Here is a 60318-nt window from a genome sequence, read left to right on the forward strand (position 1 = left end):
CTGGAAAAAGGGGTCTTAATGACATTTTTATCAAAAATTGTTTTTTTATTGGAAAATGACGGAATAGGTTTACAGAATAATATGTCCAAATTTGAAACTTGTACTCCATCTACTTTTCTTGTTACAAGCTTTTGAAAAACGTTGTTTTTATATCCTTCATAACTGGGACGTCATGACGTCATTTAAATACCTTGACGTTGCGCACATTACGCACATTTTTTTTTCATTCAGATATGTGCTAAGTTAATGTTTTTAAGTTGTATAATTTATAGAACTAGATAATATCTTTTTAAAAGCTTTAGTTAATTATCCGGTAGTTAATCATATTTGATCATTTTTTTTCTCTACGTAGGAATAAAAAAAAATATACACAAACAATCATAGCATAAAATAGGCAATTGATTTTAATTATCCTTCACTTTAAATCATTCTTCAAATTCATATTCATATTCAATGGTGTAATTAATATATGAGTTCTATTATAAAAATTAGATTTTTACAATAAAAAGTCCACCATCTCCTGAAAAAAATGCTTACATCAAAATGTGTCAAAGTAAATTTTCAGTTCAGTAAGTTTACTACTGGACTGGAGAGGGGCACGTCTCCTCCTGGAAAGCAGGTCTCACAAATGGTCTCACATGCGAGTAGAGATAACGCACCCTAGATTCAGACAGTCCACCAGCGGGAAGTACACCCGGTCTTCTTATTTCCCTGAACTGATATCCCTGATCTTTCGAAATCTCAATCTTCTCCTCGGTTCCGTCACAAGTCTTCTTCGCTGTTACAATGCCTGGCTCGTTAGAATCGAACGAAAAGTGTTGGTACTGGCGGATACCCTTCACTGGTTTGAAAAACTGCCCTAGATACTCTTTCCAGGATCTCCATTGCCACGCTGGATATCGCACAGCAGTGTTAGTAGTAGATGATCTGTTAACAACATCTTCAAGTTGGCCAATGCTATCACAATCACACCGCCTATACAACTTCTTGAGAAGAGCAAATCCTCCATCGATGAGGCACCGTGCGTGTCCGGGGATCTGCATCTTGAATTATATTCTGTTGTGTTGCTTTGTCATTTCTCGCCACATGAAATATCTAATGACATACTGGTTCTTATTCTGGCCACAGCAGTTATCAGCGTGTATTGTGCATGATGTTTCGTCCGAATTGTGGTTTTGTAAGGCCCAGCCCAACATAGAAATCACAGAGTCTGGTCCATGCACTTTGGTTCCATCTGGTCCGATAGTTTCATTTTCATTTATAAGAAAGTTCAGTTGTTTTGGTTCTCCATCGAAGCGGACACCAAATATATGGACTTTTCGAAGTGTCTGAAAGTACAGGGGGCCCATTTGCCGCGAATGATGAGGAATGCATACATTCTGACTGAAGTCAAACGTGTAATGGACGAATCTGTCTTGTGAATGGTATGTGTCTCGGGACCTTTTGAATCTTCATGATCAGTGAACTGGGAAGCTGCAGGAGTGCTGTTTGGAGTCCATCCAAAGTGCTGAGAAAAGAAATTTTCTAGCTCCTGAAAAAACCCCCAATAATTCCACTGTAACATTTAATGAAAAACGCAAACACTAGAATGTAATTTTTTTCTTCATTTTTTAGCCGGGCTCTGCTGAAAGCAGAGTCCTGGCTATAGGCAGACAAATCGCCAATGTTACTTTAAATAGCACAAATAAACAAAAAACCAAACAGCGTCAAGGTAAAGCTTCTGCTATACCAAATAGTTACACAAAGAGCCACGTTTTGTCAAAAGTGTTGGCATTTTGGTGTTTTTTTTTTAAATTTCGAACGAATTGTCTATCTTTTTTAGTTTTCTTATTTATAACTTGTTTTTTAAAACATTACTATGCATTCTGGACACATACAATGCGCATGAATTTCCATGAACTACGTTGCTGCGCGATGAAGAAACGGGGATTGAATATATAATGCTTGTTGCAAAATTCAAGGCAGCATCTGTTTAACTGTTTAACTTCTACTAGACAGGCATATGTTTTCTTTATAGCCGCTCACAAAATTTGGTCGCTCTCTGATGCTTTGCCGACATTAAAAGCATGAGAGAGAGAGAGAGAGAGAGAGAGAGAGAGAGAGATATTTTCAGTCTTTACTACACAATATGCATAAAGACACACCAAAAGAGCCCGGCTTTCAGTACTTCAGTACTTAGATTTATTTTTGGTGTACGTCAATACTCAATAGGTTGTCGTGATAAAATTGACTAACTAAACAATTTTAATTAATACCCATAGAGAAGAAAACTGCGAACATTAAGTACACATAATAAATTGGTGTTTGTCCTTATTACATTAAGAATATATACATATTAAATCCGTTATTTATGATTTCTTTTCCCAAAGCTTGTTTAATTGTTTTTTTTTTTAATTTTGACATTAAAATTAATGTGCAAAAAGATTCACATTTTATTTTCCTGACTAAAAAAAAATGTTGGTAAATATTTCATAATTGTTATATTTATTGTTTAACCAAATATATTAAAGGAAGAAATAAATTCAAAATGCTACTGAAGAAAAAAAATAATGCGATGTCACGGGGATTTGAACATCCGATAGCAAAATGTAACGTTGGCTAGCAGAGCGACCTAACCTAATGCGCCACGGACACTAGTGCTATAATAACCGAAGGAAAATAATAGTGTCATATTTTTGCAAACTATCTAAAACTTACAAAGAAGTTAGCCTTCTTACCTTAAAACACATTTTTTATCTGCTCATTTTACCTTAAATTACCCTAAAAGTACTATTCGTAAGGATACTAATGCTTTTACACTATCCAAATACACAGACAATGTATTTAGAATTGCATCTACATGTATGAACAAAACTTTGCAATTTTCATGGACAGTTCGTTTAGTTCAAACATTATCAAAATACCGGCTTCGGCCGATTTTGTGAATTTTGTATTACTGATACACATTACTTTACTTATATAGCATATATGAGCGAACGAACAGCTAAAAGAACATTATGTCAACATAACAAAGACGGCAATCTTAAAAATGGCTCTCCGTAAGTCAATGACCTTTATCATAATAATCAACGCCTATTGTCAATAAAACATACATCTTGTTTAATAAAAAATATTTGCTTGCCTCAATTTCGAAATCCATCCCTGCACAAAATGTTCAACAACGACACTGCACTCTTTAAAACCGTACTAAATATTGATTATACTGACATGTGCTGAAAGCATGAAACAGCAAAATGACGTCAACTTTTCAAGTGCGATTTTCTACGTCATAATAGCGATGTCAATAAGCCCGGTTTTGTCAGAGAGCGGTCCATATACCTGCCCATAGTGAATGATAAAGATATACATAAAGCACAGAGAAATTCACCTTTTTTTGGAACTCCACCTCCCCACCGGGCTTGAACTCACGACCTCAGAAAACCATTCTCCTAGCAGAGAGCGGCCACCGCGCTAACCACTAACCACCGCTAACCAGAGGTCGTGAGTTCAAGCCCCGGCCGGGACGGAGATGAAGCTAAAAAAAAAGGTGAATTTCTCTGTGCTTTATATATATATATATATATATATATATATATATATATATATATATATATATATATATATATATATGAACCACTTATGTTTTGGAACTGAATCAAAATGCATCTACATCTATTTTTTCTGTTTAGGGAAGCATTGGAAAAAGAAGCCCGTGAAGTGTCAATTTAAGAAAGTGTGTTATATGAACCCTCCAACTAATGGAAGTTACCGCAATTATTTTGACCAGCGTATTTTTATGTATTACGCTATTTGCTTTTCGATATCTATATGTAGTTTCATTAAAGTTGATTTGTAAATCAAACACGAGGTCTAGAATCATATACAGGGAATTTGTAAGCTTTTCTGAAGAAAAAAAATGTACAGCGCTTTTGCTGATGTTGTCATCAACGTTGATCTCCAGGGTTAACTCTTCTGTCTAGGTCATTTTGGTCAATCGATATAAAACTGGACACTTGTCTTTAAGAACTAAAATACTACAATTATACTTAAAACTGTCTCCTGGTTCCAGAGTTGTATTATTTTAAATCAGAAAACCAACGCAGATGTAATGAGTTAGATATAATTCTTTTAAAAAAGAATTGGAAAATTGACACTAAAATAACCCGAGAACTGATTTTCAGGTGAACGATGTAGGTCAATATCCTTTTGTAATATTTTCTGCATATTCAAAATGTAATGATATTTACTCAGAAGATGTATGTATGTCATGTACCTACTAGCAATAAATTATCAATAAATTGCGTATTATATCGACAGATTTTTCTTTATTTTCAGCAGAATTTCATGTACAACTTGGTTGACATAATGTCTCATAATCAAACTTGACAAATTAATTTAAATATAATAAACGAATTACCTTTTAATATACTAAATGTACAAATATAATATATCAAGTAATATAAAAGGTGGGGATTTTTTAATACGTCAAAAAAATAAAATTCCCCGTCATATAAAAATGACTTACTTATAATGATTATTGACAAGATTGTAATTTAGAACAAATACGATTTTAAAGGGACATTGTCATGATTTGGTCAAATTCTATTTTTCTGTTTTTATAATTTACTTTGCTTAAGGAATGCATCGCTAATGATTAAATGAAACCTGAGATTGAGTCGTTGAGTTATAAGCAATATACAGGGCACACAGTTCTTTGTCATGTAAACATGGCTTGTGCCCTAGCTGTTTTGTAAACGTAGGTTCAATAAACCAGTGAAAGATCTTTTTCAAGCTGATTAGTCTGTCTTCTTATTCATTTCAAGTATCAATAAACAGTTACTAACATTTTACACATTTATTCTAGGTCAAAAACTTAAATTTAACTTTAACATTCAAAATGTAAATAAAAGCTTTGTGCCTTATTGAGGCAATATAATCATTAAAATCGTAAAACCAATTTTAGACCAAAATCGTGACCATGTCCCTTTAACATAATGCCGTTCAACCCGGTATCTTACGAGCAAAACAACTGAAAGACATCCCAATTGGAATAAAAAATCAAGTTCAGTGATGTATAAAAAAGTCTTTATGTAATTTTTGGTTTCATGTAGTATTGTAATGTCAACTCGCACTCCTTTAAAACAGCAACAATCAACACACTCACTAACAAAAGAAGAAAAGCAACTAAAAAAACATGCAAACTAACTTATAATTGATAGCTCTAAATTTTGAGATTTTCCAATGTGTGATAATATTATACACGAGCAACATCATTATATATATTTTTTGTCGTTAACATCGTCGACATTGTAAACGATATTAAATTAATATTAAAAATAATGTTAAAACATATGTTAGTATGTAAACAATATAGAAGGGACACAATGTAGACACAATGTCAACTCAATGTTGGCCAATATTGCAATGTCGACGATGTAAAAACAAAATAGAAAATGTATGTTCTAGACGCAATGTCGACTCAATGTCGCCAAACATTGCTATGTCGACGATAAAAGCAAAATAATAGGGGTACGATTTGGACTCAGTGTAGACTCGATGTTGACCAACATTGCAATGTCGACGATATAAACAAGACTGAAAGGGTACGATGTAGACGTAATATCGCTCGATGTTGACCAACATTGCGATGTTAGCAAGATGAAAAGGATACAACTCAATGTCAGTTCGATTTCGACCAGCACTACGATGTCAACATTGTCGACGATGTAAACACGCTAGAAGCCGCACGATGTAAAATCAATGTCAATTCGATGTCGGAAAACATTGCAATGTCTTCTTTGTCGATGTAAACAAGATGTTTGATGTAAACAAGATATAAGAGAAACGATGTAAAATTAGACTCAATGTTGGTCAAATTTGCGATATCGCCAATATTGATAAAACATCATGCATTAAATATACCTCGAATTGTGAGGTACATTTTAATTGTAAAACACATAATCTCATCCCAATATCTTTCATAAAGTTCAATGTCTTTTTAAGCAGTTCGTGTATAGATGAACAATAGGAAACAAATATACTTTAAAACCGGCAAACTCTCCTATTTCTTCTTCAACACGTTCCCTGTGGCACATAAATACTCTAAAGCAAATAGTTTTACTAATTTAATAAATATATTTATCGTGAAAGTACAATATGAATAATTATAGAAGCTTCGTTTTTTTTTCACATAACATCATTTAATTTTACATTGCATTGCATTAAAAATTAGCCTTGAAAATAATTCGCTCAAAGAAATTGATTTGAATTATTGAAAAATTTTTCTATATTGTAAATTATTATTTTGAATTATTGATTTGAGTTTAATTTATAACGTTCATTAATAAAATGACAATTTGATTTATTTTGTTGCTTATTTATTTGTTTGTTTTATGAAAATGGGTCAATTTGACGCATAGAGTCAGTGGTTTTCCTACATCATGACGTAACAATATTGATCCTACCTTTTTTTTAAAGTTAATTTTGAAATGAAGTAAAAAAAAATATTGAATACATACGCAGTTTCTTTATGCCATTCAATGATAAATCTAAATTAAGTATCATGCAATGATGATCAGTTCGATTCCAACTCATAAATATCAGAAAGAGTCGAAATAATTACCTCAACATAAATATGGCAGTTGTTTCACTTATTAAATCGAAGGAGGTGGAACGTGCATATACCCTTTTGGAAACTTGTTTATGTTATGCATGTGGGCATTCTTTGATGACAAGAAACATTTTAAAATGTATATGATAATATTATGCAGTTTTTATGAATACAGATACGTAGCATCAAGGGGGGTCTGCCCCCCCCCCCCAACTTTTTGGCACAGGAAAGATTTTTCTTAAAAATTTACATACATAAAATTGAATTAACATGGTGTTGGCCCCCCCCCCCCCCCCACTTTTCCGTGACCATGTAAAAATTGAATTAAAAATAAGGAAAGAAACTGTGAAATTGAAGTGAAAAGTGTACCTCCTGCCCCCCCCCCCCCCTCCCGGATTAGGATTTTCAGGATTTTTGGAAAGTAACCCCCCCCCCCCTTTTTTTGTTGGATTGTCAAGATTTTTTGGATGAGTCTGCCCCCCCCCCCCCCCCTCTACTTTCAAAAACGATGCTACTTGCCTGGAATAAAAATAGTTTATTCATAAAAACATCCTTAGAACAAATGCATAATTAGTATTCACATGCTTCGGTGTAAAAATGTAAAAAACGTTTAGGGCATGATTCATCATGATTCAATCAGTTTCTAGAAGGTATTCTTGTAACATTTATTCTCTTAATATAAAATATTCAATTGTTTATCCAGATGAACATACTCTTTAACATGAAAGTTTTTGATAAACCTGAAAAGATTCCAGAAACGTTTAAAATGCTCTCTAAATGTCGTAATATTTATACTTTTAAGTTCAAATGGCCTTATTGTAAAAACAATCATAAAACAGGATTATGCTTAATTTCTGTAGATAATGATTTGATAAATTGAAATCTGTAAAGAATTCATGTGATGACTGATTGGGGGAGCAGTCGTCGCTAGATTTTCTCCAATAGTGTTCTTGTGTAAGCTTCTACAGAATGAAAAAAGGAATATTAGCTACACGTCAATATTTTAGATCAGTTTTATTGCTGACATATTGATCTGCAGATTTAAAGAACAATTAAATGAATCAAACCATAAGAACATAAAACGTTGAAAGACCTAATGATTTACTGAAATGGTTGTGTCCGAACAATCGAAAAAAGTTGCATAGATTACCGTTTTTAGATATTTATAGTTAGTACGCATTTTGAAAATTTTATTATCCTAAATGAAATACTCTCATATCCAAGAAAAAGAGAGAATGCTTCCTGATAATATGTTAACAGGTTTGCAACAATTGTTTTTAGAACTGATTTATGTGATGGAAAGAGTTAACTTTGACAGATTGTTCACTTAAAATCAAAGAATGAAAAATATACATAAATGTTTAAAAGACTATATCTTTTCTACAGAAATGTTTAGTACAGATATATGACATTGATCAACATTAAAAACCAAAGAACTAAAGAAAGTATAAAGAACACTGCATTGTTGAAATTGAATTTAACGTGTTAGTTGTGTAACGTGACTTCATTTACGTAGCTTTTACATCAATATGTGTATAAATAGTGTAGCTTTTTATATCTTGTTGCATAGCACGATAAGGCAAATAATAAACTATTTGTGTGATGTATTCAAATGCGTATAATGCCTACATATTGTAATGTGTCATAAATTATATTAAATGTAAAATCATACATAGACTGCTGTTTAAGTTCAATCGACCGATTAAGTTTCACCGTCTTTATTACATTACTACATGTAAGAATGAGAAGACAAAGATATAGCTGATAATTTTGTTCATAAGTTGTTCATAAGGTCCCGGGTTTTTAGGATGCAATTTTGGATCAGGTCTGGTTTTAAACTTTTTAAAAAAAACATTTTCGTCGTCTGAAGGTTAGAAAAAAACAATGTGTGATGTTTAAACATGTTTACAAACATACACTGAGTTTTTGCTACATTGTATGCTAACGTTTGAGGCCACCTTAGTCACTCAGATGACCTATTGCTATATATCTTGGTCTGTCGTCGTGTGTCGTGCCTGTTAAAATCTTTCCTTTCAACTTTCATCTATATTTGAGAAAAGCTTAATGCAAGGTTGAGATGTCATGAAGCCATATTGTGAAAATATGTTAAATCTTCTCTGCTTGAAAAGCAGTGGGTGTGAAACGTATTTCAAGTTTATAATGTTCATGAAGTTCTCCAACAAAATTGTGAATGGCATGTATTCTTGGTCATAAGTAAAGGCCGCTTGGATGGACCAATATGGTCAGTTAGGGAAAAAGTAAAAAGTCTAAGAAATTTTTTTCTTCACATCCAAAACAAGAAGAGATAAGCTTTAGTCCATAGCAATAAAAATAGGCTTGGTGTCTTATATTATATCAGTCGCAAGAAAATTCATTTTGAAAATAACGGGTGTTGATTTTTAGTTTACAAAAAAGTTTTTGAAGTTCACTTAAAAAAAGGAAAATTTTGTTTTATTGGAAAACCGCTTTAAAATTCTTCAGATAGAGACATACACTTTATAAATGCATCACATTTCTGGGAGTTTCTTTAGATGACATGTCAATGTATACACTAAGTATTTTTAGTATTTTCTTTTTTATCGATTTCAATTCTATTTGATCACGTTTTCTAATGACTGGATTTTAAAGTTAATAGTTTTAATCTGGACTGATATAAAAATTAAGTGAAAAAAATTTCCTACAAGAGGAGGGGGATAACGGCATTGGTAATGATACGTGAGCATTGTGTTATGTCTCTAGCTTCATATATATGATATATACCTTTAACATGTTTAGATTTACTATGCAAAATTAATTTCATTAATTTCAACATGGCGGATTAGAGAATATAGGTAGACTGAAGTACTAAGTAACCTTTAACTTTACAAACACATTAAAATATCAAATTTCACATGCACTTCTGACATGCCAACCACATATTACTGTTAATTTTTTTTTATAAATACAGTATATAAATAGCTCCAATACACATCACGCAAATAATTTACTGCGTCTATACATCCAAGAAAATACCAAAATCTGAATCTATCAAGAAAAGGCAATGAAACTTACTTGGATTTTTATATTTTCTGTTGTGCTTATTCTGGGTTTTGAAAGGTAACGGACATGTATGATATTGATCATATATCAATTGTAGAGTCAATTAAACCTAAAGCAGGGAACTTGTATTGAATCCAATTATGTATGACGATTATGGTTATTATGATTAAAATGAATAATTGATAAGTTGAAAATCATTACAAAATGTAAATCCAATTTAAATTATGTGTATGAATGTGAGATTCGGTTTCTACATATGTTCAGAACAGAAGCATTCAGCAGCTTTAGACCAGGAGTGAATGTCAGAAAGACGACATGTACCTCGTTCACGAAGATGGGAACAAAACAATATCGAAAGTGGGGGTGGTTATGGAGGGATAAATGCCCAAAGGTTCAAGTTAAAAAAAGAAAGAAATTTAGTTATTTTAAAAAAATCCTTTATTAATTCTTTTAAATTTAGAATCTGCATACAATCAATGTAATTTTGAAATCATATCCCATTTTTAGACGGGGCTCGTGACCCCGTCAATTGGTTTACTGTCAGCCGAAGTCTCAAACCGGAAGGCACGCGTAGAAAACATGAATTGAGTCTACGCGTAAGAAAATAGTGCAGAAAGTGTTTGTGCATTTCAGTAAATATGTATCATAAAAACACGCATTAAATCTTTTTAAGCCCCCTTTGTATAAACAAAATTCTATTTAGAAAATAAACAAATAGTTTCATTGATCAAAATATTCTTGCTCGGGTTCAGATGTGGAATGAGTTACGTAACTGAATGCACAGCGCCGTTGAAGATTCAGTTGGTGTACGAGCTCATTAATCAATAGAAATGGAAAACACGTGGTTTTGAGGGTAGACCTGTTTGGAGCTAGATATTTTGAGTAAATGCAGTATCGCTTGCTCTTTTTATGGTGTTAGCTGATGAGATAGGTAACAAATAACATTTCCTCCGAATATTTTGTCATGAAAAATACAAGCTGATTTTTAAGAATTTTTTCCCCTCTATAGTGCTATATAGTGAAAACAATTACCGGTGTGATACCTAGGGCTGTGTGTCAAATTGAAAAAATGTATGCAGGTGCCAGTTTTCAGTATTTTATGTAAAATCTTGTTAACAGAAATTAGTTTCTGTAGTCTGAAGATAGAAAAATGCTTTTAAAATTTTGTAATGAAAAAAATATGAAAAATGATGATTTTTGGTGTGGAGAACATGTAATTTTTAATATGTAATAATAAAAACCTTTGGAAATGAATGATATGAAGTCACTGGAGCTTAGAATATTGGTTTCTGTGTTCTAGATGCTGTAAAAGTGTGCAGATCAGTTGTCGCAGTCATATATGATGCCCTCAGACTTTGTCGTAAGAGTACGCAGCGACTAGTTTTTCATCGAAAGACCAATTTTGAGTTTACGTGCAAGTCTCAGAATTAAGCGACAAGTGCGAATCATTGCGAAGAAGAACATGAACAGTCTATCGAAGGATTATTTTGAAAAAACTTTAATTTCTTTGATTTCTGCTCACCTTATGTGAGATTTAATTTCATTTCCTACATAGTCATGATTCAAGAAATGAAGGGATTTGGACAAATATGTGCTATGTTTATGTTTATTTTACATTGAATTATCCATTTGTAATAGTTTAAGGCAAAAACATGCTTTAACACCATTTACAAGATCACACAGATGCATATTTTTTGTATAAAAGAGGTTTCATGCATTAAGTTGAGAAGGTCATTATGAGTCAAGTATACATTATATCATCATGATTGAATCTAGGAGCTTTTCATGGTTTTTATCCTTAAAAACTGATGAGTTTCAGTTAACCGGGAAATGTTTTTATGCATTATAGCCAAAAAATCAGTTTCTTCCCACATTTTAAGGGGAGTTCCTTATTTACAAAATACAAATACTGACATTTGTGTTTGAATGACCTAAGATATTGAAATATTAGTCATTGTTAAAATGTTTAGAAGGAGATATTACTATTTTTTACATGGTAACCTCAGCCCACCTGTCCTATTCTAAGTAATGAAAATCAAAATTTGAATGGAATCATATCATGTAACATGTATGGGTACAATATAGATGCCCCACCCATATCCACAACTAGGAGGGTTGGTATGATTCTTATTCTAGTATTGTGATATGGCATGCACTTGTGTGATTTCTCTTGTAAATATGCATCAGAAATGCATTGCCTTATTGAATTACTCCATGTTTATGCTTATTGCTCTTGCTGTTAATTATCTAAGATGTGTCAATCATCATTGATCAGTAATTCTCTTCAAATTCTATAGGGATAGCCTGATGAGGGGTATAATTAAGTGTGTCCAATTGAAATTTCATGGCTACTTTTGCTCTACAGATAGAATGTTACATAAATCACAGAATGAAGTTGCATCCCAGTTGTTTCTTCTACATTTCTTATCATCAAAGCAAGATTTATGGTTGTCAGAGCAGATCTGAGCTCCATTACATGCTGATATCATTTGGGCTGTCCTGTATTACCATGCTGCTTTTAGATAAAAGTGAGTATGGCAGTGTGTAGACAAGTAAACAGGCTTTACCTGATATATAAATTTACCAGATACAGATTTCATTTTTTACCTGATAATTCACAATATAGTTATGAAATGTGTGAACAATAGGGGTAAATTTTTTCTTTGTTATGCAATGATTGCATAATGAAGTGACTCTAATGGAATATTTTTATTTTGATGTAAAGAAAAATGTATATGCTCTGATTTGGTATCAAGATGATTCTGTATCTTGTTGTTTTAAGGATAAAAATTGACTTCAGGTCATGCATGGTGTGAGGCTCCAAATGTGTTTCATCTGTGCTATTTTCTTCAGTCTGAGTAAGGGAGATAAATCCTCAATAGCTAAAGAAATATTGGGAGCTTGGTGACAGGGTTTTAGGGATTTGGTGACAGTTGATTGGGAATTCTCAGGTGCAAATTTGAAAGGGATCTGACATCTTTAGAGTCTCTTCAATTATACACAGATGTTTTACAAATTAAATGGCTTCCAGTCTACTTGTGATATGACTGCTGTTCGTCTCTAAAGGACTTTTGTACAAAGAAAATAAAAACAAGTCTGAATTTGCCTTCTCGTTCGTTGGCTCTTTAGTTGATTAAACTAAATTTAAATTTTAAACAATGCATCGTAAGCAAAATCTATAATAAATTATACATTTTGGAAGACTTATACATCATATAATATATACAATCTTATCGATTAAAAAACCAAGTTAAATGTTAATGTTCATGTTTTCCGGCTTAGTTGGAATCAGGCTTGGGGTGAATTACATTGTAAAATAATGCATTACATTACCATTACTTCATGAATTAGGGCATTAAATTACCATTATCATTACTTAATTTTCTTGAAGTAATGCATTATATTACCATTACATGAGTAAAGTAATGCATGCAGTACTTTGTAAAAAGTCAATAAGTTTTAAAAAAAGCATTTAAAAACTAAATAAAGAGTTTTTGTAAATATTTCATAAATAAAACATGCTTAAAATATTTACAGGTTCATGTTCATGTTCACTATCAGGTTCAAATTTAATGACTTATACAAGATTGCTGTTGCACTTGTAGTTCTCAAAGTAAGGTTGGTCCCGTAACATTTACACGCTAATAACAATCTCTGTTATTTATGTCTCTGATTTTCGGAGTATAATTTTTAATGAAAGGAACGGTTGTATCGTTATTCGTGTAGGTGATGCACTAGCTTACACAAAAAAGTAGTGAATGGCGAACGGATTAATTTTGCATGAATCGCAAATGAAGAAAATCGTGTCAGATAAGTCGGTCTTAAAAATCAAAATGGCGACGTGACAAATCTTTTAATTGTCAAAGTTCTTGAAATCTTATTGTAAAAATATTTCTAACGTCAGGTGCCTGTGTTTGTTATCGGTATACAAATGTTCACTTTGTTTGTTAATTCAGCAGTTTTAGAGTTTTCGGGGTTTTCATAAAACTTTTATTACGGATACCGTCCGACTTGTGGATTTTCCATTGGATCACAAAATTGAATAAATCTAATGATTAAAATTATCTACTTTGATATAGTTGTTTGATTTTCCCGGTCACTAGTCATTTTTAAAAGTTTTCCTTGGGGTCTTATTCTACAATATACCGTTGTGTCAATTTTCTATAATTATGGAGGCCGGGATTGAGTAAAATTTAGACAAAGTATCAGACAATTGCAAAAAAGCCGATTGTAACAACTAATTCAAACTAATTTTAGAAGCATATTCGAGGAAATCCAGGACAATTACAAATTCAAACTTTCAAGACCTTGTCTTTCAGTACTCTTAGTACTTTGATTCTTATGTGGAACAGATTTCTTTAAATATGTATGTCTATTAATTAATATTTAAAACACCTTTTTTTTTATTTATTTGATGTAAAGATAATAATTTGTTCTACACAAAGGAATCAATAAATTACAAAAAATTATTACATTAGAAGCAAACCACTCAAATATGTGTAGTGTGGCCGGGCGCATATTTACTGCATATATTGTTTAAGGGGAAATACCATCAACATATACTATGCTATACAACACGAAACCAATAGACTGTTTTTAGATACTTTATAAGCCTCAGGTATTACACATGTTACAAAGTATGTAAAAGTAAGTATTCAATGGTTACATATTTAAAGTATAGTGTATAATTATTTTTTCCGGAAATTAAAAAATGAAAAGTTGTAACAATGATTACATTTGATAAAAGAAACGAATCTGAAGGAAATATAAGTAATCAAGCTCATTTCGGATATACATGTCTTGGGTGATATTAACTTTTCCTTTTGTTTTCTTACATTATCTAAACAAGATACATGTATATCTATTGTTGCAATTAAAAGATAATATAAAGAAAATATTCCAACAATGCACTTTAATTTAAGTATCATCTGCATGACTTAATTTTATCAAAAATAGTTCATGTAGACTGGGGTCATTATATAATTACTCAAATTGGAGTTCCTGGAGCTTTTATGCTGCTTCTTATGGACAGTTGTATTGGAGAGCAAGTCAAAAGGAGTAAAAGATATTGCAACAATCCTAGACCCAAAAATGGCGGAAGACATTATTCTGCTTCTGGAGTTCGGGTTTTGTCAAAGTCTAGTCTGTTACCTGGTAAGAACTATAATGACATATTAGTTACGTGAATACGCTGCGTTGACTATGATATATTAAGTCTTATATTTGAATTAGGAGTTTATTATTTTTTTTTAATTTTATAAGTAAAGAGAATAAACAAATATATAGATTGATAAAACCGTAAATCACATCTCGTTTCACAACGATTTTGGATAATAAGAGTACAAAATTGATTTCAAATGGAACTTTCGTAGGAAATAAGCTAAACAATCTTCTGAACATAAATGAGTTATTGATATTTTAATGATTGTTTGATTTTGATAAAAAAAAAAAAGAAAGAAAAGAAAACAGCAGAAATATTATTACACGTATATAGTTTCAGTGCGTAATTATGCTTACATGTAGTTCTACTGTGCACCTACGCGTTTAATAAAAAGTGTGTTAAATGTTTATTGATCACCAAGAAACGTCGGTTGGAGTTCTTGGACACATTGGAGGTCGGTTAGTCTATGTTTTGGAAGTTGTGGAAAAGGGTTTAAAGTTGTAATCAGAGAAAGATCCTGTACCAACCAAACACCCCGTTTGCGGTGGCAAACCCTGCAGCGGCATGTCAACTCAATATAAGATGAAACATTGTTATAGTAAAATGTGTACATTAACATTTTATTGATCCTTAACATGACTGTATCATAGTCCTTTGACTTTTAAGGTCCATAGTCCTTTGACTGTTAAGAATCATTGTCTAGTGACCGTTAAGGTCCATAGTCCAGTAACTGTTAAGGTCCATAGTCCAGTAACTGTTAAGGTCCATAGTCCAGTAACTGTTAAGGTCCATAGTCCAGTGACTGTTAAGGTCCATAGTCCAGTAACTGTTAAGGTCCATAGTCCAGTGACTGTTAAGGTCCATAGTCCAGTGACTGTTAAGGTCCATAGTCCAGTGACTGTTAAGGTCTATAGTCCAGTGACTGTTAAGGTCCATAGTCCAGTAACTGTTAAGGTCCATAGTCCAGTGACTGTTAAGGTCCATAGTCCAGTGACTGTTAGTGTGCATAGTCTAGTAACTTTTAAGGTCCATAGTCCAGTGACTGTTAAGGTCCATAGTCCAGTGATTGTTAAGGTCCATAGTCCAGTGACTATTAAGGTCTATAGTCCAGTGACTATTAAGGTCCATAGTCCAGTAACTGTTAAGGTCCATTGGCTTCTTATATTGCAAGTGGTATCGTTTTCGTTTCATCTTTTTCACTGATTAATCACAAATTATATTCGGTAAAATTATGTGTTATTTTCATTTTAGCACTGTCAAAGGTGAAGAGTGCGATGAAATTTTAAGGAGCATCGGCAACTAAAAGGATGTGTTCAAAGTATTTTGTGCAAGATATTAATAAAATAAATTTATCAAAAAAGTCTTTGCATGTATTTTTGTCGGAACTCAAAAAATATTCTCGTTAAAGCGAATGTATATGGAATTTGCTCAGTAGGTTTATGAATAAACTAATACATGGTTGGTCAATCTCAAAATAATATATGTTGTTTCCTTTTTTGGTTTTTGCTATTTATCATTTAAACATAATCACTCCCTCACTTCTCACAGACTTACTCTCCCTCATCCAATATATTAATGTTACAACGCATTTGAAAAGTGAACTCCTTTGAAATTTTGTTTCAAAGTGTATTATTTTGGACCAAGTCAACGCACTTTGAAAAATAATCATTTTCAAGTAAGTTGTTGATATAATATCGTCAATAGAGAGGTTTAGCAAACCAACGTGTACGCGTGCGTGTACGTGTAGCGAGGAAAATATGTGTATTACGTCATCAATTTGTGTAATGACGAATTTCAACACATATGTACCCGAATCAACATACGTGTAAACTGCAAAGTAACCGTTAGGTCGAACTTGTAGCTTCTGTTTCCATGTTGGCTATTTATCTTAACAGAAATGTTTATTTTTCTTAAGCCTGAATATCAAATGCGATTATTGATATCAACAAACATAATTTTTCATTGAAATTTAAAATGTAATTGGAGTTTTAATACACGTATCTCTTCCTCCAAAATATGCAATGGCTCTGTTATTTCATTCATCTGTGATAAATGAAAATATACTTATGTAAACAATAATGTATGATATAATTAACACGTGCATAATTCTCAATTTTTGACTATGACTAAAATTATTAACTTAGTAGGAGAGGATATCTAGAATTATATTAAAACATTTACACGTACAGGTACACGTTACAACTGCTGAACAAGAAAAGTAATGTTAACTGTTAAGCGTAGTTCTAACTTGTAACCTACACCTACAAGTACGAGTACCCGTTGGTCTGCTGAACCTCTCTAATATAATGTGCAGGGGTTGAGTGAGATACTTGATACCGTTTTTGCATCTTTACTCCAGTTATTATATGTCTGGGAAGGAAATATGAGGGGTGGGGCAACCTCTTCTTATATAATCAAGTTCAATGATAAACTAGTAATCAAAATGTATTGTTGGTTGTCCCCTTCTCGTTTTCTACAAAGGTAAATTAATTTTTTTAGTTTTAACAAATCATTGAACTATCAAATACTAGTAATACAATATAGTAATGCAAAAAGTTGAATTACCTTCATATACTAGTAGCACTATGATATATTTTGACTTGGTCTCATATTTAACGTACTTTGGTTTTTTGTTTCAAAGAGGGTTTATTTGGTCCTAGATATGACGCACGTTGAAAATAAAATTTTGTAGTATGTAATTTTTTCAAAGTGCGTTGCTATATTGCCAAAACAATCAAGTGCAAAGTTGTTGCTAGAGAAATCAAAGTACTGAAAGTACTGATAGACGGAGGCATTTAATCTAGTAATCGAAGTATTGAAATGCTGACAGGAGTTGATTCATAGATTATTATTTATCTTAAAATCAACGCTATGTAATTTCGCATGACAAGCAGTTGTGTATCCGTATTTAAAATTACGCACATTTTTATAATATATATTTTCGGGCTTTTCCAACATTTTCAAAAATTCCGGGAAAACACTAAATGAATCATGGTGTGTAATTTAAAGATAGAATTCATTCCATCAAACTAAGTGTCAGTAATGGCAATATTTCGGGAAACTTGTATGGATCGAAGCAATATTTAACTCTAGCCTTGTTTAAACAGACGCTCGGTTGTCTCCGTTCATTTCCGACAAGTGAGAGAGACTCTCTTCTTGTCGGAGATTTACGGAAACAGTCGATCGTCTGGTTAAATGAGATTCTGGCGTAGGAAACCATACGACTGAGAATTTTTTTTTATCTTAATTGTTTGTACCATTTAAATATGACTATTTTCATAGCATTCATGAATAAGTTTTCTTGCAAAACAATGCTTCAGCATACATTACATCGAATTTATCGATTATTCTCGAAAACCAAGTTTTATTAGTGCTGATGATATGTGCTTAGGTCCAAACACAGTTTCACTTCAAGTTTGCCAGAAAAACTGGAAAGGAAAGTTCATTAAAATCAACTTCCAAAAACGTATGTTATTTTTTCTTTAAATCTAAAGATATAAAATGCTTCGAGTATTAATTAAGAATTTGTAATACTAAACACTACAGGATTGAATTACTTTGCTTGTATATTCGTGCTCTCTTATGGAACATGCAAAAATTATTATAACAAAATATTTTAATAGTTACGTTTATAATTAATGATTCACAATATATACTAAAATTTATGATAAATAATCAATAAAAACTCTTAAACAGTGAACTTTTTTCATATGTAAAATTTGTTCCTGCTCGAAAACCATAATGTTATGTAATACATGCACAATCTCAATTTCGCAAAGTTGTCGTTCATTTTTTTTGCAAAATGTATGATTCGATTGTAAAGAGTGATCAAATATATTTCGAAGCATTTCCAAAGGTATGAAGATGAAATATTTGTAATAAAGAGACGCGTAAATATCGTGAAATGAATTTTGAAATAATGCTTCGTAAAATTTGAAAATTCTCAATTTACCGTTCAATGAATCATTTCAGACGGTCCTAACAGTAATTATTGCTAGCTCAGCTATTTGATCAACAGCTTAACGCATCGATTGTATTCCATTCAGCGTGACCTTCTGCAAGGGGGGGGGGGGCTTAAAAGATTACGAAATTCTACAGATTTTACTTGTGGGAAAACAAAAGTCTAGACATATAAATTTTGATTTACAGAAAAATCTTGAACACGCAATTGCAAGCATATTTTTGCAGTAAAAGATTCAATCTTTCAGTACATGCACGACTTCTATTCTTATATCTAACTCTGTTTAAAAAGGGAAATAACCAAAATGAGGAAAAGTAGCTATAATGTCTCTTTTGAGCTAGATTTAAAATAATATTTCGGTTGATCTTGTAATACCCTCGTTATTCACGTTTAAAGAAAACATCCCATTCTGTCAAATGTTTTTAAACTTTTTTTTTACGTACAATACTATAATTAGCTTGTAAAAACACACTGACTTTCCAACTTACTTTGAATTCGACAGTGCTGGCCTGATATGCAGGATTATTCAAGCCTCACCGCACGTGGCCTAGGTACTCCACCTATCCACCCACTGACTGTGGGTGTGTTTTTAGCGTTAAAGGGTGAAATACTAATGATTAATTTTTTTGTTTCATCATCCTTATAGTACGTTTAGTACGCATGCCCAACGCTTTACTGATTATAGTCCAAATCAATAAAAAATAATCGTTAAGAAGTAAACTAAACGAAAATATGCCATACTACGGTTACGGTTGACCATGCTTAATTGGGGGAACATTCAAACTTCATGAAGCAGTGGTTCAACTTTTTGAATAATCATTTTATAATTGGATCGATGACAGGGGGTGACATGTACCTATACATAGAAAGATACGTCTCTGCAGGAGATTATTAGATAATGCGCAAGTGAATATATACGATACAGACAAATAAACACTACAAAGCTCTTAAAAATCCTCATCATCTAACGTCACGGACAAGGAAGCATAAATAATTTTGGGAGCACTTATTACGCCACTTAATTAGGATAGAGAAACATGTTTCTGTATTCTAAGTAGCTTTATAAGTGCTCCCTTTTTAAATCAGCGATTTAAAAAATCATCCATTTACTATAAGTTTAAAATTGTTATTATAGCATAATGAAGGACGTAATCTTTATTCATCAATTTAAATGGCGTGGAAAAATTTGAAAAGTGATATTATGGTTTCTTATCTTTGGCAACCCACTCCCCTGTTGTAAGTTTATTCTATTTGTATTGACCTCTACCCCCATCCAAAAACGTCGTCCTATTGTTTTGTTTGTTTTCATTTTAAAGCACGAAAACATGACGCCTTGACGACAAGACATTCTTAAGGTTTAAATTTCTAATTGTGTATATCAACTCTCCTCGAACAGTTTTCCGTTAAATACTAAAATTAGTTCATTTAAATGCCAAAAATAAACCTTTCTGTATCACGCACAATCTTCTAGTTAAATAAAGATTTATTTCATCTGCATACACCAAAAGCGTTTTGTAACGAAGTTTTTCTAAGTGCTTTGAAAAAAACTAGCCGGGTCAAGTCAAAATAAGGATATACAACACAATGGATGTTAGGTTCGAAAATGAAATAGTTGATCAATATCTCATTTTTTAAAAATATGATTTTTCATATAAAAAATGGTTAAGGTTCTCCAATTTTCGAAAAGAAAAATATTTTCATCATAAAAGAAATATAGACTTTATTAATGGTATCCATTCATTTTACAAAATTATAATATAATTATCAAATTACGTGAATTGCTCATTTCTTGTATATAAATTTCAAGCCGTTTTAGATCCATTCATGCAAAAATGTTATCTTTGGGTTTTTATTAGTTTTTTTTTAAATATAGCTTTCTTTTACGGAATAAAAGGGATAATGATAAGGTATCTTTTTATAACTGCCTTCAAACATATCAGTTTAGTTTACAGTTCATTACGTGACAACGTTTATTTAAATACCCACCACATGATTCGTACAACTAACAGTGTCTAATTTTAATTGAGGGTAACAGCTCTCAGAAATGTCAGACTTTCAATGTTATACATGAATTGAGGGCCATACTATTCCTCCTTTTAGCGACATGCTATCAAAAAGAGAATTAAAAAAGGATTCAGAAAGAAATGCAAATTTTAAACATTATACAATTTTCCTTGGTAGTTCATACATACACTGAGGCTAGTGATCACTGCTAAAATATAACCTTCTGACTATGAGAATTATATTAACATAGCACTGTTCTGAAGATATTTTTTGCATTTTAGATTAACTAATAAGTACCGCAAATTTTTATAAGTATTATTCTTTTGATAAATAATCCAGTTAAAACGGTTTTGACAATCCAAGTAAACTTTTAGATAATTTTTTTTATTATATTGTACTTCCAGTTCTTGTTTTATCTGTCTGTTGGATTTTATTTATTTCAAATATTGAAAAAAAATTATCTTAAATATATTACAGGTATTCTTGGATTGCATTGCAAAACATTAAAGGCAGATTGTTTGGGAGAAATTTTAAAATCGACTGTACCACTTTGGTAAAAAATCACATTATCAGGAATAAAATATTGAAAACGTATTCATTTACTCGTCTATAATCACATTCTAAGTAATGAAATATTGGAACCACATTTTAACTCTTGATTGTTTTGGCATATATATCATATCATCCCACAAAAGTGTCAATCGAAAGATTAGATGTTTTTCTTTTCTAAATATTTTGGACTTTTATATATTATAAGACCGAAAACTTCAACACATTTTTTCAGATATAGAGCAAAAGATTATCGACTAACGCACCCAACAGCTATTATAAACAATTTGAGGGGCGAACGCCTTTGTTTTTATTCAACATTTTGCAGAAAAAGAGTCCTTATAATGATTTGCTCAGAAAAAGATATGAGAAAACTTTTCTTAGTAAAATAAGATAAAGTGCCAACAAACTTACATTAAAAAGCAGTAGAATGATAAAACAAAAGATGTTGTAATACCAGCTCTTTTGGTGAAGTTGGGGATTAAACATTAATTTTCATTTTCATTGTAAAGCTTAATTTCAATTACGATTCACGTAATTAAATAATATGTTTAATTCAACAAAGGAAATATTAACACTCCCAAAGAAAGTGACATGCTACAGTACTTGTACTATTAAACAGTGATATAAAGGTACATGCTCAGATCTAAAGGTCTAAAAATTACTGAATCATTTATCAGAGACTTTCTTTTTATCAATAGAAAATTAGTTATATTGCACAAGTGTATGAAACTGTTCTATTTTAAACTATAATATTGCCATTTACACTTTATAAATCTCACTGTGGTGACATTGTAAAAACATTATCCTTATATAAAAATGTTCAACGTATGCCAACTAATTTAATTGTGTTTGTGCTGAAATAAATTGTATTAATTTTGTAGAGTATTGTTTATCATACATATTTCTTAAATTATGACCTAAAACATTGATTTTACGGCTTTTCGCACTAAAAAGGAAGAGAAAATTGATGAATAATAGGCATACCAAAATACGGACGTTAAATTATGGAGACTCATACCTTGTGCGCATGAATATATCATGAATCATCATTTCATTACACTTGTTTTGTCACAGCAGTAATAAAACTCAGATAAAAATATATTCACTCACCATTATTATCGGCAATAGGAGTGGCTGCTTTATTTGCGGTTAATTTAGAAAGTGCACATGGGGAAACGAGACATTATTTTTCTTGTGTCCATAGACCTTTTTTTCAGTCATAACACTTGTAAATGTCATGAATGAAAAAATGGTCATGATGGAAAAAAAAATTGTTCAGTGTCAAAGTAATATAATTTTTTTAAAAAAGTGTTATTTTTTGTAAGTTTTACAAGATGATAATAAATAATCCAGTCATTTTTCGGACTACAATTAATGCTCGTTAGAAGAGAAGTGTATAAAATAAAAAAAGCAACCGGAAATGCATACGAGGGGCGTTCAATAAGTAATGTTATCGTTGTTACAGATATAACACAATATTTTTTGTTATTTCTTTATTGGTTATCTTCAAATTATTCTCCTTTAACAGACACACGTAATTTCAACCGATTTATTCAAGTTTTGAATGCATTCTTATAATGCTGTTTTAAAAATGGTATTCATGTACTGATGAATTGAGAGCCCAAAGCATCTTTAATACAAGAAAAAGAAAAAGGTCACAGGCAAACAAGTCGGGTAATCAGGAAAAATGGGGCGAAACATAAATCTTATCTTTTTCCAAAAATGATCTCTTAATGTTGTAAAACCCAAATCAAATCCTCAATTAGTTGAAACGGACTAAAATTAATGAAAAATTCTCATAAATCGAGTTTTAAATTCATCCGAGTTGAAACTTCAAGTGAGCTTTTTTAAATAATATCTTGGCAGACGTCTGTCCGTCTGTCAGGCTATTTTTGTGTTCCTTTAAATGGTAAGTAATTAGAAACGAACGAAATAAGAGTCGGGTGCTTTAAAAATCTAAATAATCAAATATCCTGTAGTAGCCAAATGTTGAAATAAGTTCCCCGCGATATATAGAAGAATTAATTTCTGGGATCTGGAAAAGGCCCTAACATTGGCTCACAGTTCATTATAGTAGAGAAAAACCGGTATTAGTAAACATAATTAAAATTTAGTCATTCCTTGACCCTGTGATACATACAGAGTAAGGGGTGTTAAAGTGTCGATAATACAGAAAATAATATCATGAGAAAAAACTAAGTGGATTTTTTTTTACATGTTATTAATTCTTTAAGTGGGACTAAGTTCCCGTGCTATATCGAAGGAGTCCGGATGCAGCTATTAATCAGGGGATGCATGAAACCAAATATGAAATATAAGAAAATATTTTGGTGAACATGTTATGGTATGATTTGGGAGATATGTATAAGCATAAGCTACAAGACAGTAATTTATGTATGCTCGTTTTTTAAACGTATTCATATCTTCATATTTGTGGGAGTGATGGTGGGGTTGTTGTTGTTTTATTATTCCAAATTCACACTGTAAAAGGTAGAAATATTAATATGAAATTAACAATTACGCAAATTTTTCACTTTGAGTCAAACCATAATCAACCCTGTCAAGATATTGTATAACAATCGGGGAGGAGATTTTTTGAAGATGTTAAAAAAATGGAGACCATAAATTGTTCAACCCAAGAAAGACTTAATGATGGGTATGAGGAGGTGGGTCTAAATTCATAATAAAAACATGGATAAAGAAACGAATATAATGAAAATGAAAGATATAGTTTAGTTTTAAGAGAAGAAAAGTTGAAAGTTGAAAAGTTGCAGAGTTTCATATCATGGCCTTCTGGCTTACCACTGTGTTATATTCAAAATGGTTAAGTAAACACGTAACTTCAATTATACCCTTGGTTAAATAAAGTTTATAAATTGACAAGTGGCCTTCGTCTCTCTCTCTCTCTCTGTGCTTCAAGTTCAAATAAAAAAATCAAACTTTCCTATCATTTTAATTTACAAAATTGTAATAGTTCTTATTTTAAGGAGCCTGGTATATGTATTGCTTTTATCATACCTATCTTAGAACATGGTAATGTACGTAGTGTTTGATAACTGCACACAGGAACAAAGTAATCCGTTATATAGTGTCCTAACAGAAGCGGGGTGTATCCATACAGGATTAAGATGTATCTCATCTAAACGAAAATTGTATCTATAATTGGAATAAGTAACTTCGATCAAAAGAAGACACAAACACACTCACATAAACTTCTACTCATATACAAAATACTAAATAGGTATACTCCTGATTATTCATATGATATGGTAAGGCAGTGCTTACTAGTTACGCATAACTATGCCTTGCGAAATAATAATTTGTATCGTATACAAATTATTAGAACAGTTGCGTACTTTAACAGCCTTCATCAACAAAAGTTAAATAATGGAATAACTTGCCAGATAGCAAGATAGCATTTGCTACAAGTGTAACAAATTTAAAGCAAAGTATGACAAACAGAATAAAAATGAAAATAAAACAAATTCCAAATTTTACAAGTATGGTTAAATAGAGTAAAATATATTCCGTTGTAACCTTAGCAACTTTTCAAGTAATCTTAATGCAGAAATCAACTGATTACGCTAAATGTTGGTAGGAAAACATAGCCTAAAAATGGCCAAGACTATCTATCTTATACTCTACGTATAATATTAAGGAATAGTAATCTTCGCTAAACTGTTTTTTATTTAATTGAAATATTTAACATTTACCTACTTATAATATAAATAGAATGTACTTGCCATGCACTTTGAGTAAACAACTTTTTCTCTTGTTGCTTCAACCACATCTCATTGAACAGCTATGAATTGATTTAAACCTCAGCAACGCATAAAAAGAATGCAATGTTAGGTTAAACAAGTCAGTATTGCGTTTCTATAGCACTTGTATGTAAAACATCTGTTGCAATTACGATATTGTATCTACAACAGTTTCGTAGTAGAAGTAAAAATTGTAAAAAATAGCTAATATTATTTTCACGAAAAATCATTACAAAATATAATTGCTTTTCAATTATCTATGCTATAGAGGTATCATAGAGGTCGTGCGTACACAAAATACTGCTGTTTTTGTTTACAATATTTATGCAAAAATGTTTTATAGCGAACTATGTAGAAGAGTTTGATTGACATTAACTTTAGACAAGTTTTTACATAATGTTTTGGCAGACCTTGGCCAAATAAGATCGTAGCTGGGCGGAGTTAAGACATTGCCGCTCATGACTTCAATGAGAGAGAAAGAGAGAGAGATTGATTTGAGTAAATTATAGGTGATGCCGATGAAGAAATCATCATTAGTTATAAACTGGCAAACAAATTAATTAAGATCTATATATTACATGTATGTCCTTCATTGGTGTAAATTTAAAGCGTTTTAAGGAACGATTGTGAAAATTTCTTTGGGCTCCGACAACAGTGTATTCAAACATGTACATGTATAAGAATGAGGTAACTGTGGAATTGTGCATTGTTTCCATGATTCACTCGATAATATGTTATTGAAGTGTAACTTACAGTGGACAACCGACCCTATTTAAAATTTGGGTTTTATGAAGTAAAGAACATTAAAACGAATACTTCTTTAAAATGATTTACTGTTTGGTGTCCCTATATTATATTAGGTAAACTAAGCGGAAAGACGATTTCCTGCTTATGATTAAAATGTCCAATTGAAATGACTAATACTATGTGGAACAGGAACTAACTATGAATAATAATGGACTAAAGAATTATACGAGTAAAACAACTTGTATGAAGGCATTAAAATGGAACAAACTTGTATGAAGTGTATCATAGTTAATTTACACTCTATAATGAAATCGCCAATAAAAATTTTGTAACTTGGGCAAAATTAATAAAGTGTTTCTCTTGGAAATGCTTATGTATTATATTCATGAAAAAATTTGGTTGAAAAAACTAATCATATTGTAAATAAAATCATTTTTGGCAACAAAGTTTGTAATAATATACTTGTGTGTGTTTTATTAATATCTCTTTGTAAGTCAAGCTTGTAAAATAATGTTTGTGTGCATGTAAGGGTGATGCTCATTAACAACCATGATCAAAATACTTTGTCATGTTACAGATGGTAATTTGCATCTGTGCACAGCCGGGTCACTGGGGGGGGGGGGTAGGTTTCAAGATTGTTAAACGTAATAGATCAATTAACATGTCCAGCATCCAATCATCTTTTGTAATAAATTATTGTCTTATCAGAACCTGGCACATGTAAATTCTCTCATTCTTATTTTCTCTGATTTTACTGCTGGATGTAAATTTGTCCATGAACTTTGTTTTACCCACCCACCTACACCCTTTACACATGCACGCACATTATATCATAGTCAAATGTTGCTCTAACTTTCATTGAGTATTTGAGTTATTGTGAGTTGGCGGTTTTTAACCCGACCTTTGAAAAGTAATTTGTCATTTATTCTGGCTTTCATTGAGTATTTGAATTATTGTGAGTCGGCGGTTTTTAACCCCACCTTTGCAAATTGTTTTGTCATTTATTTAATGATTTTTTCTTCTTTAATTTATTGTTTTCAATTTAAACAATACAAATTGGGTTCATTGAATAAACGACCTTTAACGCAATCTGTTGTTCTTTTTCATCGTAAATGCACTTGGACTCATTGGAAGATATTTAATTCAGTTACTTGTATTGGGTAAATTACTTGTAGCAACAAAGCTCGAAGTTGGGCAAAATTAATAAAGTGTTTCTCTTGGAAATGCTTATGTATTATATTTATGGAAAAATTTGGTTGACAAAAATCATATTTTTGTAACGAGTTTTTAAAGACCCATATTGTTCACAGACACATTTCATCTGGGGGAAGGCGATGTCCCCTCTTTTGCTCTGCTTGCAAACTTTTTTTTTGTATTTTTCCTTAGCACCTGTTTTTTTTAAAATTAAAATTTATAAGTCTATAAATTAAATGTAAGAGACGCTGCCTTCCTTTTTAACTGATACACAGATTATATGAAAATTAGCAAAATTAAATTTTAGGTACATCACTTCACGCACACACACACCCATCCACCCACTTTATATTGAGTGTTTTAAACAGGTAATAACTCAATGAAAGGTAATTGTGATATCGTAAATATGATGTTTATTTTCTTATTATTGTAAATCGGTTTTCAGACATTTACATAAAATAAAGAAAATGATTTTGTCAGAAAAAGAACGAATTTTACTTTTAATTATTACTTTGTTACAGTTTATTTACATTAAAACAATTTCACATGATAACCAACAAATGCTGATATACATGCATAGTGTTAAAATATGAGATCATCTTTAAGTTAGTTAATAGCACAGGATGAAACTCATGAAATTTCAGTCAACTGAATGTTAACTGAAAGGTCTGGAAAGGAGACTGAATGGCAGAGCTATGCCATTCAGTCACATTTCAGTAACCTTTTAGTCACATTTGAATGAACACAGTTTCATCATGTGTAGGGTATTGATTTACAAAGATTGCCAACTCCATGTCAAGCTTTAAGTTCTTTTAGAGACTTTTGAAAATAAATGAAGAAGATATAAGTTGAAATGCAATAAGGAAACACCGAGAAACTAAAAAAGTATCAAATGTTTATTCAAATAGTCTTACATTTACAGACACATTAAAATTTGTATTAAAATATGTAAAACTACATCATTGGTATTGTGTCACTGCCGTAAACATGTTTACTGAAAAAATATGTATTCAGACAAAGAAAAAGATTGAATTTGTCACAAAATTTAACCGAAGACGGTGAAAACGTACTAATGATATAATTAGGAATAGGATCTCTAATATTGATCTATTTACATCAACCGATTGTTTTCTTCCTTATTTGTAAGAAACCGATTGTGATTGATAACTCTATACAAACGGACAGAACTGAAATTTGTATGATCCAGATCTAACCAGTTAATTGATATATCGAATCCTTCAGCAACCTTAAATAAAGTACGAACTGCACAAAATAATCATAATGATGTCAGTACAATATTGTTCGTAGCAAAATAAATCAATCACCTGCTTTTACTATCAGTACGTGTCAAATAATCAAGAATTGGTATGCGTTTACTAAATAGCAACATCCTGTAATACAATAGGCTTATGAAACTGAGATAGCTTCATATCAATATAATAATAAGTGCGGTTTAAAGCATCTTAAGGTAGCTCGCGGGTTTACTGCTTGTGAGACAACCTTCCCTAAAAATTTGCCTGTCGAATCAGTTGGTTTCAAAGGTTTATTCCTGAAATTTTTATTTAATTCGTCAGCCTAATTATAATGTTTGTTAACACCATTTCAATGAAATATATAGCAATATTTACATTTTCGCCAGTAACCATATTCCAAAACCATACTCATAACTTTAAAACAAATCAGACGAATTTTATTTTACTCGGCACAATAATTGCGATGATTGATTTGGAATTAATCGATACAAAAAAATCAATATGTGTTCTCAGCCAATTTTTCGCAAAAAAACTTTAAAGATTTGAAATTTTCACATAACGTTACATTTTCATCGCGACGTTACACCATGTTAGCGCGACGTCATCAGTTTCGTGCATCTGTGTGCCGAAAAAGGGCGTTGTTCGACAAGAATATCAAATTAAATCATGCATTTATTAAATTTAAATTTGTTGGTTTTGTTCAGATTTAAAAGCCGTTGAATGACAACATATAGAATAGAACTTTTATTTTCCATAGCACTTGGAAGTGATATTTTAAATTTATTGACCTCCATAAAACAGTAACTCTAGTAAAAGGGAATTAAATTTAATGCAAAATCTTACCTGGAGGACATGTTTTAAACAGTATTCAATCATTTACAAATAAATTTTAATCTTTAACAAACAGAATCAAATTTTCAATAAAAAAATAGTAGTGCATACATGATTTCAAATGTCGCCTAAAATATAACAGCATAACAAAAATGGCCTCTCATACGTTATAGAAAGCAATGACCTTGTCTATTACAGAGTTGAAAGATTTCAGTTTTCCCTTCAGTACGGTAAGAAGACCTTCTCTTCCGCCTCTTTGCAGCGCGAATTTCAAATGGTTTGACTGCAAACCATATGCTGCCAGCGTAGAACTTTGACTCTTTGTCAGAATGTTTGAGGTTATTAAGTCAGTAAAACTTCCAATGTTTCTGTTCTTATTTGATAGTTTTTCGTTGTTTGCAATGACGTACTCTGTAGAAAAAACTGCATCGCGGAGTGACTCCTCCATATTTGGTTTGTTCGTTACTAAGTTTTTCAACATTGAAACACCATGTTCAGCATTGTGTGCATTTGAAGATTCAAAATCTGGTGCAAACGACTTAACTAAATCTTGAAGTTTATATGACTGCTGATCGGGATAAACTTTCTTGAACAATTTCACAGTGTCTGAGAAACCGACGACTTTTTTCACTAAATCTATCAGACCATGTCTTGAAAAGCAGGATACTAAAATACGTGCATCGAATTGTGCATTGTGTGCTACAATCAAAGGGGAAGAAAACTTGTTCAGCCACGCAGCAAACTCTACTAGAGCTTGTCTCTCTCCACATGACGAAACTGGGGTCAACTCATAATACATTTGCAGCCCGTGCATCTCTATCCCTGTTAGTTTTTGGATCGTTGGAGGAATAAAACCGTTAGAAGGTTGCACGAATCTATTGAAACTTTCGTCTGAATGGAGAGGAGCTGCAGCTATCTGAATAATACTGCTACTTGTGGCTAAAATGAAAATATTTCATTGCTAATAAATATCGATGTTCTAACAAAACATTGTAATAGTTCACATTTTGAACCGAAGAGATTATTAAATGCGATTTGTTTTACTACATTGCAGGTTCAATATAACTGCATAAGTGAAAATTACTTACAGAATTCCGTAGTCTCCAGATCTGCCACAATGAGTGTAGAATCGGACACTTGAGCAGCCACAGGTTTCAGCTTTCTTGAACTTGATGGTGTTGATGGGATTTCTGCTATTAGTTCCTCTTGTCTCTCGGAGGAAACAGCAAAATCTACACTAGTTTCGTAAGTTGTGCCTTCGTGTAGTTCCGACAACATAAATGAAGACTGTCGATCTTCTTTTAGACGCAGCCGATCTAGTTTTGCCTGCCGTAAACTTTGTCGTGTCTGTTGCCGAGCTCTTTTACGGTCAAGGTATCCTGCTCTCGTGGTTGTCCGTTTTCCAGGTGACAGGCAGCTGGCCTTGTTGACCTTTAAACAATTTAATTATACAAATACATGTATTAAAATTTGCATTTTATAAAACGGATTCAAAATATGGAATCTGTTAGTCTTTTATATACTTATGTTTATTGCAAACGCGTTTGGTATTACCTCTACAATAAAGCCGTGTCCTTCATTCTTCTGGGCTATGGCTGCAGCAATTCGAAATGAAAGGCTATCCGATCCAGAATAGTGTTGAGATTTAGGTGCTTTCTTGGCAATCATCTGATTTAAGTTTTCATTTCCGTTGGAAGAGCCGAGGTTTGAGAGTTTCCCCGCATTTCCCGCATATTTGCTGAATACTTCATATAAGGACTCTTTGAGCATTTCTCCCTGTAAATTTCGGCCAAAGTTAAAACTCTTGTGTCGATAGGTGTCTGGATTTTTAATGTAGCCACACCATGCCTCATTACATCCGCTGTGGTCACCAAAAGCATGGGGGACAGTCGCTAATAAAGTTTGGCGAATTCCTTCCTCATTGCCTTTATTTTGTGCAATGGCGTAACTGAAGCATTTCTTGAAGTAATTTATGTTGGCAATGGATAGGTTTTTGTGGACATCTCTGACCTTGTAGAGAGAGTTGTTAAAATTTCGCAATATGTGACTTTTGTCGCTGCACTTTTTTAGCTGGTCCGATACAGCATTTTTAGCCCTAACAAATGTTGTCGTATCATCGTCCATGATCAGAGTTTTCACATCTAACCCCTTGTCTTTCAGTGATTTTAGGCATTTCACAGTCAGGAAAGGTTCCATACCTTTAGCAGACCCGCTCCAATTTGTTCTACAATGATGGGCTTTTTTGGACGTTTTTTTTACGTTTGTAGAGCTGCGATTTTTACATTTTCGACATGTCTTGCAGGCAACGCCGAAAGAGAGACACTTCTTGGTGTTCTTCCCCAGAACAGTTACATGCCCTGTTACAAATGATGAAGTACAAATTTAAATATTGATTTTAAAATACACTGAGGGAGAGACAGACAGACGGACGGACAGACAGACAAACAGATAGATAGATAGATAGATAGATAGATAAATAGATAGATAGATAGATAGATAGATAGATAGATAGACAGGGGGAGAAAGAAACAGATATAAAGATACGGAAATACAATATGGTTTTGTAAATTATTCATATGTATGGGTACATTTATTTTTCAGTACTGTTTTCTTTAGTTTTTACCTGACAAACTATTGTAACTTCGCCCTGTTCCCCTCTTTTGCCATCCACCGTCGCTAGAGACATCTATGCCGGCACTTGAAGAACTTGGAGCGTCACCACTAATATCATAAAAACATATTCCATTGAAAAAATCAATAATACCAAATTAATAACTTTTTTCGCGAATTTTTTGATGTTGAACTCCTGAAAATCATTTAGGAGGTATAGCAGACATAACATTTAATATGACGTAGTTCTACATCATAGTGTTTTTTTTTATTTCACCGATTCAAATATTTTATGACATTGACATAAAATGTCTGAAAGAAAATGGAAGCTCTCTCTCTCTCTCTCTCTCTCTCTCTCTCTCTCTCTCTCTCTCTCTCTCTCTCTGTATATTCATACCTTTCTGAGCACGAAATTTCTGCTTGTATGGCAGAATTACAAGATTTCTCGGCAACGTCCTCAATTATATGGCCTATCTCCCTTTCTCTTTCTTTCAAAGTTTTGTGATGGATCGTGGGAAGATTCAGTTCTGCCAATATATTATTGACCTGTTGATCACCAATTCCAGCGTTTATCATAGCTGTGAAAAATAAGTACATGTTATTCTGATTTTATCAAGAGGTTGACATTCTTTGCAATTCATACAAAGTATATGTAACCATACCCCCCCCCACCCCCCAACCCCCACCCCCCAAAAAAAAATGAATTATGATATTATGAGTTTACGGGAAAAGTGTCCTGATATTAATGAAAAGAATGAATAAAAAAGCAGCAACATTGAGAATTTCAAGAAGTCGGACATAATGTTGCTTATTTTTTTTTAATTTTAGAACCGGTAATCATAACCATTAAGAAGTACATGTATTATACGATTATGACGATATACATTGTATCGAGTAAAAAATATTGATGAAAAAAGAATGGAGAAATAACGCATTGATTACCGACACGCAATCCTTACGAATCGTAGAAATAACCCATGTGGATATCGCTGTTAATTACTTTTTTAAATAGAATTTGATATGTTTATAGATTGAACTTATTATATTTTTCAAATTACACATTCTTTTATATTTTACACACCTGCTGCCATTTTTGTGTTGATGTCAAAGCAACGGGCTGGTCCTTTGCCGCTTGTGCTGTGGCGTTTTCCTGTGGGTACGGAATTCGTAGTGCCGCACTTTTGACATGATACATAAAGAATAGATGCCAATCCGTATTTTTTCTCACCGATGCATGAAATGAGACTTAATGGTTCCTTGCAGAAAATACATTCTTTTAATCCCTCTGCGAGCAATTTCAATTCGACAACTCGCCTTCCTACCTCCCAACTCTCTTCCATGCAGGTTGTTGCAGGTGCATGATCTTCTTCAGTCGTATTTTCATTCGTGGCACTTTTCTTTACAACCAAATTATTGAGACTCACTAGTTTTTTTGTAGAAACGAATCTTCCTTTGAACTTCATTGCAAAAAGGCTTTGACGGTTTGTCAATTATGACGCAATTTTATTAAAAAGATGACGTAATTTTAATATTCCGTTAAAACAATTTAAAATGTAATTATTTTTCAGAAACGGTAGAAACACCAGCATTTTAGTTCAAAGTTACACTTGCATTTTCTATCGTAAATTAAATCATAATTCAGTGCAATATACCGTAATTTATTTTATTTACATTAAAATATATGTTTGTATATATAGCAACTAATATATGTTTCAGTTTAATATACTAAGCCTCTATAATTTTACTAGTTATGTTCGTTATCTACATATAGCTGTACATTGTATACACGGTGCTCTTTTAAAGAATTCTATTGTGACGTCAGCAAACCCGCGAGCTACATTAACCTCCGAGTTTTGAAGTATCCTGACTTCTGCCTTTTAAAGTACTTTTTGAGCAACTTTTAAAAAGTGAAGGACTCCACTCGTATCTTGCGTACAGTCATATATTAGAAAAGTATTGACGGAAATAAACCTAAGATGAAGGACGCGATTGCCATTTATACAACAGATATTTTGGGATGATTTGAGTAAAAGCAAAATATGGCTTTGTCAATGACTGCATGGGCAAGAGAAATTACGGTAAGGGTGCTTTAATTTATCATACGAAATTTAGAAGTCTGAAGAATTTGATAACAGTTATATAAAACCCGCATATTATAATGCTAATGCAAGTAAAATGAATAATGAAAAAACTATCACATAAACTATTTATAGGGTGACAAGACAGGCAGAACAATCAAAACTCTGCCTCTGTGTGCTTACACTGACAGCAAAGGCATAGAACGATTGGCGACATTCTCTGCACTGTCGAATTATGTTATCATAGAGAGGATATATGCCGTTCGACTCGCGTCATCTGGATGTATATTTAATGCAGAACAGAATTTCGTAGAATGCACAGAGTGTGGAAAAATAACTGCGTTAGCAAAGGGTAAGAGTTTTTTGAAAAAATAGAAAAAATACCTAATTTTTTTAAGTACAGTATAAGTATAAAGTTTTTTTTTTAGTTTTTTTAAGAATTAAAGATGGGAGAGCTTATCTTTTTAGAAAAAAATATCATCAACAGAGATTAATTTCACAGTCTTAAGAAAAACTAAAAAGCAGAACTTTATGATTCTTATTAATCATCAGATATTATTGTTTAGAAAAAAGAAAAAAAAAACACTTTGTAAAATTTTTGAAATGAAAATAAAAAAACCCTTTTTTTAGTTTGGGCGATCACGACCCTTTTCGACGTTAGGGCCTTTCATACATGCAGGCCAATGTGTTGTGGATTATCTGCCTACAACATGAAACAGGAGAGGGAAGAACGAGAAAGAATCCGCAACGGTATTATCTACTTATAAATTGTCTGTAAAACATTACGAACAACAAATTTTATGATTAACATGGGTACAAGTATGAATCGAGTCATGCCATTTATGTATCGACGCAATATTCTTAACATTTACTTAATTTATACCATCCCAATCTATGTATGAAATGAAAAGTTGATGTATTATATTTAATTAAGTTCAAATAAATATAATGAAAATATGTATTTCAAAATTTGATTTGCTTTACATGTAGCATTAAACCGACCAGGTTTAACTGTTTTAAGAGTAAACAGAATGTTTTAATTCCTCTCTGTAGAGAGTAGTCTTATTTCATAAAGATAATTATAAGATTAAAACTACCAATAAACTCTTAGTCAAGAAGTATTTTTTTTTTCAGACCAGCTGAGCTATTCTGAACTTGTTGAGAGATATGGCATTGTGCCTCGACAGTAAGCGAGAGACAATTGGTATAACTAATTTGTTGAGGTCAGAGTGTGTTGGGTAAAAGCCCAACCATTTGTTTACAGGTCATAATAAGTTTACCAAGCTATATTATTTATGAGTGATGTACAAACATTAACTAAACTCGGAATATTCTTGATTTTCATTTTTTTTTATCATTGTAGAAGTGGTGATGAGGTTGTTCTTTACAACCCAAATTTACATTGTAATAGATGAAGTAAAATTATTTTGCAGCTGTAATATAATATAAGCTTATGATTTGTAAATAAATTTGTAAATGAAAGCTTGTATGCGATTTTTAAAAACTTATTTATAATTCATACGATTGTCAATTTAGATCAACACATTTTGAAGGGTGATTGCCTGACATCATGAAGTTTGAAAGTTGCATTTTCCGGAACAATGCCGGCAATGGAAGCTAGCAATGTCATTTTTTTCTTTAAAAAATTAACCAATACATTTTTAATGAGTCAACATTTATATTCGCAATTGAGGAAAATGTTAATAAGATGTAATAAGCATCAGTGATCAAGAGTTTTCAAGTCATTTGGACGTTCACCAAGCACGTGTGTAATTCTGATTTAAAAATTGATCAGCCATATTTTAACGGTGGAAAGGACGGGAGTGTCATAGCATTTAGTTGTTACACATTGTCTATTACAGTAAAATATAAGTGTTAATTGGTGTTAGTTATCAATATTAACAAAAAGCATATCAGTTTGGATTAAATCAAGTACATATTAACATAGCTGGAATATTAACTGGAGGAACTTAATCGCCAAAGCGGGATAAGCCAATACAATCACTTGGGCGATTTCATTTATCTTGAAAAGAGTATATTTCCTGTGTCCTACTACTGTACATTACGTAATTACTTGCCAAGTGTGTATGTTATTGCAAAATGTTTCCTTTTAAACATTCGATCTAAATGATAATTTATATAGCTGTCACATAAGTAATACAACATATTACATGGGTATACAAAAATAGCTTTATCCTTTCCTAATGCACGTACTTTCATATGGTTAAACATGACAAAAATACCTTTGTTTTTTAATCGTTATATAGCAAATGTAATTTATATAAAATCTTTTGCTTTCAGGTTAACATAAAATTATTTTATTTTTGTACATTCCTTTGAATTTATGGAATAATTTAATTTCAAGTGATATATATATATATCTACCTGCACTAGATCAAAGAAAAAGACTTAATTGTTTCTTAAATCTGTAAGTTTTATTTATGACTTTAAGAATAGCAGCAAAACTTAAATTTATTTTATAAAAGATAGCGTATTTGGTACATGCTCCCATTGTATTAATTTGCTTAGTCATGGAAGCTAATTGGAAAGCTATTATAGCGAACGACGCATAAACTTTTAATAGGCTTAACTCCAGAAAAGTTTCAACCTATTGTTTTGACTGATATTTGTCCATTCAGATCGTAGGAGGCAGAGTTCGACACCACGTGACGAGAGAGAGAGAGAGAGAGAGAGAGAGAGAGAGAGAGTTGATGGAGTAAATAATAGATGACACAGATGAGAAAATAATCTAGCAGTAGCTATAAAATGACAAATCGAGGTTTAGTTTATGCTATAATTTATGTTACTTAAGTCTTTGAAGTTTTTTGAAATTTCTTTTACCGGGAAGAACGATATCCTTGTATAGATAATGGGATGAAGTAATGTCAAACATCCAAGATTGCATGAATTTGTCAGAGTCATTTTTACAAGTATTACTGGTAAAATTCTAATCATAGTATGCTGAATATTTTTGGTATTAAACAAAGGTAGTTATTTAACGTTATATAAAATACTTTCGTCATGATTTCTTAATGTGAAACCTTCTTAACCTATGAATGAATGTGTCCGATATTGTTTTATAATTTTATTAAGCTCTCGAGCTCGCTAATGTTGCTTTTCCGTTTTAGTATTTAGTATATATCAATGTATAACTGATCATCTGTTTGCATTTTAAAATATTTAAAACCCGTATTCTCGGATTCCAGGCAACTTGGTTGGTTAGTTACGTCATCTCTATACATGTACATGTATGAAGACACTGTTGTCGACGACCAAAGGAATTATAACAACCTCTCTTTAAATTGCTTAGAAGTTGCAACAATATAGGAATACATGTAATATATAGATCTTAATTAATTTGTTTGTCAGTTTATAACTAATGATAATTTCTTCATTAACATCACCTATACTTTACACAACTTTCTCTATCTCTTCTCTTTTTCATTCAAGTCACGAGAGCGGCAGTCTTAACTCTGCCAAACTTAGAACAGATTGGACAACGGTCTGACAAAACATTACGTTAAAACTTTTCTGGAGTTAATAAAGCTTAATAAAATCTTCTACATAGTTCACTATTTGTGTATGAATTATTACATTTAACGATCCTCAATCAAGACGGGCTAAACGCTAAATGTATATAAAAGCAAGCAATCAAACATTCTCTTCACTTTAAAAAAACCACTCGTAACCAGAGATGGTATAATAATGGGTGAGGGTGTATTTTGTAAACGATAATAAAAATCTAATGGATAACATCAATTGTAAAATCCGAGAAAGAGAGCACGACGGTGGTGGTGATGGGGTACATGTAGGGTTAGCGTAGAGGGTACATGGGTATAGTTCATGATTTTTCTTGTCCTTTTCTTGCAAGTTCTGAGTCATATTTTTCCATTGTGTTCAGCAGCAGGGACAATCTCTTCTAACATTGCACAATTTAAAGCAATGTTTTTTGAAGTAGGCAGGGTAGAACCTTGGGATAATACAAGATATTTAGAAGATGTAATCCAGCAGATTGTGTTCTCTTAAGGAGGTATGTTGATGCAGTAAAATTAGAACAAGCAATGCGCATGTACATGTATCTACGAAACAGACCAAGCCTATTTTTCTGAACACACTGAAAAAGTTGAGTTTGTACTTCAATGATCAGTTGACAAAAAAGAATCTTAGTGTTGAAAATAGATATATTTATTTGCGACGTCAAGCATTTTTTGGGAGTTGATTTTAATCAACTCTCCTATACAGTTACTCTATCAAACTGAAACACTGCGTTTGGACCTAAGAATAAATCATTATTTTTTTTTTTTTTATTTTTTTTTTGTATTTTTTTTTTGTGAGTGAATATTTTATTGGCTCAACAATTATGGTACATATATTTTTAGAACATAATTCAAAACGTTTCACAATAGAATAAATGATAAATAGCATGGAAACAGATCAATATACGAGTACTTTGGACATGGAGCTAAAATATTAACATGGATCTAAAATATACATGCATCTTAGTTTTTAACATGGTAGAAAGCATTGATTAGCAATCTTCAAACAATCAAGACAATCCATATAATACTGAAAGACTACAGTTTATAAGTTAACTAATATTGGCTGCCATAATTCGTAAAAAATGAGCATTTGATTCTTCGAACAAAGATAATTTTCTTTCGCATGAAGTTTGTTTCTTAGAAAATTTTTAAAAGCAATGAACTCAATTTGTTTGCCAGGAGATTTTGAATGAATTAGATGTATAAAGCATTTTCCAAGTAAAATACAATAATTTAGTGGAACATTTTTTACTTTGTAAATACCAAATATGACATCTTGCATTGTTAAGTGATTGACATTTTCTATATGTTGTTGCCACCAATAAATTAGATCTTTCCAGAAAATTTGTATGCTTTTACATTGGAAATATCTATGATGTTTAATGTCAATTTCATTACAGTTGTCTGTGTTACAGTTCGGACTTGGAATCAATTTCATATTAAAAAGCGACTTGTTGTGTACTATGATTCTGTGTAATATTTTGAGCTGAAAAGATTGTGCGTTAGTTTGTGTGCAACACTGAAAAGGTAAATTAAATATCTTTTTATAATCAGAGACTGGAATTTCTACTTCAAATATTGCTGACCATTTTTGAATACAGAGAGTAATTTCCTTACAACTGTTAATTAAAATCCAATATGCATCTTTACATTTTAATTCACTTAATGGTATAAGTTTTCCTTGAACAGACAAGGAGTGCATTATATTCCCTTCGCTATGGGGAGGATGTGTTTTGTCTTTGACATGTTTTTTCCAGTTATTTGGGATAGAGGAAAGAAGACTGTTGTATTGAAGAAAAGAGGGTTTAAATTTAAATTTTTCGTAAAACTCATCTAAGGTTAAGAAAGAACCATCATTGTTAATAATATCTTTAAAAAACATTATACCATTTTTATACCATTCAGAAAAAAAGATTGATTTATTGTCGATGCATATAAAATTGTTAAACCACAAGCATTCTGTAAAAATGGGTGGGTTTATACTGATTTCATTCATACAATTTCTAAATATTTTCCATGAAGTAATTATATTATAATAAAAGGTAGGTAACTTTGCTGGAAAACTTGGCAGGCTACATCTTGTTAAGAGAAGATCAGTAATTTCTATTTTACTAAAAAAAAGCATTTATTAATTTTTTCCATTTTGCATCACTCTCACTAAAAAATCTTTTGATCCAATTTATTTGAAGTGATTTAACTTGAATTTCAAACTTTGGAGCTTTTAGTCCACCATCAGCTAACTTTTGACAGCTAATAGTATATTTTATTTTAGGGATCTCCGAATTCCATATAAATTTATTTATTTCTTTTTGTACTACATTAATTATGTTTTCTGGTATTGGAATGACAGAGGCTAGGAATACAAGTTTTGACAATGCTAATGTTTTCACAATTAAAATTTTCCCTAAAAGTGATAGATTACGCATTTTCCAGAGATTAAGGGTTACTTTTAAATCCTCTAATTTGGTTTTTAAATTTTTGTCGACAGCGTTATTTTCATTTTCACTATTGAACCAAACACCTAAGGAGAAAAATTCCCCTCTGGACCATTTTACTGGCAGAGTGCCTGGTTTATAATTTCTTTTTGATCCTATCCAGATTGCTTCTGTTTTATTCAAATTTATTTTTAGTCCAGATAATTTATAAAACCTTTGCATAATGTTGAGAACTTCATAACCTGACTCTTCATCACTAAGAAAACAAGTTGTATCATCAGCAAGTTGACTGATTTTAAATTCAGTTTCACCTATTTTGATACCTCTTATGTTTTTATTTTGTCTTATTGCTATTGCTAAAATTTCTACACATAATACGAATAAGTATGGTGATAGAGGGCAGCCTTGTCTTACTCCTCTACTTAAATTGAAAAAATTTGAGGTGTATCCATCATTAATTATACAGCTAGAAATATCAGTATATAAAATTTTGACCCATGACTTAAAACTATTTCCAAACCCAAATATACTAAGAACTTTTTCTAAGTAATACCACTCAACTGTATCAAAAACTTTTTCAAAGTCATTATTGCTGACAAGACTTTGCTCTTGAAAATAATCGATAAATTCGATGTAATGTACGCTGAAGTATTTTTTCAATGAAACTTTATGAATACCTTAAAAATAGTCAGATTTTAAATAGTACGAACAATTTAGATATTTTTTGCAGTCGTATGTATTCCTACGCCAGAGTTCAATATAGTCTCGTTCAACCATCGGCTGTCTCCATAAATCCCCGACAAGCAGAGAGTCAGTCTATATTTAGAGGTTGCTTCATCAAGCTATCACGCGACCTGGTGTTTGCAGAGAATATCCCTTGCTTGTTGGAGATTAACGGAGACATTTGAGCATCTGGTTGAACGAGACTAGAGTTCATTATTGCATGGATCAATTTTTGAAATATTTCGATTACCGATACATAGTTTGATGAATCAGTTCTATATTTAAATATTACACAACATGATTATAAAGAGTTTTCTCAAAATTCTTGTCAGAAAAGTCCAAAATTCATGTTAAAAAAGTGTGCGTAATTCAAACATATTTTATAAACTACTTGCCGAGCAAAATAACATGTGCTTGATTTTGAAATATATAATAATCAATAAAATCAACTTCCGTCAGTACTTCAGTACTTTGTTTTATTTCCTGATGGCAAATAACACAACTTCTCCAGAAGAAATTATGGAAGGTGTTGGTTAGCGAAGTCGGCAATCATTCAGTTGATATGCTAGGATCAATAGGATAATTGGTATATCTTGGATGGGTGATTTGCGGTGTCAGTTATGAAAGAAAGTTTATGACACATTTAGGGATTATTCTAGACTTCCACTTGCTTTTGAGTCTAATTAGAGAGTTCGGGGAGTCATTTGAACTAAATTTTCGATTATTGGGGTTCTTGTGTCCTTTATTGTATCATGCATTATTTCTGTGAATTAATATTTGTTGATTTCAATAAATGATTTATTGATGTTTTTATTGTTGTTTATTTAAAAGTTGGCTGTTTTTATTGTTGTTTATTTAAAAGGTCACTTTTTTATTGTTGTTGATATACTTAGCTGGTGATGTCTTGCATGCAGATGGTTTTATTAAAAAAAAGTTTATTTAGAGTGTTCTACGTAAGATACACTCGATTCGTAAGTGAGATCTCAAGATAAGTCACCAGATTAGTTTAACTTGTCACATTCGTGGTTTGTTTGCTGAAGGGAAGTGAAGTGACAAATCACCATAATATATAAGTGGTGCTCTTGAAGCGCTTGAGTTTTACTCAAGATACACTAGAACCAGGAGTGCGTCGTCGACTTTGTGCACCAGTGACTCTTTATTCAGAACTTGTCAACACCCTCTTTGGTGTCTATAATACACTCGATAAATTATTCAACTATAACTTACAGTGGACAGAAATTCCTTTTTATAAATTTTTGTGTTATGAAGTAAAAAAAAATTAAAGCGAATGATATATCTCTAAAAGGGATTAACTGTTTGATGTTCCAATCTAATATTAAGTAAACTAGGCGAAAAGATGGTGGTTTCCTATTTATGTTTAAGACGCCTAATTGAACTGACTGATACATTGTGGGGCTGGAACTAAATAAAATTGTCAAATGTATGTAACACATATGATGAATATTTAAAATAAACATCACTTCACACACAAGCCCATCACAGATGAGCAAAATAATGTTTAAGGTACTTCATAGATCTCCATCCTTACAGGATAGTACTCGGACTTATGTGGAAAAGTGGTATTTTTAATTTTTTTTCTTTGTTTTAGTTTGCTTATCAGTTGTTCGGTTTTTGGATAAGCCCCCCCCCCACGTTACGTGTCTGATGATAACCATAAAAACCTGAATTATTTCAATTACACGTCTTTTCTCGTTGATTTTGATGATCCTAATCGGTATCCATACAGCATATTGTTTGTAAATCAACAAAAAACAATGCGGGGGTGTTAAGGAAGCATATGGGCAAATTAGCGTCTTATTTTGACTGTTATTATTCAAAATCGAGAAATTAAATAACTATTTTGAATAAGATCAAAAACTTGGTATTGTCCTTTAAAATAGATGTCAGTGCAATAAAATCGGGTAGTACTTTACTGCCACATTGGTGCATTATCACGTGACAACTATAAATATCCTACTTACATTCCTTAGCATAAAATGAGATAGATCAAAACTACCCCGCGGGTTCCAAAATAAAATAAACATACCAAGTGAAGGCAAAGCATCTCATTTTAATCAAAATGCTGGTAAAATTCTATGTTCTTCTTAATTATTTATTCATTCAGCTCTCGTAAAACCTTCCCAACTTTTATAGTTTGCACGGAAAACGGTATGTTGCATCAAAACAACACACAACATGGGATTCAAGCAGCATTTTTCAATTTAAGCATTGATCAAACTAACGATATGTATAAAATTTCAAGTTCAATATATATACGGGATAGTGTTGTTCTAGCCGAATTTTTTATCGTAAACAACGACAGAGGAAAGCCCGGCCGAGAAATAAAAGTAAATTTACATACCTTTTAGTGAATGATTGATAAAACTAACATCTCTCCCAGTATTCTTATGTTCAATTCTCAATAAATCACACCCCAATACTTTATTAGAGTTCTTAGATTAGTTATATTTTGAATATGTTTACAATGCTTTCCGGTCAAATTCACACGACATTCAACTTTTAGTCATGACGTCATCAATGTGTAAATCTACGTAATACAAACTAATTTCTGAAAAAAAAATTGTCTTCAGTATTTTTTATTTGTCTTTGGTCTACGTTTTGTTTGCTTAGATATTTAAATATGTACATAATAACTAAGAATTGTGATTTCACGGAATAACATGTAACTCAGATTCCATATGCTTCTTTAACACCCCCGCTAAATGCATGTTGCGTTTTAAAAGTGTACAGTTTTCTTGGTCAGTGCCTTTAATACAGTATGACCTTCTGCAGCATACGTATAATTTGTCACGATTATCTCTGAACCATTTGGAACCTGTTCCTGCATTTTTCTTTAAACACATTCTTCCTCCTGGATGGTAACACCGTAAAATCTATGTTTGCATGGTGATATTGTGAACCACGCGTAAGCCTTTATTTATGACAACTCATTTTTGTTGGCATGAATTCAAATCTTGAATTGTAAACTACGCTTAAACCCTTTTTAAAAATGGAATAACTTGAAGAAGCATGTTGTTTAGAAAAAATATCTTAGAGCTTGGAACATTACTGGAATATATGGGAAGCCATTGGGGATTATGATTAGAGGGCCGGGGTTTAAAATCATGGCAAGGTCAAATTACAATTCCTAACTTGGCCAAGGTTGTAAACATGAACGCCCAAGATTGTATTACAATGGCAATGTACTACATGGCATGGGGATTCCCTATGGCTTTCCATATAAATGTTTTCGGACATGTCATACTGTCTTCTTAAGACAGTCTCTCCAAACCTTTTTCTAAATTACCTGCTAAAATGCTAGTTACTTTTTATTGAGTATTTAAAACAGGTCTTAACTCAAGGAAAGGTGATTACATGATTTTTTTCAAACTATGTTAAATCAGTTTTCCGGCAATTACAGAAAAGTAAAGAAATGATATTGTAAGAAAAAGAACGAATTTCAATTTTTATTATTACTTTGTTACAGTTTATTTACATTTATACGATTTCATAAAATAATCAACAAATGGTGATACATATGCTATTAAAGTATGAGGTCAACTTAGTTAAAGGGGTCCTTGATTTACAAAGATTACCAACTACATGTCAAGCTTTCAGTCTTAAAGAAACCTTTACCCCCCCCCCCCCCCAAAAAAAAAATAAATAAAAATTAAAAAAACAATAAAGAGGATATAAGCTGATTTGCATTAAGGAAACATCGGGAGCATGAAATATTATCAAATGTTCACTTAAATAGTCTTTCACTTTCATACAGAGGAAAAATGCCTGATGTAAAACAGCATACATGTAGTTTAAATGATGCAACTACCACATACATTTTTAAGGAAAAAAATATGTACAAAGAAAGAAAGGGATTTAAACTGTCACAAAAATTAATGCAAGACGGCAACGAAAAAAACTAAAGAAAATTATGATTTTAGATATAATCTTTAATAGAGATACATTTACATCAACCGATTATTTTCTCCTTTATTTCTTTTATGAAACCCAATTATGATTACATCCCTTTAAAAACGGACAGAAATCTCTATCATCAAGAACATAAAAATATCTTTTCCCCAATAGGTTGTTCAAAATCAGAAAGTTTAATATTAATATACATGGTTTTGTGCATAATAATTTCCGATCAATTGTGCAACACTCGACTCATATCCTGACAACTGTCTTTGATTGAAAATGTTATTTAATACAAAAAACCCTAAGTGGCCGGAAAGCTGGTTGGAGTCAAATTTCATTTATATAACAACAGTTTCGGGATGATTTAAGTCTAAGCAAATAATGGCTTTTCCTACGACTGACTGGTCTGTAGTTATTGCGGTAAGAATATTTTTATTAATTATATGAAATTTAGAAGTCTTAAGAATTTGATAACAGTTATATAAAACCCGCATATTATGATGAAAATGCAAGTAATTTGAATAATGAAAAAACTATAATAAAATTATTTACAGGATAACAAGACAAGCAGAACAATTAAAACTCTGTCTCCGAGTGCTTACACTGACAGCAAAGGCATAGAACGATTGGCGACATTCTCCGCACTGTCGAATAATGTTATCATAGAGAAGATATTTGCCGTCCGACTCGCGTCATCTGGATGTATATTCAATGCTGAAGAGAATTTCGTAGAATGCACAGAGTGTGGAAAAAAAAACTACATTGGCCAAAGGTAAAAGTTTTTTTTCAAAACAAAAGAAGATTTTCAGAATTATCGATGAAAGAGCTTATCTTTTTAGAATAATTGTCATAAACAGAGGTTAATTTTATATTGTAAAAAAGTAAAACTTGATGAATCTTGATGATCATGAGATGGCATTGTTTAGACAAAAGAAAAACACTTTGTTTCATTTTAAAAAAAAATAATAAAAAACGTTGTTTACTATTTTTAGTTTGGGCGATCACGACCATCTCCGACGAAAGGACTTTTCATACATGCAGGCCAATGTGTTGTGGTTTATTGGCTTACATAATGAAACAGGAGAATGAAGAACGAGAAGGAATCTGCAACGGTATTTTCGTCCATATCAATTGTTTGTAAAGCTTTAGGAAAAACAAATTTTTTGATATACATGGGCACATGTGTGAATTGTGAACATTGAAATTGAAATAGTAAAGATTTACTTAAATTTTATCATCCAAATCTAAGTATGAAGTTGTTAATTTTAAAAATGATGAAAATATGTCTTTCGGAAAGATGATTTTATTTTATATGTTGCATAAAACCGACCAGATTAAACTGTTGAAATGTTCAATTCCGCTTTTATAACAGAAGTCTGATTTCATACATGGAATAAATATATTTGATTAAAACTAACAATCACTATTTTGTCAAAAAGTGTAATTAGGGCTTTTCGACTTTCGGTCGAAAAGACCTATTGTTATTCTTCTGTTTCTTATTATTATTCTTATGCTCGACAGAATTTCCGTCAGCGATTTTTTGAAAACGCAAAAGAATTTTGAAACAATTATACAATAGTCTTAAAGCATCTCTAAGTGACACGCGTATGTAAGGTTTTGGACTTCCGGTTCCGGCACATCCGGTTTTGACAAGGAAAATACTAAAAATTCATTGATGCACAATATCTTTATTATTTTTATAGTTAGAGCATTCAAGTTTAAGAATTAGATGTATCTTGTCATGATGTACAAAATCATAAGCGTAGCCATTTCTCTATCTCTTACCGTTTTTGAGATATTATGGTTCAAACTTGAGATAAGGGGGGATGAAACAGAAATATATTTTTAAAAAACCTTAGGAATTTTATAAGATGCCGAGGCATTGTTCAAATAGAAGTATTCAAGATATATACCAAGTTTGAATAAAATATATTGAGTACTTCCGGTTTTATGAGCCTATGAAAAATTGTCTATGGGAGTTTCAATGTTAAACTAAAATCACGCGTCGTTCGTTTTCTCAAAAAGTTTACAAGTTAACATTACAATATTTTAGATGTATAATAATACACACAATGCGCAGACCGGAAAAGTTTTTGGGTACACAATTTAAAAAAAATAGGGATCTGCAAGGGCCAACGTACAAAACAGCCCTTTAGCTGTAACTTTTTTATTTCTCTTTTGATTTTAAAAATCTTTTCAGTTTATTGTTCAAAATGAAGAGTTTAATCTTAAAATTATGGTCCGAGGGGCCACTTTTTGAGTCCTTATAGGGGTTAGGAAGGCCCAAAGATCATCATTTGTTTATATTTCAAAATGTTTTTTAGTAAGAGTTATCTCGCTTTGCTGTAAGAATGTAGAGAATAAATACTATAGGCATACCAAGTTTTGTGTCCGTGGAATGCATACTTCCTTCGATATGATTTTTTGAAAATATTCCTTTGGAAATTAGAAGTGTAGCTATCTGTTTAATTCTGGAGTTATCTTTCTTTTCACATTGCACTACTCGTAAGTTCCTATCTAAGCAACTGGGGATACCAAGGCGTTTAGAACACTTGGAAATAAATTAAAGAATAATTTTTTTTTTTAAACATTTAATTAAAAAGGGACAATGGGGTTATCGAAAAGCCCTTACTTTTTGTTGGAGACAAAAACAGGTCTAGTTATATCTGTTTTTCTTTCAGAACGGTCAAACTATGCTGAACTTGTTCAGATATATGGCATTGTACTTCGAGAGTAAGCGAGAAGCATATTCAAAAGAGAACATATATATACAAATAGACCTATTTTGTTTGACAATGCCAGACACAAATATATGATGTAATATATGTCGTTAGTTTTAAATCTAATTGTGATTTGCGTAGTGTTTATGTACTTGAAATTAAAACATATTTACAACTTTCCTGTTGATCAATTTTTAATTACATCTCACGCACGCACGCACACAAACGTTTTAAATTTATCGTAGCTGAAAGTTCAGGTTAGCTACTCTGGATACCCTTTGACAGGTGTCTGTCTGTTTGTCTGTCTGTTTTCTTTGTGTCCGTCTTTCTTCAAGGGGAATAATAATAAGGTAACAATGAAATAAGAGGCGGGTGTTTTTTTTTAAATCGTTTTTAGAACAAACTAGCTCGTAATAGATGAACATTAACATTAGTTTCCTGATATATAGTAAAAGTAATTGGGGGGTCAGTAAGAGGCTCTAAAATTTGCCCAAAGTTCATTATAGAAAACAAGAGTTAGATTTTCTTCCGTCAAACAAAAATGCTATGATATGACAATCAAATAGAGAAAAGCTAGTATGAAGAGTTTGAAATTCAATTATGCTTTGACCCCTGTCTGGCATATACCTATTTTTTATACAGAAAAACAATCTAATGACGAAAGAGGAAACTTTTTATTTTGTTGTGTCTTCTTTTAAATTTTATAAGTTGGAGTAGATTTAATTATAGATGAAACAGGAAAATGAAGAACGAGAAGGAATCTGCAGCGGTATTTCCTTCCTTTTAAATTGTTTGTATTTAGTTTTAACTCAAAGTGGGATTTGTGTAGTGTTTATGTACTTGAAATTAAAACATACTTACAACTTTCCTGTTGATCAATTTTTACTTCCATTTCACGTACGCACATTTTAAAATTAATCGGAGCTGAATGTTCAAGTTAGCTACTCTGAATACCGTTTGACATGTGTCTGTTTGTCTGTCTGTTTTCTTTGTGTCCGTCTTTCTTTAAGGGGAAAAATAATAAGGTTACAATGAAATAAGAGTTGGGTGTTTTTTAAAATCGCTTTAAGAACAAAATAGCTTGTAATAGATGAACTTTAACATTAGTTTCCCGATATATAGTAGAAGTAACTTGGGGGGTCAGAAATGGGCTCTAAAATTTGCCCAAAGTGCATTATAGAAAACAAGAGTTAAATTTTCTTCCGTCAAACAAAAATGCTATGATATGACAATCAAATAGAGAAAAGCTAGTATGAAGAGTTTGAAATTCAATTATGCTTTGACCCCTGTCTGGCATATACCTATTTTTTATACAGAAAAACAAGCTAATGACGAAAGAGGAAACTTTTTATTTTGTTGTGTCTTCTTTTAAATTTTATAAGTTGGAGTAGATTTAATTATAGATGAAACAGGAAAATGAAGAACGAGAAGGAATCTGCAGCGGTATTTCCTTCCTGTCCCATCTATTTCTCACAAACATTTTTTGGTATTTTTCCTCAACACCTGTTTTTTATATTAAAATTTACAAGTCCTAAAATTGAATATAAGAAAGGCTAGCTTCCTTTTTAACTGATACAACGATTATATGAAAATTAACAAAATCAAGTTTTAGGTACATCACTACACACACATCCATCACAAATTAGCAAACTTAAGTTATAAGTACTTCGTTACTCTCCAACCTCAAGGATTGGGAAACTGGGAAAGCGGTGTTTTAATTGTTTTTTTGTTTTGCTATCAAGTGTTTTGGTTTTCGGATAAGTCTCCCTCTAAACGTTCCGTGTCTGATGAATTAAGCAATCTATGATTGATAACCACAAAAACCGGAATTATTTCAATTACACGTCTTTTATCGTGGTAATGATAATTCTACTCTGTATCCAAGGAGCTTATTTTTAGAAAAAAATATTAAATGGATGACACGAACAATTACATGTCGCGTTTTGAAAATATACAATTTTCTTAGCCAGTGCCTTTAATGGATCATGCCCCTCTGCAGCAAACGTATAAGTCACGATCTTATCTGAACTATCGGAACCGAAAATGTCTAAATTTCTTGGTTCTTGCTAAAATGATATGTACTTTATATTGAGTATTTTAAACAGGTCATAACTCAATGAAAGGTAATTGTGATATCGTAAATATGATGTTTATTTTCTTATTATTGTAAATCGGTTTTCAGACATTTACATAAAATAAAGAAAATGATTTTGTCAGAAAAAGAACGAATTTTACCTTTAATTATTACTTTGTTACAGTTTATTTATATTAAAACAATTTCACATGATAACCAACAAATGCTGATATACATGCATAGTGTTAAAATATGAGATCATCTTTAAGTTCGTTAATAGCACAGGATGAAACTCATGAAATTTCAGTCAACTGAATGTTAACTGAAAGGTCTGGAAAGGAGACTGAATGGCAGAGCTATGCCATTCAGTCACATTTCAGTAACCTTTTAGTCACATTTTAATTGACTGAATGAACACAGTTTCATCATGTGTAGGGTCGTTGATGTACGAAGATTGTCAACTCCATGTCAAGCTATAAGCTTTTTTTTTTTTAGAAACCTTTGAAAATAAATGAAGAGTATATAAGCTGAAATGCAATAAAGAAACACCGGGAGCTTTAAAAAGTATCAAATGTTTATTCAAAAAGTCTTACACTTATAGACACATAAAAATATCTATTAAAATATGTAAAACTAGATAATTTGTATTGTATCACTGCCGCATACATGTTTATTGAAAAAATATGTATTCAGACGAAGAAAAACATTAAAAATGTCACAAAATTTAACCGAAGACGGCGAAAGCATACTAATGATATAATTGGAATAGGATCTCTAATATTGATATATTTACATCAACTGATTGTTTTCTTCCTTATTTTTAAGAAACTGATTGTGAATGATAACTCTTTACAAACGGACAGAGCTGAAATTTGTATGATCCAGATCTAACCAGTTAATTGATATATCGAATCCTTCAGCAACCTTAAATAAAGTACGAACTGCACAAAATAATCATAATGCTGCCAGTACAATATCGTTCGTAGCTAAATAAATCATTCACCTGCTTTTACTATCATTACATGTCAAATAATCAATAATTGGTATGCGTTTTACTAAAATGTGTCTAAATAGCAACATCCTGCCATAGTGGAATACTCCTCGCTTACGGAATACTCCACGCGTACTGCCATACATTAGGAAACTATTCAATAACGGAAATAAGCCAGATAAAGGAAGCGATTTTCATTATATAACAGAAATTTTATGTTGATTTGAGTCAAAGCAAAAAATGGCTTTGTCAATGACTGCATGGGCTAGAGAAATTACGGTAAGAGTGCTTAAATTAATTATCATACGAAATTTAGAAGTCTGAAGAATTTGATAACAGTTATATAAAACCCGCATATTATGATGAAAATACAAGTAAAATGAATAATGAGAAAAAACTCTAACGTAAACTATTTACAGGGTGACAAGACAAAGAGAACAATCAAAACTCTGCCTCCGTGTGCTTACACTGACAGCAAAGGCATAGAACGATTGGCGACATTCTCTGCACTGTCGAATTATGTTGTCATTAAGAGGATATTTGCCGTCCGACTCGCATCCTCTGGATGTATATTCAATGCTGAAGAGAATTTCGTAGAATGCACAGAGTGTGGAAAAATAACAGCATTAGCCAAGGGTAAGAGTTTTTCTAAAAAATAGAAAAAATACATAATTTATTTTTAGAAAAAATGTCATCAACAGAGATTAATTTTACAGTGTTAAAAAGAAATAAAAAGCAGAACTTTATGAATCTTATTGATCATCAGATATTATTGTTTAGAAGAAAAAAAAACACTCTGTAAATTTTTTAAAATGAAAATAAAAAAAAACTTGTTTTAGTTTGGGCGATCACGACCCTCTTCGACGTAAGGGCCTTTCATACACACAAGCCAACGTGTTGTGGGTTTTCTGCCTACAACATGAAACAGGAGAGGGAAGAACGGGAAAGAAATCGCAACGGTATTATTTACTTACAAATTGTCTGTAAAACATTAGAAACAACAAATTTTATGATAAACACGCAATATTCTTAACCTTTACTTAATTTATACCATCCCAATCTATGTATGAAATGAAAAGTTGATGTAATTTTTATTTTAGTTGAAATCAATATAATAAAATTATGTATTTCAAAATTTGATTTGCTTTATATGTTGCATTAAACTGACCAGGTTAAACTGTTTAGGTGTTTAACTGTTTTAATTCCTCTCTGTAGAGAGTAGTCTTATTTCATACAGATAATTATAAAATTAAAACTACCAATAAAGTCTTAGTCAATAAGTTCATTTTTTTTTCAGACCAGCTGAGATATTCTGAACTTGTTGGGAAATATGGCATTGTGCCTCGACAGTAAGCGAGAGACATTTGATATAACTAATTTGTTGGGGTCAGAGTGTGTTGGGTAAAAGCCCAACCATTTGTTTACAGGTCATTATAATTTTACTAAGCTATATTATATATGAGTGATGTACATGTATAAACATAAACAAAACTCGGAATATTCTTGATTTTCAAATTTATTTATACGTTAATCATTGTAGAAGTGGTGATGGGTTGTTCTTTACAATCCAAATTTACATTGTATAGATGTAGTAAAATTGTTTTGTAGCTAAATTGTAAGATAAGCTTATATGAATTGTGAATAAATTTGTGAATGAAAGCTTGTATGAGATTTTTAAAGACTTATTTATCATTCATACGATTGTCACTTTAGATCAACATATTTTGAAGGGTGACATCATGAAGTTTGAAAGTTGCATTTTCCGGAACAATGTTGGCAATGGAAGTTAGCAATGTCAATTTTTTTTTCATAAAAAAATTAACCAATGCATTTTATTGAGTCAACATTTACGTTTGCAATTGATGAAAATGTTAATAAGATGTAAAAAGCATTAGTGATCAAGAGTTTTCAAGTCAATGGGACGTTCACCATGCACGTGTGAAATCCTGATTTAAAAATTGATCAGCCATATTTTAACGGTGGAAAGGGCGGGGGTGTCATAGCATCAAGTTGTTACATATTGTCGAATACAGTATAATGTAAGTGTTAATTGGTGTTAGTTATCAATATTAACAGAAATCATCAGTTTGGATTAAATCAAGTATATATTAACATAGCTGGAATATTTACTGGAGGAACTTAATCGCCAAAGCGGGATAAGCCAACTACAATCACTTGGGGATTTCATTTCTCTTGAAAAGAGTATATTTCGCGTGTCCTACTAATGTACATTACGTAATTACTTGTCAAGTGTGTATGTTATTTCGATAGGTTTTCTCTTAAACATTCGATCTAAAGGATAATGTATATAGCTGTCACACGAGAATACAACAGATAACATGGATATACAAAAACAGCTTTATCCTTTCCTATTGCATGTACTTTCATATGGTTAGAAATGACAAAAATAGCTTTGATTTTGAATCCTGATATAGCAAACATAATTTATATAAAAATCTTTTGCTTTCAAGTTAACTTACAGTTATTTTATGTTTGTACATTGTTTGAATTTATGGAATAATTTAATTTCAAGTGATATACATATCTAAAGATCAAAGAATAAGACTACATTGTTTCTTAAATCTGAAAATTTTATTTATGACTTGATGAATAGCAGCAAAACTGAATTTTTTTTATGAAAGATAGCCTAGTTGGTACATGCTTCCATTGAATAATTTTGTTTAGTCATGGAAGCTTTTTGGAAAGCTATTATAGCGAACTTCGTATAAACTTTTAATAGGCCTAACTCCAGAAAAGTTTCAACATAATGCTTTGACTGATATTTGTCCATTCAGATAGTAGGAGGCAGAGTTGAGACACCACACTCATGATAACAGAGAGAGAGAGAGAGAGAGAGAGAGAGAGAGAGAGAGAGAGAGAGAGAGAGAGAGAGAGTTGATGGAGTAAATAATAGATGACACAGATGAAAAATTATCTAGCAGTAGTTATAAAGTGACAAATCGAGGTCTAGTTTATCCTATAAACTTATGTAATTTAAGTCTTTGAAGTTTTTTGAAATTTCTTTCACAGGGAAGAACGATATCCATGTATAGATATTGGGATGAAGTAATGTCAAACATGCAAGATTGTATGAATTTTTCAGAGACTGCTTTTCATTACCAGTATTACTGGCAAATTCTAATAAAAGGATGCTGAATCTTCTCGGTATTAGACATAGGTCGTAATTTAACGTTATATAAAATACTTTCGTCATGATTTCTCAATGTGAAACATTCTTTACTTAAGAATGAATTTGTCCGCCATTGTTTTATTATTTCATTAAGCTCACGACTGCGTTAACGTTGCTCTTCCGTTTTAGTATATCTGAATTCATAACTGATCATTTGTTTGCATTTTAAAATATTTAAAACCCGTATTCTCGGATTCCAGGCAATTTGGTTGGTTAGTTACGTCATCTCTATACATGTACATGTATGAAGACACTGTTGTCGACGACCAAAGGAATTATAACAACCTCTCTTTAAATTGCTTAGAAGTTGCAACAATATAGGAATACATGTAATATATAGATCTTAATTAATTTGTTTGTCAGTTTATAACTAATGATAATTTCTTCATTAACATCACCTATACTTTACACAACTTTCTCTATCTCTTCTCTTTTTCATTCAAGTCACGAGAGCGGCAGTCTTAACTCTGCCAAACTTAGAACAGATTGGACAACGGTCTGACAAAACATTACGTTAAAACTTTTCTGGAGTTAATAAAGCTTAATAAAATCTTCTACATAGTTCACTATTTGTGTATGAATTATTACATTTAACGATCCTCAATCAAGACGGGTTAAACGCTAAATGTATATAAAAGCAAGCAATCAAACATTCTCTTCACTTTAAAAAAACCACTCGTAACCAGAGATGGTATAATAATGGGTGAGGGTGTATTTTGTAAACGATAATAAAAATCTAATGGATAACATCAATTGTAAAATCCGAGAAAGAGAGCACGACGGTGGTGGTGATGGGGTACATGTAGGGTTAGCGTAGAGGGTACATGGGTATAGTTCATGATTTTTCTTGTCCTTTTCTTGCAAGTTCTGAGTCATATTTTTCCATTGTGTTCAGCAGCAGGGACAATCTCTTCTAACATTGCACAATTTAAAGCAATGTTTTTTGAAGTAGGCAGGGTAGAACCTTGGGATAATACAAGATATTTAGGAGATGTAATCCAGCAGATTGTGTTCTCTTAAGGAGGTATGTTGATGCAGTAAAATTAGAACAAGCAATGCGCATGTACATGTATCTACGAAACAGACCAAGCCTATTTTTCTGAACACACTGAAAAAGTTGAGTTTGTACTTCAATGATCAGTTGACAAAAAAGAATCTTAGTGTTGAAAATAGATATATTTATTTGCGACGTCAAGCATTTTTTGGGAGTTGATTTTAATCAACTCTCCTATACAGTTACTCTATCAAACTGAAACACTGCGTTTGGACCTAAGAATAAATCATTATTTTTTTTTTTTTTTTTTTTTTTTTTTGTATTTTTTTTTTGTGAGTGAATATTTTATTGGCTCAACAATTATGGTACATATATTTTTAGAACATAATTCAAAACGTTTCACAATAGAATAAATGATAAATAGCATGGAAACAGATCAATATACGAGTACTTTGGACATGGAGCTAAAATATTAACATGGATCTAAAATATACATGCATCTTAGTTTTTAACATGGTAGAAAGCATTGATCAGCAATCTTCAAACAATCAAGACAATCCATATAATACTGAAAGACTACAGTTTATAAGTTAACTAATATTGGCTGCCATAATTCGTAAAAAATGAGCATTTGATTCTTCGAACAAAGATAATTTTCTTTCGCATGAAGTTTGTTTCTTAGAAAATTTTTAAAAGCAATGAACTCAATTTGTTTGCCAGGAGATTTTGAATGAATTAGATGTATAAAGCATTTTCCAAGTAGAATACAATAATTTAGTGGAACATTTTTTACTTTGTAAATACCAAATATGACATCTTGCATTGTTAAGTGATTGACATTTTCTATATGTTGTTGCCACCAAAAAATTAGATCTTTCCAGAAAATTTGTATGCTTTTACATTGGAAATATCTATGATGTTTAATGTCAATTTCATTACAGTTGTCTGTGTTACAGTTCGGACTTGGAATCAATTTCATATTAAAAAGCGACTTGTTGTGTACTATGATTCTGTGTAATATTTTGAGCTGAAAAGATTGTGCGTTAGTTTGTGTGCAACACTGAAAAGGTAAATTAAATATCTTTTTATAATCAGAGACTGGAATTTCTACTTCAAATATTTCTGACCATTTTTGAATACAGAGAGTAATTTCCTTACAACTGTTAATTAAAATCCAATATGCATCTTTACATTTTAATTCACTTAATGGTATAAGTTTTCCTTGAACAGACAAGGAGTGCATTATATTCCCTTCGCTATGGGGAGGATGTGTTTTGTCTTTGACATGTTTTTTCCAGTTATTTGGGATAGAGGAAAGAAGACTGTTGTATTGAAGAAAAGAGGGTTTAAATTTAAATTTTTCGTAAAACTCATCTAAGGTTAAGAAAGAACCATCATTGTTAATAATATCTTTAAAAAACATTATACCATTTTTATACCATTCAGAAAAAAAGATTGATTTATTGTCGATGCATATAAAATTGTTAAACCACAAGCATTCTGTAAAAATGGGTGGGTTTATACTGATTTCATTCATACAATTTCTAAATATTTTCCATGAAGTAATTATATTATAATAAAAGGTAGGTAACTTTGCTGGAAAACTTGGCAGGCTACATCTTGTTAAGAGAAGATCAGTAATTTCTATTTTACTAAAAAAAGCATTTATTAATTTTTTCCATTTTGCATCACTCTCACTAAAAAATCTTTTGATCCAATTTATTTGAAGTGATTTAACTTGAATTTCAAACTTTGGAGCTTTTAGTCCACCATCAGCTAACTTTTGACAGCTAATAGTATATTTTATTTTAGGGATCTCCGAATTCCATATAAATTTATTTATTTCTTTTTGTACTACATTAATTATGTTTTCTGGTATTGGAATGACAGAGGCTAGGAATACAAGTTTTGACAATGCTAATGTTTTCACAATTAAAATTTTCCCTAAAAGTGATAGATTACGCATTTTCCAGAGATTAAGGGTTACTTTTAAATCCTCTAATTTGGTTTTTAAATTTTTGTCGACAGCGTTATTTTCATTTTCACTATTGAACCAAACACCTAAGGAGAAAAATTCCCCTCTGGACCATTTTACTGGCAGAGTGCCTGGTTTATAATTTCTTTTTGATCCTATCCAGATTGCTTCTGTTTTATTCAAATTTATTTTTAGTCCAGATAATTTATAAAACCTTTGCATAATGTTGAGAACTTCATAACCTGACTCTTCATCACTAAGAAAACAAGTTGTATCATCAGCAAGTTGACTGATTTTAAATTCAGTTTCACCTATTTTGATACCTCTTATGTTTTTATTTTGTCTTATTGCTATTGCTAAAATTTCTACACATAATACGAATAAGTATGGTGATAGAGGGCAGCCTTGTCTTACTCCTCTACTTAAATTGAAAAAAATTGAGGTGTATCCATCATTAATTATACAGCTAGAAATATCAGTATATAAAATTTTGACCCATGACTTAAAACTATTTCCAAACCCAAATATACTAAGAACTTTTTCTAAGTAATACCACTCAACTGTATCAAAAGCTTTTTCAAAGTCATTATTGCTGACAAGATTTTGCTCTTGAAAATAATCGATAAATTCGATGTAATGTACGCTGAAGTATTTTTTCAATGAAACTTTATGAATACCTTAAAAATAGTCAGATTTTAAATAGTACGAACAATTTAGATATTTTTTGCAGTCGTATGTATTCCTACGCCAGAGTTCAATATAGTCTCGTTCAACCATCGGCTGTCTCCATAAATCCCCGACAAGCAGAGAGTCAGTCTATATTTAGAGGTTGCTTCATCAAGCTATCACGCGACCTGGTGTTTGCAGAGAGTATCCCTTGCTTGTTGGAGATTAACGGAGACATTTGAGCATCTGGTTGAACGAGACTAGAGTTCATTATTGCATGGATCAATTTTTGAAATATTTCGATTACCGATACATAGTTTGATGAATCAGTTCTATATTTAAATATTACACAACATGATTATAAAGAGTTTTCTCAAAATTCTTGTCAGAAAAGTCCAAAATTCATGTTAAAAAAGTGTGCGTAATTCAAACATATTTTATAAACTACTTGCCGAGCAAAATAACATGTGCTTGATTTTGAAATATATAATAATCAATAAAATCCACTTCCCTCAGTACTTCAGTACTTTGTTTTATTTCCTGATGGCAAATAACACAACTTCTCCAGAAGAAATTATGGAAGGTGTTGGTTAGCGAAGTCGGCAATCATTCAGTTGATATGCTAGGATCAATAGGATAGTTGGTATATCTTGGATGGGTGATTTGCGGTGTCAGTTATGAAAGAAAGTTTATGACACATTTAGGGATTATTCTAGACTTCCACTTGCTTTTGAGTCTAATTAGAGAGTTCGGGGAGTCATTTGAACTAAATTTTCGATTATTGGGGTTCTTGTGTCCTTTATTGTATCATGCATTATTTCTGTGAATTAATATTTGTTGATTTCAATAAATGATTTATTGATGTTTTTATTGTTGTTTATTTAAAAGTTGGCTGTTTTTATTGTTGTTTATTTAAAAGGTCACTTTTTTATTGTTGTTGATATACTTAGCTGGTGATGTCTTGCATGCAGATGGTTTTATTAAAAAAAAGTTTATTTAGAGTGTTCTACGTAAGATACACTCGATTCGTAAGTGAGATCTCAAGATAAGTCACCAGATTAGTTTAACTTGTCACATTCGTGGTTTGTTTGCTGAAGGGAAGTGAAGTGACAAATCACCATAATATATAAGTGGTGCTCTTGAAGCGCTTGAGTTTTACTCAAGATACACTAGAACCAGGAGTGCGTCGTCGACTTTGTGCACCAGTGACTCTTTATTCAGAACTTGTCAACACCCTCTTTGGTGTCTATAATACACTCGATAAATTATTCAACTATAACTTACAGTGGACAGAAATTCCTTTTTATAAATTTTTGTGTTATGAAGTAAAAAAAAATTAAAGCGAATGATATATCTCTAAAAGGGATTAACTGTTTGATGTTCCAATCTAAAATTAAGTAAACTAGGCGAAAAGATGGTGGTTTCCTATTTATGTTTAAGACGCCTAGTTGAACTGACTGATACATTGTGGAGCTGGAACTAAATAAAATTGTCAAATGTATGTAACACATATGATGAATATTTAAAATAAACATCACTACACACACAAGCCCATCACAGATGAGCAAAATAATGTTTAAGGTACTTCATAGATCTCCATCCTTACAGGATAGTACTCGGACTTATGTGGAAAAGTGGTATTTTTAATTTTTTTTCTTTGTTTTAGTTTGCTTATCAGTTGTTCGGTTTTTGGATAAGTCCCCCCCCCCACGTTACGTGTCTGATGATAACCATGAAAACCTGAATTATTTCAATTACACGTCTTTTCTCGTTGATTTTGATGATCCTAATCGGTATCCATACAGCATATTGTTTGTAAATCAACAAAAAACAATGCGGGGGTGTTAAGGAAGCATATGGGCAAATTAGCGTCTTATTTTGACTGTTATTATTCAAAATCGAGAAATTAAATAACTATTTTGAATAAGATCAAAAACTTGGTATTGTCCTTTAAAATAGATGTCAGTGCAATAAAATCGGGTAGTACTTTACTGCCACATTGGTGCATTATCACGTGACAACTATAAATATCCTACTTACATTCCTTAGCATAAAATGAGATAGATCAAAACTACCCCGCGGGTTCCAAAATAAAATAAACATACCAAGTGAAGGCAAAGCATCTCATTTTAATCAAAATGCTGGTAAAATTCTATGTTCTTCTTAATTATTTATTCATTCAGCTCTCGTAAAACCTTCCCAACTTTTATAGTTTGCACGGAAAACGGTATGTTGCATCAAAACAACACACAACATGGGATTCAAGCAGCATTTTTCAATTTAAGCATTGATCAAACTAACGATATGTATAAAATTTCAAGTTCAATATATATACGGGATAGTGTTGTTCTAGCCGAATTTTTTATCGTAAACAACGACAGAGGAAAGCCCGGCCGAGAAATAAAAGTAAATTTACATACCTTTTAGTGAATGATTGATAAAACTAACATCTCTCCCAGTATTCTTATGTTCAATTCTCAATAAATCACACCCCAATACTTTATTAGAGTTCTTAGATTAGTTATATTTTGAATATGTTTACAATGCTTTCCGGTCAAATTCACACGACATTCAACTTTTAGTCATGACGTCATCAACGTGTAAATCTACGTAATACAAACTAATTTCTGAAAAAAAAATTGTCTTCAGTATTTTTTATTTGTCTTTGGTCTACGTTTTGTTTGCTTAGATATTTAAATATGTACATAATAACTAAGAATTGTGATTTCACGGAATAACATGTAACTCAGATTCCATATGCTTCTTTAACACCCCCGCTAAATGCATGTTGCGTTTTAAAAGTGTACAGTTTTCTTGGTCAGTGCCTTTAATACAGTATGACCTTCTGCAGCATACGTATAATTTGTCACGATTATCTCTGAACCATTTGGAACCTGTTCCTGCATTTTTCTTTAAACACATTCTTCCTCCTGGATGGTAACACCGTAAAATCTATGTTTGCATGGTGATATTGTGAACCACGCGTAAGCCTTTATTTATGACAACTCATTTTTGTTGGCATGAATTCAAATCTTGAATTGTAAACTACGCTTAAACCCTTTTTAAAAATGGAATAACTTGAAGAAGCATGTTGTTTAGAAAAAATATCTTAGAGCTTGGAACATTACTGGAATATATGGGAAGCCATTGGGGATTATGATTAGAGGGCCGGGGTTTAAAATCATGGCAAGGTCAAATTACAATTCCTAACTTGGCCAAGGTTGTAAACATGAACGCCCAAGATTGTATTACAATGGCAATGTACTACATGGCATGGGGATTCCCTATGGCTTTCCATATAAATGTTTTCGGA

The 60318-nt window shown here is 31.8% G+C and overlaps 4 protein-coding genes across 4 annotated transcripts; 2 read left to right on the forward strand and 2 right to left on the reverse strand.

Moving 5' to 3' along the window:
- Positions 1–514: 514 nt before the first annotated feature.
- Positions 515–1509, reverse strand: LOC128185948 (uncharacterized). Its single transcript, XM_052855664.1, has one exon. The coding sequence runs from the start codon at positions 1041–1043 to the stop codon at positions 579–581; it is 465 nt and encodes a 154-aa protein (XP_052711624.1). The 5' UTR covers positions 1044–1509; the 3' UTR covers positions 515–578.
- Positions 1510–28598: 27089 nt separating this feature from the next.
- LOC128182987 (uncharacterized) lies at positions 28599–33539 on the reverse strand. The gene is made up of 6 exons (XM_052851769.1): positions 32784–33539; positions 32100–32280; positions 31716–31813; positions 30647–31449; positions 30181–30523; positions 28599–30031 (listed from the first exon to the last, which is right to left on the reverse strand). The coding sequence occupies exons 1-6, from the start codon at positions 33163–33165 to the stop codon at positions 29253–29255; spliced, it is 2586 nt and encodes an 861-aa protein (XP_052707729.1). The 5' UTR covers positions 33166–33539; the 3' UTR covers positions 28599–29252.
- Positions 33540–33741: 202 nt separating this feature from the next.
- Positions 33742–35182, forward strand: LOC128185458 (uncharacterized). The gene is made up of 4 exons (XM_052855049.1): positions 33742–33780; positions 33916–34132; positions 34411–34530; positions 34915–35182. The coding sequence occupies exons 1-4, from the start codon at positions 33742–33744 to the stop codon at positions 34968–34970; spliced, it is 432 nt and encodes a 143-aa protein (XP_052711009.1). The 3' UTR covers positions 34971–35182.
- Positions 35183–50420: 15238 nt separating this feature from the next.
- Positions 50421–51654, forward strand: LOC128185460 (uncharacterized). Its single transcript, XM_052855050.1, has 4 exons — positions 50421–50459; positions 50600–50816; positions 51020–51139; positions 51478–51654. The coding sequence occupies exons 1-4, from the start codon at positions 50421–50423 to the stop codon at positions 51531–51533; spliced, it is 432 nt and encodes a 143-aa protein (XP_052711010.1). The 3' UTR covers positions 51534–51654.
- The last annotated feature ends 8664 nt before the right edge of the window (positions 51655–60318 follow it).

The sequence above is a fragment of the Crassostrea angulata genome, chromosome 5, assembly GCF_025612915.1.
Source record: "Crassostrea angulata isolate pt1a10 chromosome 5, ASM2561291v2, whole genome shotgun sequence".
Taxonomy (NCBI): Eukaryota; Metazoa; Mollusca; class Bivalvia; order Ostreida; family Ostreidae; genus Magallana; species Magallana angulata.

Excerpts from the sequence above, each read along its gene's own strand:
- LOC128185948 (XM_052855664.1), bottom strand. The coding sequence starts at position 1,043 with ATGCAGATCCCCGGACACGCACGGTGCCTCATCGATGGAGGATTTGCT.
- LOC128182987 (XM_052851769.1), bottom strand. The coding sequence starts at position 33,165 with ATGAAGTTCAAAGGAAGATTCGTTTCTACAAAAAAACTAGTGAGTCTC. Across the intron at positions 31,814-32,099 it reads GAAATTTCGTGCTCAGAAAG|TGGTGACGCTCCAAGTTCTT; the intron begins GTATGAATATAC and ends TTATGATATTAG. Across the intron at positions 30,032-30,180 it reads TCTGGAGACTACGGAATTCT|CCACAAGTAGCAGTATTATT; the intron begins GTAAGTAATTTT and ends TTTTCATTTTAG.
- LOC128185458 (XM_052855049.1), top strand. The coding sequence starts at position 33,742 with ATGGCTTTGTCAATGACTGCATGGGCAAGAGAAATTACG. Across the intron at positions 34,133-34,410 it reads AATAACTGCGTTAGCAAAGG|TTTGGGCGATCACGACCCTT; the intron begins GTAAGAGTTTTT and ends CCCTTTTTTTAG. Across the intron at positions 34,531-34,914 it reads ACGAGAAAGAATCCGCAACG|ACCAGCTGAGCTATTCTGAA; the intron begins GTATTATCTACT and ends TTTTTTTTTCAG.
- LOC128185460 (XM_052855050.1), top strand. The coding sequence starts at position 50,421 with ATGGCTTTGTCAATGACTGCATGGGCTAGAGAAATTACG. Across the intron at positions 50,460-50,599 it reads CATGGGCTAGAGAAATTACG|GGTGACAAGACAAAGAGAAC; the intron begins GTAAGAGTGCTT and ends AACTATTTACAG. Across the intron at positions 50,817-51,019 it reads AATAACAGCATTAGCCAAGG|TTTGGGCGATCACGACCCTC; the intron begins GTAAGAGTTTTT and ends AACTTGTTTTAG.